At 36.5% G+C, this 60,948-nt stretch overlaps 1 protein-coding gene and 1 long non-coding RNA gene across 2 annotated transcripts; one reads left to right on the top strand and one right to left on the bottom strand.

Annotated features, from left to right (window-relative positions):
• Positions 1-11,052: 11,052 nt before the first annotated feature.
• Positions 11,053-26,403, bottom strand: LOC130454564 (uncharacterized). The gene is made up of 3 exons (XR_008912210.1): positions 26,268-26,403; positions 19,430-19,563; positions 11,053-15,809 (listed from the first exon to the last, which is right to left on the bottom strand). It is a non-coding gene; the product is annotated as an uncharacterized LOC130454564 (long non-coding RNA).
• Positions 26,404-27,460: 1,057 nt separating this feature from the next.
• KCNJ8 (potassium inwardly rectifying channel subfamily J member 8) lies at positions 27,461-36,125 on the top strand. The gene is made up of 2 exons (XM_001363208.5): positions 27,461-27,834; positions 32,962-36,125. The coding sequence occupies exons 1-2, from the start codon at positions 27,461-27,463 to the stop codon at positions 33,860-33,862; spliced, it is 1,275 nt and encodes a 424-aa protein (XP_001363245.1). The 3' UTR covers positions 33,863-36,125.
• Positions 36,126-60,948: the final 24,823 nt, after the last annotated feature.

Raw genomic sequence — 60,948 nt, 5'->3', positions numbered from 1 at the left:
AAAATAGGAAGATATTTAGTAAGGTTAGACAACAAGGATATCTTGAGTTGATTTAAATAAATGATGTTCCCTTGCCTTAGCAACTCATTATTTTCCACTAACTAAGCATGAGAGTGTCTATAGATCATTATGACTGATTTGTTCTTGGGCAATAAGGAAGTGATATCAATGGCCAATGTCTTTAGCAAACTGAGTAAAACACTTTCCAAGGATAATAATCTCAATTCCTTTTCAAGAAAAAGCAGTTCAGCTTACATAGGGGAACTGTTTGGGATATTTCTTCTTCCCTGATGCTAGTTGCAATACTTTTTCTTTTTTCCCCATCCTTCCATAGACAGAATTCTAAGACAGCTTTCAGAGACATCTGGGCCAGAAAGCCATTCTGTCAATCCAGATCTCTCCAAATATCTGCCAACCCAGAAATACTAAGAAATAACAGATTAAAAAGTAGCTATTTTAAATTAAATTTACCCTTTTAGAAAAATCCTAGGTTACTGATCCCATCCATCCCTCCTCAGTTCTATCTTCTTGACTCATTTTTACCCATTGTTAGCTCAGTTTTACTGGTCTCAAACCCAGCCCTACCTGATCAAGCAAAATACTGTCTAGGCCTCTGGGCCTAATAAGCCACCTCAGATACCTCATCAGGATCAGTCATTCAGTTTAGCATCTAAATATTAACTTTCTGACAAGCAGGATGGATTCAGAAAAATTTGGGAAGACATGAATTCATACAAAGTGAATTGAGTAGAATAAGAACATTGTCAAGAGTAATAGCAATATTTTTATGATGGTCAACATTAAAAGTCTGTGCTGTTTAGCAATGATCCAAGACACTTCTAATGAAGCCATGATAAAAAATGCTACCCACCTCCAGAGGGAGAACTAATAAACAATGTCGGTTGAAGCATACTTTTACATTTTATTTTTTTATTGTTTTATTTTGTTTGCTTTTACTTTTATAACATGTAAAATATGGAAATGTTTTCCATGACTTTAGATGCATTAACATCAAATTGTTTGCCTTCTCATGAAGGGGGCAAAGAGTAGGAAGTGGGGAAGGAGAGATTTGGGAGTTCAAAAATGTTTTAATGTTTTATATGTACTTGGAAAATAATAATATGGAGAACATTTATATAGTACTTTAATATTTATAAAAAACTTTAATTTCATTTTATCCTTATAATAGCCATAGATAGGTGCCATTATTATCCCCATTGCCATTTTACAGATGAAAAAAATTGAGGTATGTAGAGATTAAATGACTTGCCTAGCATTGTGTCTAGTAAGGATCTGAGCCTGGATTTGAAATCAGATCTTCCTGATTCCATATCCAAAGTTCTATCTACAATATTGTCTTGCTTCTAGGGATTGATATTTTGATTTCACCTCAGCTTTGCACTGTCTCCCTCAATAACCATGTCTTCTGGTCAGTCAAATCAAGAATTAAGTTCCTTTCCCTGTCTGGTAATATTCAGTCTTGGCCCAGGTCTGCTTCCCTTCACTTTAGCCAAAGGAGTTACACATACCTTTGAAGGTTTAAGTGTCTGGAGGATTATAGACTATCTATATTTCCATTGATATCCTCGAGACATCCCTGGATTAGCATTTGACAGTGCTTGCTTTCATATCCAAGAACACACTAAAAATAGATTAATTGCTCCATGAGGAACCCAGAAAAGAAACTATAGCAGCCTAAAGGGAACTTCGTGAATACCTCATGAATGGGAGAAAAGAACTTTCATCAACTAGAAGCTTTAATCCACTTTGCCCTAAGCTCTGTATATTCTTTGAGGAATAATGTCACTGGATTTAGGGGAGATTTTTTGAGCCAAATCTTCTTATTGGCTTACCATTGTAAATACTCCTTTTTAAAAGCTACCTAAAGCTAACTAAAATTATTATCAGCTGGTAATATTTGAGAAACAAATAGCTTAAGCTGAAGACATTAGAGAAACATCCTTTACCCCTAGGAAGCACCCCAAGACCCTCAAGGGGAGATTTAGTGAAGCTCTGAGGATCCAAGGATGGTTTGGGAGAGTGGAAGAGGTTTGGATAAGGATCTGCAGAGTTTATTATACAGGCTACATCTAGCACTGGAGGTACAAAAAGAAGTTACACAGTTCCTGGTGCAAGGTTATTACATTGTATTGGGAAAGGCAACAATAAAAAAATGAGATAGAGTTAAAAGAGGGCTAGTGTATGGTAGAATAGTTTGAAAATGGATGAAAGGGGTGGCTTTGTTGTGAGAAAGATAAGACAAAAATTAATCTATCAGAACCAGGGGTACCAAGATATTAAAGTCTAAGTTCTGATAATAGGAGGAAGAGGAGGACAAAGCAAAGATGCCAAATGGAAAAAAATAGCACAATAGCATGGTTTTGAGCAAAATAATGTGAAAGATGGAAGAAAGAGAAAGACCTCCGGCAGATGTCCCAATAATTAAATTCTCCTAAATGTATCATATAGGCATCTAAGTGTACAGTCTAATAGAGTGCTAGGTGTAATGAAATGAGAGAGAGGAGAAGAGTGGAGACCTCTCTTCTCAAAGCGGGGTTCAGGGAAGACAACAGATGTAATGGAGAAAAGGTTTGGGGATTGGTAAAGTGAACAGGATCTAGGAGAGGACAGTTGATGTTTAGGGTTGGCTCAGAGAGAGGAGATGGGGGTGTGAAGATTTTCCCCCTTCTGCCTTCCCTCCTTAGCTATGGCTGCTCTACCAGATTTGCTCTTGTCCCCCTTGTTCCCCCTCCACTACTCCAGAACAAAGGGTTTCTTCTCTCCCCTTCATCTGTTCACTTACACTTGATCCACAGCTTGGGGAAAAAATAACTTCTTTAATGTCAACTCAATCAGAGTAATACTAAGGAATAACTGGCAGGGAAAAGAATGGGAGAGGAAAGTGGGGAAAAGGGGGTCCCTGTCTCTATCTAAAGCCCTTTTCTCTCCCTCCTCAAATTTGGGGGAAAATCAGGCTTTGGCAGCCTGAGTTTCCTGAGCCACTTGAGAGAAAGTCAGGTTGACTGGCCCTGGGTTTGGCCCCCTGGCCACAGTTCAGGCCCAGGGCAACAGGAGCTGAGGTAAAGTCTGACAGAGATTCAAAATGCCTATTCTCAGACTTCTCTTCAGTGAGTCTTTTCAGTTGGGAAATGTTGTGTGTGGAAATTTCCGGTCACAAGCAGGAAAAAGTGGGTAACCCTCAGGAGAAATTCTTATTCAACCTTCTCTCTGGCTTCTCTTGACTGAGACACCAATTGCTCTTCCAGCCAGAATCTTCTGCTATCTCAAGATTCCAATCCCCTGGGGGCCCCTCCCCTATCACAGTGATCAGTTCCACACACTCTTCAGCCTGGCACTATGTCTTTAGTAAGTGTATTGCATAGGCATCTAAGTGTACAGTTTAATAGAGTGCCAGGCTTTGAGTCAGGAAGACTTAATTTCATGAGTTCAAATCTAGCCTCACACTTACTAGTTGTGTGACCCTGGGCAAGTCATTTAACCCTGTTTGTCTCAGTCTCCTCATCTGTAAAATGAGCTGGAGAAGGAAATGGCAAACCACTCCAGTTTCGCTATGAAGAAAATCCCAAATGGGGTTACAGAAAGTCAGAAACAACTGAAAAAATATAATCCTATTTAGGATGCCTTTGTGCCAGGCTTATGATCTGTTTCCCTGACTCACGTATTTCTTGTTTCTGTGCACATAACTTATAGAATTCACCAAAGAGAAAATAATATCTGCTTCTGTTTCCATTGATCTTCAAATGGAAAGCTCTCCACCATGCTTCCCCTCTTTGGTTCTGGGATTTCCTTTCACAAGATTATTTATTTAATTCATTCCTCACCCTCACTCCACTGTGCCTATTGTATGCATTAGGTCTAGGAAATACCCATCTAAGAAATACCCATATCACTGATCTCATCCCAAAAATCTCAATTATAATTTGATCATTTTATTAGAAACTAGTTCATTTTGCTTGTTGCCACTACTCTATATTTTTGTTCATTTGAAGCCATCAATGTTACTGTTATCTCCCTTCTTGAATTTTTACCTTATGTGAATTTTCTAGTATTTCAGCTATTTATCTTTTTGCATACTAGGTACTTTGGGTTATTTATATTGGAGGATACATTTAGAAAGCATTCACACTCTTTCACTTTTCACATACAACACACACACACACACACACACACACATACCATACCTGTACCCCTATGGTCTTCGATTTCTTGTCCAATATTCTTTAGAAATATTTTCTGATAGTATCATTTGTACCCATGAGGATCATCACAAGTGAACCTTAGCCATCTATTTTGCCTAGTCTTGGAATATTCTGTCTTGGATATATAATGAGAGTCACATAATGTAAATGGCCAGTAAAAGTCCATTCCTTTTAAGCATGCACAGTATATTCTATCTGAAGCAAACCTTCACATGGTCTTCAGAGCATGACCAGGTACTCTGTTAAAGTTAAAGTCTGTGGTCTGGTGAGAAAAGGCTTTTGATTGCTTACTGAGACTGAATTGAGCATAAATACAAAAGATTATAGTGGTTATAAGTTGACTTTGATCGCCCCTGGCTGCCTTAGGCTAAAGAGAATTGCTCTGCCAGTGGAGCTTATTGTGAAGCCCTGACAGGGCCAGATCTGTCCTTTAGGAAAATCACATTGGTGGCTATGTGCAGTAGAAAGAAACTTGAGACAGAGAGACCAATTAGACTATTGCAGGAATACAAGTATCATCAACATGGACATCATATCATCTATAACATTTATATTGTACTTCCAGGTTTACAAAATGCTTTCTATAGGCCAACTCATATCCTTAACATACACTCAATACATCACGCTGAACCTAATGAGGTCCCTAATCTTTCTTTCAAATAATTCAAGAGTGCTTACACAACTTATTTTCATAGCCTCTTGTCAACACCATGACATTTCCTTAACCATTTGACAGTCACAACTACCTTCTTTCTTATCTCACTAACCTCTTATTTTCTTTTATTATTTTCTTTTATTTTCACCTAATTTACCATCTACCTTCTTCTTGAGTCCTCTTCCACAGGCACTACTTATCAATCCTTCACTTCCTTCACTTTGAATACTTCTCTTTCTTTGTCAGTTTGCTTGTCAACTTCTCCCAAATTTCTTCCCATAACTCAATCCCTTGGTTCTTTGGAAATTTCCCAAACCTTTCTAACCTTTTACATGCTATATACTTTGTGTTATTTATATTGTTGAATATATGTACAAAGCTTTCATCTTACTTCTTGTAAGAGCAGTATACAAAGTTAAGAATGGAATTTTGGAAGAAGACATGATTGATGGGCCAAGACTGTTGGTAGCAGAAGATCATGGGAGAGAAGAATGGAACTGGGAGAGTTCCAGGAGAAACTCTGGGCTTTTGAACTTATATCTCAAGTTGGGAGGAAGCACCTTAACTTGCTAGAGATTTGTCAAGAGCCAGCTGAAGGATTTCCAAGTAACTAGCCCTGGGACTTCTCCAGAAGAGTGTTTCTACATCTTAGTTTCTCTGATAACATCTACAAAGAGAGTGAGGTCTCTTTGGACCTGTGGGGACCTGGACTCTTGGCCAGAGAGCCAGACCCTCTCTCAGCCCTATAGCACCTGCTCTACTCTTTCCTTGACCCTTTTTAGTATTTAAGTTAGTTTAAGATAATTGGGAAAGGGAGGAGAAATTCTGATCTTGCTCTGAAGCAGTCAGAACCAAGGACCTTGTGGGACTTAGAAAATGGGGACACAGATAACCTCTAACCAAACTCCCACACACCCTGATATCCTGTGTTATTAAATTATTCAAATGCAGTCAGATGGTGAGGAGGAATTATTCAAGGAGCTTAGAGAAAGAAACTCACTGGGATTACTGATCAGCCATAGATGAGTGCTGGTCTAGACCCTTTCCCCACTGAGTCAACAGACTAGGGGGAGACTTGTCTTCACTTGGGCATCATGCCTGGTATTTAGTCAGTACTTAGTAAATGCTTAGTGATGATGATATATCTGATTCTATCACTCCTTTGCTCAAAAACCTTCAGTATCACACAACTGCCTCTAGAATATGATACCAACTTCTCTGCTGGGCATAAAACCTTCAACAATCTAGTTCCAGGTTATCTTTCCTGGCTTATTAAGCATTAATCCCACATTAAACATTTTATATACTAAATAGCATCATGAAAAGCTAGACATGACTGAGATGATGGAACAACAATGACAAGCCATTTTAGTTGCCTAGCTCATTTATGTCCCTAATACATGCCATTCCGGCTTCCTTTTCTCAACCCAACAAGCCTTGAACACATTCCTTCTTTTTCACTTTTGCCTCTTAGAAGCACAAGCTTAGTTCAAATGACATCTCCTCCACAAAACATTTTTTATTCCCCCAAAACACACCCACAGGGTTGCTGTCCTTTATCCTCAAATTTACCCAAAATGACATCTCTATGTCAATATCAGTCCAACTGTAATGGATCAGATCAATACCATAATCAGGGCTCGGAGCCTATTTGTGGCTTTAGGGTTTATTTATATACTAAGCTTAGTTTTCCATATGAAGATTGATTCCACAATGTTGCACTTATTGACTAATCTCTAAACAACTGGCCCAGTTTTTCACTGAAAGTATGCCACATACGGATGACTTAAACCTACTGTTATGAAACTACTATTCAAGGCCTAAAATGAATAACTCAAGCTTATAATGCAATTGCACAATAGAGTTAAACGTTACTTCATTATTCTCATTTCTCTATGCTGAAAGAGAGTTACAGAATGTAATTGTTTATATAAATTATCAGTTGTTATTAAGTAAAAGATCATTGACCTTTGCATGTTACCAGAGCCAGATGGATTTAGGCCAACCTGTCTGCTTCTAGGTATTTGCTCTCTTGACTCATGGTAGTTTGGGATTTTTTCCAATCCTTGTATCTGCTAGAGAGAGAAATCTTTAAAAGTATTCTCATCTCTTTACTTAAGACATTCATCCTTTGAAACAGAACATAAATAGAAATGTTGAAAATTTGCATTTTTTAATTGGGTTCTAACCCTCCTTCTTAGCCAGATACCTCCCCCAACACACCACACACACACACACACACACACACACACACACACACACACACACTGGGAGTGTTAGTTTTCATTGTATTTTGTTTCTTCCCTAATTAATATTTTCATAGTTACAATGACTATAAATAATATATCATTAGCTTGAATAACTATATAAATAAGGTAAATACCCCTTTATGCTTAGTATGAATGCTAGAAGGAAAGGCAATCTCTCCATTGCCATAGATCATTCTCTTAGACTAAAAGCTATTTTAGGCAGAATTTTTCTTTCTGGAGTAGGGATTCTTTTATCTTTTTGTGTCATGGGCTTCTTTGGTAGTTGTGGACTCTTGAACCATAATCTTACATAATTGCAGAAAATATTGTTCTGGGCTGAGACTAATACTGCTCAATGTCCTGGTAGTCTGTGTTTGACATTGGAACAAAATGAGATATTTTTGGTAATTCAACTATTAAAAGGGTGGAATTTAGTCAGTCATAGCAGGAAGAGGATAATCAACAAGTATAGGCATTGAGCTGATTTAACTAAACAAAGCTCTCTTATCTAAGTTGAATGTCTTTGTCTACTAAGCATCAGAGAGAGTCTCTGGAGATTTTCATGATTGTTTTGTAACCAAGAGACAAGGAATTAAGCCTTTAGGACCCGGGGCCAATCAAGTCTCAAGGATGGTTTTAATACTTGTTAAGGAAATTTTAGCCTAACTGGCATGGAAGTGAGGTTTAGGATATTGATCCCACCACAGATGTTCAATTTCAATTAGAAATAAAATGAAAATAAAGATTTTCTGTAGCTACTGTTCTTGCTGTGTCATTTCAGGAAATGATTTTACTAAGTGCTAATTGAGACCACAAGCTAACAGTTAATGAGATGGCTGGCGGGTACTCATATGTTATCCTGTTATGAGTAGTCACTCACTGGATTAATCCTAGAGCCTGAAGTAGCATTTCCTATGGGATGTGAATCTGCTAGTAAGAATACAAGTTTGGGAGAGTGTTCCAGTAAAGGATTCTTTGCAGAAGCAAAAATAAACCTAATAATAATAATTAACATTTGTCCAGAGCATTATGATTTATAGAGTACAGCATATGCATTATCTATGTCATTTTATTCTTGTAATAGTTCAATGAGGTAGGCAAAAGAGAAATTATTATCCCCATTTTACAGATGAAGAAAATGAAACACAAAATAGTTGTAGCTTGCCACAATGCTCTGACTCAAAATCCATGCTTTTTCCTCTACATTGGCCAATTAGAGGCGATAATTACACCTTTAGAACAGATGTGCTTTCAAAGAGAGAAAAATAGAAGACAATGAACTGAGTCTTTAAAAGAAGAGAAGGGGAAGGAAGGGAATGGGCCTTATGGAATTTCAAAAGCATAGAGACCTATACTTAGTCCAATGCCCTTTAACATTTCTATTAATAATTTGGATCAAGGTATAAATGCCATTCTCATTAAATTAGGATTGGATAAAGGTCAGGATTAGCCTAGAGAAAATGACCTGAGAGAGGAAATATAACTGTCTTCAAATGGAGTGTGGTCATGAGGAGGAGGGATTAAACTGCTTTATTTGGTCCTTGAGGGCCAAAAGAAAATAATAAGATGAAAGCTGCAGAGAGAAATTTAGACTTGACATCAGAAAAAAAAAAAACTTCCTCAAAATTAGAGATGACCAAAAGTATATTGACTTACCTTAATGATGGGATGAGGAAGAGTGGATTTCCTCTTCTTGGAGGTCTTGAGACAGAAGCCAGACTACTACTTGTCAAATTTATAATAGTCAGGATGGCTTTCATTCATGTGAATATGAAGGGAACCAAAAAGTGAACAATAAATGATATGTTCGATCCAAAGACTGTTTCTTGGTCACCATCATTTAGACATAACTGACTATTCCTACCCCACCCTCTTTATACTCTGTCCTTTTTTTCATCCCACTACAATCTTATTTCTCCACCCCTGTTAGAATTTTTTTCTTAAACTCCTTTGTTAGTCGTGAATCAGTCATCTAATACCTGCTCTCTCTCCCCAAGGCTCTCTCCCTCACCTTCCCCCTTCCTCCCTGCACTTCTATCTCCCTCTCCTCACCCCCTCTCCCCCCAACCAACCCCCGGCTTTCTCTCACTCAGCAGCAGCAAGAGCAGTAGCAGCTCACAAAAGTACAATTCTCTTTTCCACTCAGAATAGGGCTTGACCTGTGATTTCATTCATGTAGGGAAGTTTATTACTGCAGGTCAGTGCCTTCCTGCAACTCAGTCTTAGAGAGCTGCCCTGCCCAGTGTTCTCAAACTCAAATAGAAATATGGTCACTAATCTCCACCTAGCCTAATAGAGGGGTTTTTATGTGGGGAGAGAGGAGAGGGAGAGAATGGAGTCTTCTCTTCCTCAAGGCCAGGACAAAGGGCAGAGGAGTTGATGTTGGGTTTGGACCAATAAGCAGAAGGAGGGTGAGTCTGTTGTTCCCCCCTTCCAGACCTTCTTTAACCCTTATGGCTCCTCACTAAGCCTGCCTGTTCACTCCCTACTGTTTGGCTTCTTCTAAATAGCAAGCTTCTCCACCACCCCCACCCACCCCATTGTAATTGCCCTTCCCTCAGTCTTGAGTCAGTTAAGTTTGCTAATAAGTTTGTTCTAAACAGCAGGGATGAAAGATAAGGTTGAATGGCTGGTAAATTGGGGTCAGGAGGGAAGAGGAAAAAGGCATCCCTAGCTAGCTAAACCCTTCACCCCAAAGTTAGGTAACCCAGCGGGTGTTTCCAAGTTCAGGGTAAAGGGAGATTGGGATAAATCTTATGGACTCCTTTTCTCTCCAATTCTCTGTCCACTCACTGGCTTGGGAGGATGGTGATCAGGTTCATGGAAGGAAAGATTTCTGAGATTGGGATTCAGGAGGTCTCCAATCAAGAGAGAGCCAACCAACTGATTCTTCTGGGTTGTTCCTTTCTCAAGGTTCCAAAACCTTCTCTGCCCATCCCCCCTGTTACTGATGGAATCTTTGCATTTTCTCAAGGCTTTTCCATTTCTAAAAGTCTCTGGATTTGTCTCTCTCTCTCACACTATGGATCCTTGTGGCTTAATTTATTGGCTTAGGTTTACAATATAAGGTTATCTTTGTTTTATCATGTTTTTATTTTGTTGAATGTTTCCTAATAGCATTTTAATCAAATTTGGGCTATACTCAGGAATGCTCCTGGCTGTGTGATTGACACTTCTAGTTTAGAACACTAAGAGATTAAGTGTCTTCTCCAGGGTCACCTAATAGTTCAGGGGGTCAAGGACAGATATCTTCCTGGCATCAAGGGGATCTCTAGTTCCCTTATGCCATGGTACAGAAGGCTTCCAAATCTTTTCAATATTTGACCCTCATCCTTCTCAAGCTTCAATTCTGCATCATCAATTGCCTTTGGAACATCATTTTGATGTCCTATAGGTGCCTTATGTTAAACAAAAAAGAACTCACTATCTTCTCCCCAAAACCCACCTCTTTCCTAACTTTTCTATTTCTGTCAATAGCACTACCACTCTTTCAGTGATCCAGGTTCACAATCAGGTTTGGAGTCATCCTCAACTCTTCCCTTTCACAAAGCCTTTAAATCCCTTTAGTTGCCACTACACAGATGTCAAATCGAGACTCCTGAAGCATAAATATGACCAAGTCATCTCCTAATGCAAGAAGCTTCAGTAGATCTCTGGCCTTTAAAATAAAAACTCTCCCTTCTGACATTAAATTCTAGGCTCTCTTTCCAGACTTGATTCCCATTCCCTCCTTCTCTCCCCATTTCTCCCTTACATTAAACCTTCTAGTTTTATTTGTTTTTCAAAATGCAGAACATTCCATCCTCCTGTTATGTGAACATCCTATCCCCTATACCTAGGATGTTCTCCCTCCTTGCTTCCACTTTTTAGAACCCCAGTTCAGGTGCCACTTAATAGACAAGATCTTTCCTGCAACCTCCACAGAGAGAGAGAGAGAGACAGACAGACATGCACAGATACACCAGGTGTTAAAGCTTCTCCCTCTCCTTGATATTGATTTGTATTGACTTTGCACATAATTTGTATATATTTCTGTGTATGCAATATTTCCCCTGTAGAATGTAAGCTCCCGGAGGGTAGGACCTGTTTTATTTTTATCTTTGTATCCCTAGCCCCTAGTACCAGTGCCTGGCACATATTAAGTGCCAATAAATACTCACAGGACTGCACTGAGTGCCAGGATAGTGAGACATTCCAGAACCTAAGAAGGGATAGTTGTGCTCACATTATTGATGAGCCTATTAGTTATTCGTAACATTGATAATTATTAGGGCTTAGAGCATGCAAAGAGCATTCAGTTGATCAAATTCTAACTTTAGGGGCTACCACAGTGGCTGGAGCCTAATAATCATATTTTTCCCTCTTAATATTAAATGTATTTGAGGTTTAAGAGATTTGAAGCAAACTTGATCTGAATATATATTTGTAGAGATTCAAAGACTTTTTAAACAGCTTTCTTTTCCCCCAGAGATACAAGAAAAAACAGTATTCAGTGGGTATCTACTTAAGGCAAACATGGGCAGTGGATTTATGTCACAACCTCAGATTTTGTTCATGATCCATGCTATTTGTCTACAGAGCTGTAAGAAATGAGGAGGTCATATTAGTGAAAGCATTTCTCAACTAAAGAGCAGTTCAGAAGTGTTACTACTACCATACTACAACAATCAATCAATAACCATTTAGTAGATGCCTACTATGATACAGGTATGTTACTAGAAACTAGAGAAGCAAAAACAAAGGACGATTTCTGTTTTCAAAGAGCTTATATTCCAACAGGGAAGATAAAATGTTTATATGGCAATAAAATCATTGGATTCTCCTGTAGAGCATCCTGAGGTAGAATTGATACACCCTGCTGGATAGTCCTGGGCTATATCCTTACAGGTTCATGCCTCTCTTATTGCTAGCCTAATATGATATTAGGCTCCAGCCATTTTTCTCTACCCCTCTGATTCTGCTAAGGGATAGGCTGTTGGTGGTTGTTTATGTTGCAATCTTTATTTCAGCCACCAATTTCTCCTTCCTACCTCTCCTTCTCTAAGGAGTCATGCATTTTTATAATATTTATCTCACCTTTAAGCCTAGAGGAAATACGATTCCCTCCTCTCCTGTGTTATAGTGTTTGTATCAGATTATGGTTTTTTGTCAAATGAAGTTTATATCAAATGAAAAATTAGAATTGTAATGGCATTGCCTCAGAGCTCCCAGTTAATGGAAATTTCTACTGCTAAGGCAGAGGTTTGTCTCAGTGCCACAATTTAAATTTATGTTTATCTCTAGTTAATCCCTGTTCTTTTTATATCTGAGTTAAAAATCAAGATACTGGAAATGTTTTTGAAGGAAAGATATCAGAAATGTATCACTGTGACTGTAACAAGGGAGGCACAAGAGGCATAGATGGGGAAAGAATAAATGTTTTGGAGCTTCACTCGGGCCTTGAAGAGGTGAGTACAAATCTAGTTTCCTCCTTAGGCTTCAGCTCTAAAATGCCTATGGGGGTATAAAGGTCCTCTTTTATTTCTTCCTTCATTTTACTTACTCCTGTTAGTCTCTTCAGTTTCTCCTTTTGCCTATTGCCTTTATCCTATTTTGTTGTTCAATTGTATTTGATTCTTCATGACCCTCTTTGAGGATTTCCTTGGCAAAGATTCTACAGTGCTTTGCCCTTTCCTTTTCCAGCTCATTTTAAAGATGAGGAATCAATTTCCTTCCTGTTTCCAAGCCCAGTGTTCTATCCATTGCACCACCTAGCTGCATCTATCCTATATTGCTATTGTTTTCTGGCTCAGCTAATTGGGTCTTATTAAAGGCTGGAGATGCTGTCTTCCCACTGCTGTTGCCAATTCTTGAAATCCCTATACTTTCCTCTTATTCCATATTTCTACTACTGTAGGTACCTATATGAACTCCCAAGTTTGATTCAGATGTGTCTTCTACTTCAGAGATGGTGATTGTCCCAAATTGCTCTCAGAATATTTGTTCCTTGGAACTAGAAATCCAAGGTTTCTTATCTCAATATATCTTTAAAATATATTTTAAAAACAACAACAAAAAAAAAGCAGATGCAAAGTGACCTTTCAGGGAGAGGGCTGGAGAGACAATAATGAGAACAAGGAAATGCCCTATATAGAATGTAACATTTGAGATGCAACTTGAAGGAAACTAGAAGCAATGGTGAGGAGGGAGAGCGTTCTAAGCATGGAGTAAAATCAGTGCAAAAGTATAAATATAGAAGATAGAGCATTATATGTGAGACTAGAACATGAAATGCATGGAGGAAGCCATAAGTAATAAATATTCCAATAATAAAACTGGAAAGATAGGATGGCTCAGGCTGTGAAGAGCTTTGGATAACACAACAACAACAACAACAAACACCTTTATATTAGAGGTAGTAGGGAACAATGAGGTGAATGTTCAGAGGAGCTTTAGGGAAACTGCTTTGATGGTTGTGTAGAGCAGAGGTGTCAAACACATGGTTTGGAAACCAGAATAAATGATACTTAGGAAATATTTAACAAAAGTAACAAAAATACAATAGTTGGTGTAACTTCATGGTTTTCTAAGTCAATATGTCACCAGGGATTTTTACATGCTTAATGGCCATGTTTCCATTTGAGTTTGATAAAGTTGTAGAGGACAGATTGAGGAAGTAAGAGACTTTGAGATAGGGGCCAATTAAAAGGACATTTCCAAAGTTCATTTGAGAGGTTATAAAGATATGAGCTAGGATAGTGACTATGTAATTGGAGAGTGTTAGGGGAACTTCTTACCTCTTGGCTCCACTTAGAAAAAGTAAGAAACTCACTATGAGACACTATAAGAAGGGAGATAATGGGGAGTTTCTGGATCTCCTATCAACTGAAATTCACAAAGATTGTATTTCCAGTCAATTTGTCTGGTTCCTGGTAGGGTTCTTTGACTTTTCTTGTCCAGCCTAGCCTATCTGAAAGCAGCCATCATACCACTGCTCTATCTCTTTGTCTCTCTGTCTTTGACTGAGGGCCCCTCTCTGCCACAACTGTATTTCTCTTCACATCCTGACTACACTCATATCACAAATTCTCTTGGCTCCATGTTCAAGGTAGGGAGTTAAAAGTCAGAATGGAAAGAACACTCCTCCAATAGGGAAAAGAAGACACACACATATAATAAGATAAAATAGGATATATTACTGAGAGAAAAGTGAATAAAATAATGCCAGAAAGACTTCATAGAATGTTTGCTGAGTTGTTTGAGCTAGAGTTTGAGGCATTTGAGATGAATATCATTCCTTCATTTTTTGCCCCAAATTATGTCCTCCTCTGAAATGTTCTGCTTTTTTCATAGCAAGAAAAATCTTGAAATATTTCAGCAAATGACATGTAGATCACTGGACATGCTGAATATCAATCATTAAAATTAATATAATTTTCTACCAAGCTATAGCATATAATTCCCAGATTTAGTGAATACTTGCAAACATATGGATATTTGGGGAAATGCATTGCTCAATACAAACATACAACTCTTATTGATATGACCTCTATAAACTGAGACTTTAATTCTCAACAAGAACCCAAAGGATATAAGCATGTTAGCCTTCATAATCCCTAAATAAAGCATATAAAGGTTTAACAAAGAGTGTTTTCCCCTACATCATACATGAAATAAGCATTATAGGAGATGTCAGTTATTGTCCAGAATAGCTGACTCCTGTCCAACCATGTTGTCTATAATGTCTATGATAAAGAGCTTATCCTTCAGAATGAGAAGCCCCAGAATCCCCAGCAAAAACGAGCTCTGAGATTTGTTCCCGGATGTAGCAATTGAAACCTATTAGTTGGTGAATAAGTGAGTTGTTGAGAGAAGGACTGATCAAAGCAACATAGTTTTCTTGCTGGCTAAGACCAATTAAGAGGATAAGAAAACTCCTATTTCCAAAAACATTTCATCCACAGTGCCTAAAAATGTCATCATGAATCCTTCCTTTGGTTCAAGGCAAAAGACCCTCATCAAAATGCAAATATATCATCCTAAAGGATTTAACATCTGTAGCCACTGTCAGTCACTAACACTTTAACAAATCATACTAAACTATGTGGAAACTAGTTATTTTTCATTAGCAGCAAATACAAAGGGAGAATAACTTGCCCCATTGAGTCAAATTATTGTTTCTCATATGTTGCATTTGACACAGAGCATAGATTCTGAACATATTTAATCAATAAATTATATCAATTGCATTGGGGAGACAATAGGGTCTGATCATGGTATCAAGTGATTGATGATCAGGAGATGACTGCAAAAAAGTAAAAACCAAGTGGCTGAGAATTTGCTGAAATGGTATTTGAAGAGAGGCAATTACCAATCAATTCAGTAGGTCTCCATGTTGGAAGGGGAAAGGCAGTTAGTGCAGAGGAGATGGTGAAACAGGAGGAACTCAGAAGTCAGAAACTCCCAAAGCCAGTGCTTTTCTTGGTATTGGCTGCCCTGAGGCTAACAGGAACGTCCAATTTCTTCTTGCTGCTGCTAGCTCATAACTCATAAAAGAAAACTGGTTAAATCAGTCATTGGTTGCAGCAAAGTGTCTCTTTTTGACCTTGACTGTAGCACCCTGCTCTGTAACTTCTGAGTCGTGCTACTTCCCATGTCCAATTTCTCTCTTGCTTTCCTGGTAAAATTTCACTCTTGCAAAAAATGCTTGGTTGGCGGTGGGGAACAGAGTGACAGAGAGGAGAAGGTTAAATAAGGGGCAATGACAGATGAATTTATTTCATACATAGAAACATATATAAGAAAGCTTATAGAACTAAAATCTGGAAGGGGCTAAAGCAGTCATCTGGTCCAACCACTTCATTTTGAAGAAGGAAAAAGAGCCTTGTGAGTTAAGTGCTTTGTATAAGGTTATATAAATAATTATAAGAGAACCAAGACTAGATCTCTTGACTTCTAACCTCTGCTTGCTCCTCTTATTTTCCCTCAATGATTCTCTTTGGTACTTTGCCATTTCATAGTGGGGGGGGAGTATTAAAAACTTTGATCTTAAGATATTGAAATAATTAATTCCAGTGTTATATTATCCATTGTTAGTTTTTACAGTTAATTGTTCCTTTATTAAAATTAACATTCTTTCGACCAATGCAGGTCAGCACTTCTTTTGCATTCTAGAGTTGTCTATAATCCTGAGAAATGAAATGACTTGCTCAGAGTTATAAAGACAATATTTGTCATTGGTGATGTGGCCATTCTTATTTCTTCCAAGATCAGCTATTTACTCAGTATGCCATGCTGCCTTTCTTACTCAATATAATAGGTACTGAATATCTAATTGTCTTTTTACCCTTAATTTAGGAATCTTGTTCTATTGGGATTCCAGACAGTAATGAGGTCCACAAAATGCAAATAATTGGAGGGTCAAGGAACTTTTCAGTTAGGGACTGAATGATTTCCCCTCCATGATGATGTATTCAAGTACCCTAATGTGATTGTAGCCTTGTCCTTCTCCTTCAAACAAATGGAAACAAAATAGAGAACTTTGTTTTAGCTGCAATTTCACAATGTATCAATGTCTTTTCAAAGCCTTCTTTTTGCTATTGGAAGGAGCATCAGATGAAAGTGTATTGGAAAGAGCACTAGACTCAATCGGTATTCAGTACTCTAACGTTTTTGGATATAAGTCCTATAACCTAGAATAGTCTCTTGGGGGTTGAGAAAATGTTTGAATTACTCTCTCCTGATGTCCCTTAGTTTAATTATAGGAACAAGTCTATCAGAGATTTCCCCAGTGGCAATAGATTTCCAAATAAGAGGCTGCTGAAGGTTTTGATGATCTCAAGGTTCATTGTTCCAAATATTAATCATAAGGGTGGCTTTTTCCACCTCAATAATTACTGTTCATAAATCTTCAAAAACACTTGTAGGAAAGATGAGGGGAAGAGCAAAGGAAGTGTCATTCACAAGTATAGAATATTGCCTTTACTGTCATATTTTTTTCAAAGCATTCATTTTGCTTATTTTTTCTTTTCTTTCTAATTTAAAATATTTCAAAGAGCTATTCATCAAAAGATAAATAGCCAGAGCACCACATTCTAAATGATTAGAACTGAAATATAGCCTAGGGATCATGTAGCAGAACCCCCTCACTTTTTTTCCACCTACAGAAACTAAGGCCCAGAAAACGTAAGTGATTTGTCCAAGATTATGCAGTTAGTGGCAGAACTAGGAAGGACTCAGGTTCCTATGTCTCAGGCCAGGAGACTTTGCTTTAGACTGCACTCTCTCCTTGAATATTCTCAATTCCGAGACACAGTAACTGTGCCTTCTGCTGCTGACATTTTTGAAAGGTGGCAGTAGGCAGTCATACCACACAAAGTCCTGGAAAATGTAAGAGTCCACTTTCCAAGAGCTTTATGAATCAGCCACTCTGCAAAACATCATGACAAGAAAACACAGGAAAGGTACTGGACATCCCATCCCAGGGAACTGCTCTTCTCACAAAAGTTTTGGCAAATGCTCTAGAGGGATTGAACAATGTGTGATGGATTTCAGGCACAAAGTGACTTTCTTTTTTTGGCATAAGTACACCAAGAAAGCAAACTGCAGGCCTTGAGCATCACCCATAAACCTCACAGAGGTTTGATGTAGGTTCTTTACATTAATTTGTAGTTTTATTTATCTTTGCATTTTCGCAGATTATTTTGCAATATTTCTGAGACTGACTTGTCCATCAGAGGTGGGAGCGAGAATGCAAAACTAGAAGATATTTTTCAGCTCACTCCTTCTATTGTTAGCGTGTGATTCAATTAAATAGTAACCTCTGAGAAAGAATAAAGGAGGAACTACTTCTGAAGGAGTAAAGTGAGAAAATTTCTACTCATATAATCACTATCTTAATCCAAGACTTCATCAGCTCTCCCCTAGACTATTACAGTGTCCTCCTTACCTCCATTATCTCTGGATTCCAATCCATCCTTCCCACAACTGACAAATTTATTTGTCTTAAGTCCAGATCTGACCAAAACACTGTCCTACTCTAGGAGTTCTCTATTACCTCTAGGGTCAAATATAAATTTCTCTTGTTTAGCTGTTATATTTTCTGTGGTTAGTTTTTTACAACTTGGCCCAACCTATCTTTCCTACCTCATTATACATTATTCTCCTCGTTCTTGATGGAGTACCAAACTCTACTTTTCTCTATTCTTTACACAAAGAACTCCATTTTCCATTTTTAAGCCTTTGGCTATCCCCTAATACCTAGAAATTTACTCCATCCTAATCTCTATCTCACAAAACCCCTAATATCCTTCAAGGATGCTCAAGTACCTTATCTACACAAATACCTTTCCTGATGCCCTCAATGACTAGTGTTCTTCTTCCCTAACTACTTTAGTATTTAAACTTATGTTCATTTTGTCTTAATTATGCATGTTTCTTCTTTATATTCTTAAACACATACATGTTATCTCCACTGATAAAGTATAAGATTCTTGAGAACAAAGGCTATTTCACTTTTTGCTTGTTAGCCCTACACTAGCTACAGTGCCTGGCCCTTACATGGTACTTAATAAGTGTTGATCAACTGACTGCTCCCATGGCTAGTTAAGTCTTGTGAATCCCAGTAAATTGTTTTATCCACTACCTCCTGCCACCAAGAAAAGTTAAGCTGTTTCTCTCATTTCAAGAAAACTACAAAAGTGAATTTCTAACATGCTGTTTTGATTACTAGTTTATGTAACACTTTTATTAAGCTGATTCCAAAGTAGCATGTTCCAAAGTGGTTTAAATGAGGACACTAATAAAGCAGAACACCAAGCAACTAGACCAAACAACCATTTCTTTGGTCTCCTAACATAAAACTCCCTCGTCGCCTTTTTTGGAGACTCTAAATCCTCTCTAATGACTATGAGAACCCAACAATAGAAAATCCATAAACAGGAGCAAATTTAAGGTTGGCTGACACCTTTATCCTTTATTATAATAAGAAATTATGTTTTTATTCACTGTCTATGTTTGTTAAGAAAGCAGTGGAGATAATGGAGGTCAAGCATTTTGTCACTAATGCTTCATTTATTTGCAGGTAGATAGTAGACTTCAGTTCTTCCCAGAACTGAGAATATGCCAAGATGATAGAGGTAAAAATAATGAAACAGAAAAGTTATGGAACACTGAGTTGTACCCCAATCAACAGGTTCCAGGGGAACTAGACAGTAAAAAAAACCTGTAAATGAGTAAATAGGGGATCCTAATCTGTAATAATAAATTATTTGACTTTGAGCTTTTTTGGCAGGAGTGTGGACAATTCCTAACTGAATGTTACTTACTTTGGCACAGTTAAATTTGAAATATTTAATTCAGCAAACACTTTCAGGTATCTTCAATGCTCAAACTAAGTAGTCGCTAAAGTATGGTCATCATCTCTGTTCAATGCCATTTCTGTTAAAATCAATCTTGGTGCCTAAAAAAAAATAAAGAAAAGAAAATTTATTTTCCTAAACTTTGGCCTATCATGGTATATTTTATGGAATTAATAACTAAACTAACAAAATTTCAATGAAAAAGGAAATGTTCCCTTAAGGATTATGGCAATAAATAATTCTAGGATCAATGCTAAGGGTGAATGAGATGATAATAACTGACAACAGAGAAAAGGTGGAACCATTTAAGACTTCTTTTGCTTCTGTCTTCTCTGCCAAGAAGAATAACTTCTGGACTGGAAAGGATGGAATAAATATGGCTAAATGGGAGTTGATATCCAAGATGAAATAAGAAGATAGCAAGACAAGATGTAACTGTACATGTTGCACTCATGTCACCTGGCCAAGAATTAACTAGATTCCTCGTTGATAAAAGAATTACAAGTGTTATTTAATTGACATTAGTGATATTTGACAGTAATTCAAAAATGCAGGAATAGAAAAGGATGAATATTGTTCCCATTTAAAGATTAAGAGGAGTGTGACTCTGGACAAGTCATATGATCCCTAATGCCTAGCCCTTACTGCTCTTCTGTCATATATACTGTCAATCATATTGATTACAAGACAAAAGGTAAGGGTTTTTTAAAAATTAAGGGGAATGCAATCTACAAATTATAGGCCAATGACTTTGACTTTAGATCTTGGTAGAATTCTAAGATAGATCATTTAAGAAATGGTTTCTGAGAATTTGGAAAATAAAGTATTTCTTATATAGAGCCAGCATAACTTCAGGATGAATAAGTGAATCAACTGATAGTTATCATTAAGCAGTTATTAAGTGTTTACTAAGAGTTAGGTATTGTGATAGACATTGGGGAAAGAAAAACATCAACACAATACAAATATAAATCAATCAATAAACATTTATTACACATGTTCTATGTGCCAGGCATTGTGCTAAGCACTTATAATACAAAAAAGAGGCAAAAGACAGTCCCTGCCCTCAAGGAACTTATAACTAATGGGAGGAGACAAAATGCAAATATATACAAAGTAAACTATTACAGGATAAATAGGAAATAATTAATAGACAAAAGGTACTAAAAAGGGGTCTTAAGAAAAGCCTTCCTGTATAAAATGGGATTTTAGTTAGAACCTAAAGGAAACCAGGAAGGTCATGGGAGAGTAGAGATGATAGAGTGCTTGTCCTTGAGGAGCTTACATTTCATTGAGAGGCGGTGGTGTTGTAGTACATGTTGGTAGAAGGGCAAATATAGGGCATAATAATAAATACAATGAGTTGACTTCCATTTGCCAAGATGGAATAAGAACACTTGGAGCCTTCCAATCTCCAAATGAACAAAGAAGAGCAAAAATATCTCAGAATGAATTCTGGAGTGGCAGAACCAACATAAAAAGAGATAAAGCAGTGCTCCAATCCAAAACAATGTGAAGAGACATCATGGAGGGCTCCTATTGCTGGAGTATGAGGAGGGAGTGAAAAATAAGCCTCATCAGAAGTCAGATGTGATATAGTACAAGTAGCAATTAGTAATCATAACTCTGAATGTGAAAGGGATGAACTCATCCATAAACCAGAAAAGGATAACAGAGTGGATTAAAAGCCAGGATCTAATATGCTATCTACAAGAAACTCTTTTAAAGAAAGGAGACACATAGAGTAAAGGTAAAGGGGCTGGAGTAAATTTATTTTGCTTTAGCTAAGGGTTTGTTTTTTTTAAAGCAGGGATAGCAATTATGATCTCAGACAAATCAAAAGTGAAGTTTGACCTAATTAAAAGAGATAAGGAAATTACATATTGATAAAAGGAATTGTAGATGATGAAGTAATATTAGTATTAAAAGTATATGCAACAAGTGGCATAGTATCCAAATTCCTAAAGGAGAAATTAAATGAGTTACTAGAGGAAACAGACAATAAAACCATATTAACAAGGAACATTAATTAGCCTTCCCCTCTCAGAATTTGATAAATCAAACCAAAAAATAAAAAAGAAAGAAATTAAGGAGGTGAATAGAATTTTAGAAAAGTTAGACCTCAACAGACCTATGGAGAAAACTGAAGGGAATAGAAAGGAATATATATATATTTTTTTCAGTAGCACATGGAACCTTCACAAAAATGGATAATATTAATAAAATATAAAATCCTTATAACCAAATACAAAAAAGCAGACATTTTAAATGCATAATTTTCAGATCACAGTGCTACAAAAAATTATAATGAACAAAGGACTGATAAAAAAGACCATAAATTCATTGGAAACTAAATAGCCTTATAGAATAGGTGGATCAAAGAACAAATCATAGAAACAATCAACAATTTCATTAGATTGACAACAAAAAGACAACATGCCAAAACTTTTGGCATGTAGCCAAAGTAGTACAGTAGGGGATTTATTTCTCTAGATGCTTACACCAATAAAACAGAAAAAGAGTAGATCAATGAATTGGGTATGCAATTAAAAAAAATAGAGGAGAAAAAAAATAAAATCAAAATCTCCCAATTGAGCACCAACTTACTTAGAAATCCTGAAAATCAAAGTAAATAGTAAGAAGTGTTGTAAGAAGTACTTGAAAGAAAGTAAGAAGTGTTGAACTATTAAATAATAAATTTAAAAACTAATAAGAAAAATAAATAAGAACTAATAAATAATAAACTAATAAGAAGTTGGGTTTTATGAAAACATTAAATAGATAAACCATTGATTAATTAAATTAAAAAAAGAAGAAAACCAAATCAGTATTAAAAATGAAAAAAAACAAAATTATAGCCAATGAAGAGGAAACTAAAGCAAGTACTAGGAGCTGTTTTATCCAATTATATGACAATAAATCTGACAATATAAGTGAAATGGGGTAGTATTTAAAATGATATAAATTACCCAGATTAATAGAAGAGGAAATCAAACATTTAAACAGTCTTCTATCAGAAAAAGAAATTGAAAACTCCATCAATGAATTTTCTAAGGAAAAATTCCCAGGGTCAGATGGATTCACAAGTGAACTATACCAAATTTGTAAAGAACAATTATTTCCAAGACTATATAATCTATTTGGGAAAATAACCGAGAAAGGAACTCTAACAAATATCTTTTATGACACAAATATGGTGTTGATACCTAAACCAAGAAGAACAAAAGTAGGGAAAGAAAACTATAGATTAATATCCCTAATGGATATTGATGCAAAAAATGTAAACAAAATACTAGCAAATAGAATACAGCAAATGTATCACAAAGATCATACCCTATGATCAGGTGGGTTTTATGCCAGGAATGCAGAGATTGTTCAATATTATGAAAACTGTTAGTATAATTGATCATATCAATCACAAAATCAACCAAAATTACATGACCATTTCAATAGATGCAGAAAAAAACTTTTGACAAAATGCAACACTCATTCCTATTAAAAAAAACAACCACTAGAGAGGGGGCAACTGGGTAGCTTGGTGGATTGAGAGCCAGGCCTAGAGACAGGAGGTCCTAGGTTCAAATCTGGACTCAGACACTTCCCAGCTGTGTGACCCTGGGCAAGTCACTTAAACCCCCATTGCTTAGCCGGTACCACTCTTCTGCCTTGGAACCAATACACAGTACTGATTCCAAGATGGAAGGTAAGAGTTGAAATTAAAAAAATTTTTTTAAAAACCAAAACACTAGAGAACCCTGGGATAAATTGAACATTCCTCAAAATGATAAATAGCCTCTCTCTAAAATCATTAGCAAGCATTATCTGTAATGGGGATGAATTGGAAATAAGGATACCCATTATCACCACAACATTGTACTAGAAATACTAGCTACAGGAATAAAAAAAGAAGAAATTGAAGGAATCAGAAGAGCCAATGAAGAAACAAAATAATTACTCATTACAGATGATATGATGGTATACCTAGAGAATCACCTGAAAAACTAATCAAAACAATTAACAACTTTAGCAAAGTTGCAGGATATAAAATAAACTCATATAAGTCATCAGCATTTCTCCATACTACCAATAAAGCCCAATAGTAGGAGACAGAAAGAGAAATCCCATCTAAAATAACCATAAACAATATAAAATACCTGAAAATCTATATACCAAGACAAACACAGGAACCATATGATCACAACTACACAAAATTTCACACAAATCAAGTCAGATCTAAACAATTGGAAAAACATTAACCACTCCTGAGTAGGCTGAGCCAATATGATAAAAATGACAATTCTACCTAAATTAATTTACTAATTTGGTGCCATATCAATCGATCCTCCCAAAATTTATTGCATAGAAATAGAAAAAAAATAAAAGCAAAATTCATCTGGAAGAACAAAAGACCTAGAATATCAAGGGAATTAGAAAAAAAATGAAAGAAAGTGGGTAGCAATACAGGGTCTCAAACTATATTATAAGTCTTCAAGCATTAATTCAGTACTGGCTAAGAGTGGAGAACTAAAGGAATAGAGGAGGCATTCGACACACAATGGTAAATGACCACAATAACCTAATATTTGACAAAACCAAGGATCCAAGCTTTTGGAAAAAACTCATTATTTGAAAAAACTTCTGGGAAAACTAAATAACAGTATGGCAGAAATTGGGCATAGATCAACACCACATAAAGGTAAAGTCAAAATGGATACATGGTTAAGAAATAAAGGGCTGGGGGGCACAGCTGAGTAAATCAGTGGATTAAGAGTCAGGCCTAGAGATGTGAATGAATAATTTAACAATTCTCTGGGATGAAAGGATCCAAGACAACTCCAAGAGACTCATGACCAAAAAAAAAAAAAAGCTATCTGCCATCATAAAAGGAATTGATAGACTCTTAATGCAGACTGAAGCATACCATTTTCTGCCTTATTTCCTTCATAAGTTTTTTTTTCCTTGTGTAAGTGATATTTGTCTTCTTTTACAACATGATGAACATGGAAACACATATAATCTATATCTTATTACCTATCTTATTGGGGAGTGGAAAGGGAGGGAGAAGAAAAGAAAATGAATTTGCAAAATTTCAGAAAATTATTGTTAAGAATTATATTCACATGTAAGAAAAAATAAAAGACTAAAAAAATTTAAAAGCGGACTAGAATACAGCCATTATTATTAATCAGCTAACAGAAATTGTACATTTTGATTCGATAAAGTCTAATAGGCCAATTGATATTCAATGAATACATTGTTTATTCTGTACACTTTAGATTCTGAGTCTTGGAAGATGAATCAAATTTCTAAGAATTAAAGATCTTGTTTCAGGTGTTACAGTCTCAGGCCTTGAACTTCTGCTAAGTAATACACATTTTTCTTTTTCCTAGTTCCTTTAAAACCAAACAACAAGGGGGCAGTAGACTGAGAGCCAGGCCTAGAGATGGGAGGTCCTAGATTCAAATTTGACCTCAGACACTTCCTGTGTGTCCCTGGGCAAGTCACTTAACCCATATTGCCTAGCCCCTACCACTCTTCTGCCTTGGAACCAAAACAATATTGATTCCAAAACAGAGGGAAAGGGTTTAAAAAAAAACAAACAAAAAAACCAGCAAAACCATAGCAAAGATTATAATGTGTGCCCTTCTCATTCTTATGTATGATGGTTTATCTTCCATGTGGTCTTAACAAAACCACAGAACTTTACCTTTATAGAAAGATAACTTTTTTCCTGGTCCTGATCAGGAGGGAACCGGCTTTTCCCAAGCTAAAGTTAGGCTTCATTGGGCAGGTGTCTCTATTTAGGGGGCAGTTTCCTCATTAGGAAGACATTGTATAATAGGTGACAATAATCTGATAAGTGGGAAGAGTATCTGTAAACAAAGGACCTGGGTTTGAATATCTCTAGTGCCTTGTTACTTAAGCACCACTTAATTCTATTTTAACCTATCAAATTTTTTTTATCTAAAAAAAAGCTGGTTTATAAATTGCTTCTAAAGTTCATTTGATGTCTAGGTGTTATGACGTTATGTGTAGCACTTACTGTGGGATAGTGAGGAAAGTGCTGGCTTTGGAGTCAGAGATCTGGATTTAAATCTCATTTTTGCCACCTCTAACCTATATGATCTTCGGTAAGACACTTAACCTCTCTGATTCTCAGTTTTCTAATCAGTAAAATGAGCAAGTTGGATCAGGTGATCTCAAAGCTCCTTTTAGTTCTAGATTTAAAATCTTAGGATACAAATTGAAATGCTTCTCTGTATAAATTCTCTGGCCTTTACTCGGCTGCTTGGAGTATCACGTCTGTTTCTAGGTTTAAAAAAAAAAAAGAAGAAAAGTAACCAACTTTCTCCTTGACGTCAGTGAACTCCGAAATGTCCTCCCCCTGTTTGCTGGGAGCCTTTTAAAGACTTGTGCGTCCACGCGAGGCGGCAGGAGGCTGTGGCTGCAGGGAAATGAGCCTTTTTTCCGAGGTTCCCGCCCTCATCTTTCCCCATCTTTCCCCTTGCGATCGCAGCTTCCCTCTGGCTTGCCTCGTAACTCCTCCAGACTCGCCTCAGCTGGTTCCCCCCGCCCCCTCCCTAAAACGTCGCTCCTCCGCTCTACACCATCGTAGTTCTGGCGCGCGTCAAACCACTAACCCAAAGAGTGATTTATATTGAGCATCACCCCTCCCCCAACCTTATCTTTCCACTCTATGTCCACTACCCCCACCCCATACTCAACGGGAAGAGAATTAAGCGGGGTGGGGAGGGGGATACTGTTACCTCCACTTCCTCCCCTGCACTTAAGAGTTCAATTATACCTTTTTGTTCTTTTGACTATTCCTTCCGAGATCTGTCCCCCTAGTGACGAATAAAAGGCTGCTTCAGTGCACTGGGATAGATGGAAGCACAAGTGACTTGACTGGTGGTCAGCCGGCCGCGAGGGTGAGGACTCCAGCTGTTCCAGCTGCAGAAAATCCCTGTAAGTTTCAGCTCTTTTCCTGGGGGAGGTGGTGGGGAGGCAATTGTCTTCTCTCTTCACCTTTTCCAAAAAGATAGAGAGAGAACTCCGTAGGAACTCTTGTGTGTATAAGGTAAACAAAAACAAAAACAAATGGAGAACAGAATAAGTCTCTAGTTTCTATTTTGTGTCCTAGAATTCTAGGATTTGCTTTGTTTAGCCTGAAGGTCTTTTGTCCTGGTCTCTGTGATTACTTCAGGATTTCTGCATTAACCCTACAATTAGAATCAGAATTAAGTTCTTTCTCAACCTTACTGGTTTCTTTGCAATTCATAATTTCACAGGTTGAATTTGAAGAATAATTAGTGTCAATTATTTTATCAAGTATAACGAATATGTGACTTATGTGATGCAAGAATAATACCTTAGACATTGCCTGCTTCTAAAAAGGTTCAAGGAAATTTTCTTCCAGTTGTGGTTACCTTTATTTCATTATAACCATTTAATAATATATTATCATTCTTTTTTGGCCCAACTGCATCTTGGGAGTTGTGCATATGACTATTCCTTTTTAGAAACTGAATTAACAAATATAATTCATTCAAAGAATTCTATAGGGAGAGGATGGGAATTTCTAGTTCATTTTTTTGTTTTGTTTTAAATGAGGCTTGTATATGTTTGCATCAAGAATGAAAGGAAAAATTGAAGCTAGGCCAAAAGTCTCCTTGATCTGAAACAGATAGATATTTAAGAAAAGTCAGAATTGTGCTTGGATGATCCAGGAAAAGTAGTTCATTTTTCATGTTATTTTGCAGGGAAGTAAATAGTAGCCAATATTCAGACAAGAAAATGCATTTTATTTAAATTTAAACCAGATAATGGTCTCAGTTCTCCAATATGTGACCATGGACTCTCAATAAAAATATTACAGAGATAAGAAAATTAGATGTTAAAATAATCATCTTTCTCCCTATGTAGGAAGACAAATCAGAGAGGAGGAGGCAATAGGTGGACCAGATGCTTATAATATAGGTTGGCTATGATAAAAGGAAAATGTTGGCCAGAAAAAGCATTATTCCAGAAGAGTATGTGCTGGCACGGATTGCTGCTGAGAACCTGCGCAAGCCACGCATCAGAGACAGACTTCCTAGAGCTCGGTTTATCGCCAAGAGTGGGGCCTGTAACCTGGCCCATAAGAATATTCGGGAACAAGGGCGCTTCCTCCAAGACATCTTCACTACCTTAGTGGATCTGAAATGGCGCCACACACTGGTGATTTTCACCATGTCCTTCCTCTGCAGCTGGCTGCTCTTTGCCATCATGTGGTGGTTGGTGGCCTTTGCCCACGGTGACATTCATGCTTACATGGAAAAAAGTGGTTTGGAGAAAAATGGTGTGGATTCCAGTGCTTGTGTGACTAATGTCAGGTAAGAATGTAGTCAAATGAAGTAGAACATAAGACTTGCTTAATAATTAGAACAAAAATGCCTTCTCAACTGTCACTTCACCATTCTATCCAACAGGTTCTTAATCTTTTTTTAATTTCATGGACTCATTTGGCAATCTGATACTCCCTACAGATCATCTCTTAGAATATTATTACTTAAACTAATAGAATAGAATACAGAACCTGACAAAGGGAACCACAGATAGGTGAAAATGAGGATGTTTCATCTGATTTCATGAACTCCTGGAATCTATCCATAGATCCCTTTGGTGACAAGACCTTGGATCCTGGGTTAAGAACCCAACTTTACCCTGAATTTGCCTGAAAAAAAAGTAAAGGGTTTGAAACAGTCTCCAAAAACAAATACAAAACAGCACCTTAATTGCAACAGGTAACCCTGGAACATTTGAAAGCAACTTTTCATACAGTTTATGTCTAAAAAAATCAATTGAAGTGAAAACTATTTTACATGTCTTCCTTAAAAGCCTCTTGAAGGAAATCTGATATGTTTTTAGGTTGACTTAAAATGAGTTTTCAGTGGACATTTCTCAATGTTAGCTTTTTTAAAAGATTGATAAGATATTTTTTCTGGCAGTACATTTGAATGAAGGTAAGATTTAAGAAGGTAAGGTAAAATTTTGTTCACTTTTCAGTACAGAAATATTGTAGTCTCTATTTTCAGTGCATACAGACAATTCTTTAGCTAGTGAGACAAATGGCAAATTTATTGCATCATGGGATTTTTCCCTTCACATATTCATATGTTGAAGAGAAAAAAAAAGTCAGAAAACTAGGTTCAGGGAGGTTCCTGATTAAAATACCACACAATATAAAATAACTTACCTAGATGTAAAACTTTCCTTATCCAGATTCATCTTTATGTATTTTGCTTTGAGCCCTGTTTCTGAAATTAAATATTTTAAAGATCAGCCAGAATTGATGGAATTGCCTCTAAAGGATGTAATTAATGGTGCCTTCTCATTTCAAAATGAATGTAGAAAAGATTTTTACTTCAGGGGCAACTGTACTCAATGACCTCTAATGACCCTGCTAGGTCTAAGATCTAGAAATCCAGTTATGAAAGCTTAAGATAATTTTTCCCCTGAATCTGAGAATATCTTTTAAAAATCTTATTTCTTATATTAATTTTATTAATTTATTAATAATGATTAATTAAATTAATAAAATACTCTTAAATTTCTTTTAAAAATTTTAAATGGTTGAAAAAAAAATGCTAGGACATTTTAAAAATAATGTTCCAGATTGACATATTGTACAAAGATAAGTCTTTTCATTAGCTTGAAGAAATCTATATTCCAAAAAATTGTGAAGGATAAAATGATTACTTACCTCTTTGTTAGGAACTAACAAGCCAATGAATGAATCATAGTTTATTAATGTTTATGTCTTGGAATGTAAAATGGCACAGACATTGTTTACAGTAAGCAATATATCCAGCTCAGGTGAGCTTCATTTAAATTACTCCACTAATTTTATTACTCTTTGTTAAAAAAAAATTGTCAAACACTTTTCATGTTATACTAAGCTCAATAACCAAAGTAAAACAAGGATTAAAATATTACAAGTGGCAGTTAACTAGAGATATAAAAATTTTGATCAAAAAGCCAATCTTAATTCAAAAGAATTTATTACCCTTGAATTTTGGTACTGGTAATTCATGTGTATGTTTGTAAGAATTTTTTTCTGACCAATCTATAAAAGCAAGTCATAATTGCATCAATAGACTGAGATAATGTGCTAGCAAATATGTAAGGCCAAATTTGTTAATAGCATGACAATGTGGGGTTTTGCCCCCAAAATGTAATTAATCTGTAAATGAGTCTTTAAGAATGAAATCTTTTAAAGGATTTTAAAGTTTTTCTAAATCAGTTATCAGTAAGCATTTATTAAATGCCTACTCTGTGCACAGTACTGTAGTAGGCATAGGAGATAAAATACAAACAATTTCTATTTTTAAATAAGTATATACAGAATGATGTCAAGAGAAAAAGTAATAATTTCATAGATTTACTATGTTTAAAGTTGTTTGAAAGGGAAGGCATTGGTAGATAGGGTCAACTGGGAAAAATTTATGTAGAAGGTGGTATTTGAGCTATGTCTTGAAGAAGACAAAAAGAACATTTCAGGCTTGGGGGGATGGTCAGTTGCAAAGTTGCAGGCATTGGAGATAAAATATTATGTGGGAGGAACTGAGAAAAGGCCAGTTTGACTGGATTGAAGAATAAGGGAAGGAGAATGATATATAGTTAAATGTATAAAAATAACTGGGACTAGGTTGTGAAGAATTTCAAAAGCTGAACAGAGAAGCTTATATTGGATCCTGGAGGCAATGGGAAGCCACTGAAATTTAGTAGGAGAATTACATAAAACTGTAATAAAGGAAGATGACTTTGGTGACAATGGGGAGGATTAATTGAAGTGGAAAGAAATCTGAGGTAGAGAAACCAATTGGGACACTAGATGATGGTGGCCTTAACTGAAGTAGTTGCTATATGAGTAGAAAGGAGTCAATTGTGAAAGATTTGGTGGAGGGAAAAAGAAAATTTGGCAAGTGTTTCAGATACATGAGGTTTAAGGAGAATGAAGAATTAGAGGGAGCATTTAAAAATTAATTTAATTAATTGAGGTTATTACCTTTGGAGACTGCAGGAATAGTGGTGTCTTTTAAAGAAATGGAGAAGTTTGGAAAAGGAATAGATTTGGAGAAAAGTTCAGTTCATTTTTAGACATATTGAGTTCAAGACGGTTTCTAGGACATTCAGTTTGAAATGTTGGATAGGCAATTGGTATTGTTAGCCTAAAGCCTGAGAGAACTGTTACGTGTATACACACACACTAACATAACACATACACATAAATCATTTGCAGGGATCATAATTAAACCAATGATAGCTTTGGGGAATACTCCATAATCAGAGGGTGTGCTGTGAATGGTGATCCAAGGAAAGAGACCAAGGAGTGATCAGACAAAGAAAGAGAACCAGAAAGAGACCTGATTGGTCAGCAGTATCAATGCTGCAGAGATGTCAAGACAGATTAGGATTGAGAAAAGGCCATTAGTATATTTTAGTCAAGGATTTTTTGATTGAGAAAACATATTACACTGTTTTATTATGCACTGAATAAACAAAAGTAATTTCTTTCCTTATTATTTGTATTGTTTTGTGTTCAAAGCTCTAATTGAGTGTGAAATGATGAATAGGAAAATGATCCATGTGCATTTTTAAAGAGTTAAGACTTGCAGTGCCAAAGCAACCTTTTACTTCTAACCCTAATAAATCCCTTAACAAATCCTGTAAAATGGGTTTTTAATGTGATGTTTTTCTTTGATTTGTAATAGAATCTTCTCCTATGTCATGATATAGTAAACAGTATACATTTGCATGACAATAAATCTTGTATATTAGGCTTTATTAAAACTATTTTTAATATAAAAATGAATGTCACCTGCAGTTATTTTTAACACCAATATCAATGACTATGGTATTTTGTATTTGTATTGTTTGTACAGCCATGAGTCCTGCTGCCCTGTAGAAATTGCAAACAAAAATTTGATTGCTCAGGCTATACCATGACTTTCAACTAACATTTTATTTCTATAATTTAAAAATAAGCATTTCTTACTATTCTGAAATACAAGAAATGATGATTCCTTTCAGAAAATATTCTGTCATTTGTTCCAGAGTTTCTACTAATTGTACGACTGAGCTCAACATCAAAAAGCACAAAGAGTCACACAATATACTACAGTCCATAATTCCAGGTTGAGAACCCAGTATTGGTCTCATATACTTACCATCTGTGTGATTCTGGGCAAGTCATTTAACTTCTGTTTGCCTCATTGTCCTCATCTGTCAAATGAGGATAATAGCCCCACTTTCCAAGATTGTTGTGAGGATCAAATGAGATAATTGTAAAATATTTAATAGAACCTGGAACATAATAAACACTGTATATATATATTAGCTGTTGTCATTGTTAGGATCAAATGAGGTAATATTTACAAAGTGTTTAGCATGTTGTACATAGTAGGTGCTATAGCAATTGTGGCAATGCAATTATTATTTATTATATAAACATTCTCCCCAGCCACATAATAAGAACTGGTCTTATTTGTTATGTTGCTGCTTTACTTACTTCAGCCAGACCTAGGGATGGGAGATCCTAGTTTCAAATCTGGCCTCAGACACTTCTTAGCTGTGTGACCCTGGGCAAGTCACTAAATCTCCATTGCCTAGCCCTTACTGTTCTGCTTTGGAACCAATACAAAGCATATATTCTAAGGTGGAAGGTAAGTTTTTTTTTTTATTTAAAGAAAAAAGAAATTATGACTTTAGGGAAAACATTTAGACTTTCTTTACCTTAAATTCTTCATCTATAATCTTGCCTAGATCACTAGATTACTTTAGGGATAAAATGATATAATTTATGGGAAAGTACTTTGTTTTCCAAAGAGCTAAGTAGTTACAAACTATTATTTCTTTTTCATTATGTAAGTTTGTATAGTGTGTCATACTTCTTTGCATTCCCAGTATCTACTAAAATGTCAAGTATATAATATACATCCTATGAATGTTTACTGATGACTGCTGTTTTAAAATTCATGACAGGGGAAGCGAGGCAGTCCAGTAACTTAAAAATACTCAATTTAGATGCTTTCAGAAGTAAAAGTATTAGAGCTCAGTTTGAAAAAGGTCTTTTTGATATCATCTTTGACCTGTGCATTAGGATTTTTAAAAATGACTTTTCAATGTGAGGATATAGCTATCCTGGGCTGCTTTTCTGTCTCATGAACTAGGCTTGGTTGTTGGACCTGATGTTAACAATAAGGAGAGTCTAGGGTATCCATGATTTCCTAAAAAGAAGAGGCAACTGAATGGACTAGAAATAATTGCAGTAAGCTAGAGGTATGGAAAGTAATGTGTCTCTAGAAAGGGAAGTTTTTATTTCATTCTTTCCTTTAGATTCATCTACTGTGAGCCTTTGGCAAATTAATTGTATTCCTATTTCTAAGGGTCCTCGAGTATTTATTTCGCTATTCAAAATTTGTCTTACTGACAGTAGTCTGGTGTATCATTTCTTACAGGTCTTTCACTTCTGCGTTCCTCTTTTCCATTGAGGTTCAAGTGACAATTGGATTCGGTGGGAGAATGATGACTGAAGAGTGCCCCCTGGCTATCACAGTTTTGATTCTCCAGAACATTGTGGGTTTAATTATCAATGCAGTCATGCTGGGCTGTATCTTCATGAAGACAGCTCAGGCCCACAGACGGGCAGAGACCTTGATTTTCAGCCGGCATGCAGTGATTGCAGTACGAAATGGCCGGCTTTGTTTCATGTTCCGGGTAGGTGATTTAAGGAAGAGCATGATCATTAGTGCCTCTGTACGAATCCAGGTTGTCAAGAAAACAACTACTCCTGAAGGGGAGGTAGTGCCTATCCACCAACTTGACATCCCTGTTGACAATCCCATAGAAAGTAACAATATTTTCCTGGTGGCCCCTTTGATCATCTGCCATGTAATTGATAAACGAAGTCCCTTGTATGAAATCTCAGCCACTGACTTAGCCACTCAAGACTTAGAGGTCATAGTTATCTTGGAAGGAGTGGTTGAAACTACTGGCATCACCACTCAAGCTCGAACCTCCTACATTGCTGAGGAAATCCAGTGGGGTCACCGCTTTGTATCTATTGTGACAGAAGAGGAAGGTGTATACTCTGTGGACTACTCCAAGTTTGGCAATACAGTCAAAGTGGCTGCTCCCAGGTGTAGTGCCAGGGAGCTAGATGAGAAGCCTTCAATACTTATTCAAACACTTCAGAAGAGTGAGCTGTCCCATCAGAACTCTCTGAGAAAGCGCAATTCCATGAGAAGAAACAATTCCATGAGAAGGAATAATTCCATGAGAAGGAACAATTCCTCTCTGATTGTGCCAAAGGTACAGTTTATCACCCCAGAGGGAAATCAGAACGCAACTGAAACGTAACCTTGGTTCAACACAAATTTAATCTCTTGACAAGTCATTGAGGCCAATGTCAGATTCTCACTATGGACTATGATTTAGGACTACAAAGGCAATTACTTGTTCTATAGCTTCATCCATGCACTAAATTGTATTCCTGTCAATGCAGCAACACTTGATATTATCAATAAACAGTAGCACCCAGAAGAGATCACCATTCACACTTGTATTAGAAATTTGATTTTGTAACCAAAATTTTTGAATTGTCAAAGAAATGAAATATTCTTATTCCTAAAGGTAGAAGACATTTTCTCAAAATGAATTAAAATTGCCTTTTTTTTGTACTATTGTAATTAATGCAAGCAAAATGTTGCATTAAATGGAGGTGTTGAAAATGATGTTGGCTACTAAAAACTTGGGTTGGAATGCTAGGCCAGAAAATCCTCTAACTCATTGAATCATGACCTTTTCTGTAAAATGGGAAACAAATAAATCCCAAACCCCTACAGGGTTTGAAACTACCTTCTCCCCAGCCAAGAAAGCACCTCTTCCTTTCACAAGGAAGTATCCTGATAAGTCAGAAAAAAACTGCATAAAATCACATATTCAGAGCAGGAAGGCCACTTAGAGATCATTAAGTCAAACTCCTCATTTTGCAGATGAAGAAACTGAGGCCCAAAGAACTTAATTCATTTACCTGGGGTTACCCAACAAGTAGGTATCTGAGGTAGTATTTGACTTTAAGCCTTCCTGACTCTTAAGTCCAGTGCACTATCCAGTACATCATACTACTTCTCCAAGATTATGATGTTCTTCTTTGTCTAAAGCAGATCTTGATTTCTCTCAATATCCTTTAAAAGCTCAAAGCCATTTTCATTTCCTCTTTACCATAAACCATAGGGTAGAACTGGAGATGGAGTCTTGGAAGTAAGATGTGTGAAAGTTAAGGTATTCCTGGTTCCTATGGAAAGAGTTATCCTTCCTTGGTGAAGGCTGAATAACAGGTCAACATTCTTTTAAGGGAACTCTTTACTCCCCTGCCTTTTACAAATAATGTATTGAATACATAAAAGGATGGAGAGATAAAAAGCACATAATTTTTGCCCTGGGAGGAGCCAGGAGAATCTGATTCAATATTTCAACTAGTTGCATGAAATCAATTTAGTACCTGTGATGGATATTATTCTGGACATTGATGGTCTTGAATCACTTATGTAGTCACAGAAGAACATTGTATGAGAAGCCTACACCAATCTCCTGGTAGTATCCTTCTATATTTGTAAAAGTAGTAGGGTATGTTTGCCTGGAAAAGATGATTACTTTGGGGGAAGGGAGGGTGGATGATAAATGGCTTCACCTATTGAAGGACTATCACATGGAGAAGGAGTTAGACTTGCGCTGGTGGAACTGAGAGAGTTGAACTAGTAGCAATGAATTGAAGTTGTAAGGGGCCAGTTTAAGCTTGATATTGGGGAAAATTTCCTCACAATCAGAACTATCCAAAAGTAAATAAAATCAGATGCTTGGAGAGGGAATGGATTCTTCTTCTTTGGAAGTCACCAAGTAAAGGCTGGGCCACCACTTGTTAGGTATGTTGTAGTGCAGAAACTTTTTGTGCTCCATCTAGTTGGACTAGGTAGCCCTTAAGACCCTTTACTATCCCAGATTCTATTATTCTGCAATAACCATCTGTGCAAAAATTGGGGAAAATGAGCAGCAAACTAAATCTTTTACTAATCAGCTGAGTGATTGTTGTGAATCAAGCCAATCAAAAGTCTTTTGGTCAATATGAATTTTGAACTTAATTAATGTCATAGTTTTATAGCTGAAATGGACCTCAGAGGTCATCTAGAGCAAGCTCCAATTTTTACAGACAAAGAAACTGAGGTCCATAGAGATTAAGTGATTTTTTTAAGGTCAAACAGATAATAAAATGCAGGGCTATGTTCTCTATCTTTTAGAGAAGACAGTGTAGTACAGTGGAAAAGGATTGGCTCTGGAATAAAATTCTGTGACTGAAACTTACTAATGATTCACTTAATCCTCATGCATTTGAGTTGGTCTCTTGAGGACTTTCTTGATTAAATCCTCCCTTCCTATTTTATGGACCGGAAAAAAAAAGTATGAACATACAATTCCTTATTAGCTATAGCAAAAATGGGAGAATAACAATATTGGCTACAAGATGAGAACTCCTTTACCACCCTTTCACTGGTGCCTTAAACAGAAATATCTGATGCTATCCTCAAATGTGACAGGTACTATTAAAAGTTGGACCTGTAAAAGAGTGAATGGTAGTTGTTAGCCCATACAGGGCAGCCTCTTTGATGTGTCTTAACTCTCATTTCCTTGGTGCACTGGGCTAAATTGAGAAAACAAACAAATATGGCACACACAAAAGAGTGAAGAAATACAGGGTTGCCCAGGGCAGGGAGGAGGGTACTGTTTTATTGCTTTGGGGCAGAGGTTGCCAGCTCCTGGAACAGTTCCCAGTCGACTGACTCATGCAAGAGTTGAATTCCTTACTCCCTTCTAGTTCGCCTTATGTGACAGGAATGAAGAATTCAAAGGAAGATATATGATGGAGTAAGAAAAACAGGCATTGGGGAAGAGATGGAAGAAAAAATAAAATAAAAAAGGAGTTTGAGCCTCAATTGATATGTGATTCAGACCTGATATTGGGCAGAAACCATCATCTAGAAATCAGAAACTTGCTGCTGAGCATCTTTAAAAGAACAGGAAGAAAAAAATAAATACAAGAACAGGAAGAGGTAAAAGTCAATTCAGAAAATATAAAAGGGGGCAGCTGGGTAACTCAGTGGATTGAGAGCCAGACCTAGAGATGGGAGGTCCTAGTTTCAAATCTGGGCTCAGACACTTCCCAACTGTGTGACCCTGGGCAAGTCACTTGACCCCCATTGCCTAGCCTTTACCACTCTTCTGCCTTGGAGCCAATACAGTATTGACTCCAAGAAGGAAGGTATGGGTTTAAAAAAAAAAGAAAGAAAATATAAAAGAAGGTCCCTTAGATATCCACTAAAAGACCTCATCTCTTAATTTTACAAATCAGAAAACCCAGGCTTAGGGAAGTAAATGATTTGCACAAGACCATAAAGGTAGTAACAGTGAAGAGACTTGAACCTAGGTCCAATGACTATCAGGGAAACTAGGTAGTACAGTGGATAGAATACTGGGCCGAGTGTCAGCAAGATTCATCTTTGTAAGCTCAAATCTTGTATCAGGCACTTATTAGCTTTGTGACCCTGGGCAATCCACTAAAACCCTTAGTTTCTTCATCTATAAAATGAGCTGGACAATGCAATGACCCTGAACAAGTTGGAGGGATCTATGAGAAAGAACACTATCCACATTCAGAGGAAACACTGTGGGAGTAAAAATGCCAAAGAAAAACAACTGCTTGAATACATGGGTCGAGGGATATGGCTGGGGATGTAGACTCTAAATGAACATCCTAATGCAAACAACAACATGGAAATAGGTTCTGATCAAGGACACAAGTAATACCCAATGAAATTGCTTGTTGGCTGTGGGAAGGGTGGGTGAAGGGGAGGGAAGGAAACAATGTGATTATTGTAACCAAGGAATAATGTTCTAAATTGACTAAATAAACAAATTCAAATGGGGAAAAATAATAAAATGAGCTGGAGAAGGAAATGGCAAACCACTCCAGTATCTTTCCCCAGAAGACCCCAAATGGGGTTAACAAAGAGTTAAACATGACTGAACAACAAAACCAATTACTATAAATTTAGTACTTCATAGAGCTAGAACAAGGGATTTTTCCATCCAGAGCAAGAAGAAAGATGCCTTCAGCTGAGTGGGAGGAAAAAAAGATTTCAGTACACCAACACCAGACAGAATAGGGAAAAGAGGAGAATCATTTGGTAGAGTCCCATTTTAATTAATTATTCTTGTTACTCAGGTGCTATTTAGGTAGTTCCTGCATCATCCTTTCAGGGACTTTGTTAGGACTCAGGGGCAAAGAGGGAGACAGGGTGGTATAGCAGTAAATGTTAGATTTAGAGTGAAAAGACCTGAGTTTAAATCTTTCTACCCAGGTGACCCTGGGTCACCTCTCTAGGCCTTTATTTCCCCAATTATAAAAATGAGGGGGTTGGGGGAGAGAGACAGACAGAGACAGAGGGGGGAGGGGGGAGAGGCAGACAGAGACAGAGGGGGAGGGGGAGAGAGACAGATGAGAGAGAGAGAGAGAGAGAAGGTGACATACTCTTACCTACTTCCTATGCCCAAATACCTGTGTTCTCTCATTATTCTTTGGGCTCATTGGGTCTGATAGAAGTATTGACACAATTCCAAATGCAGGAGGATGTGGCCATGAGAGGCAGCTGATATCAATCCTGTCCTATTACCCCCAGAAGAAGTTGAATGCTAGAGTGTTGCTGCCCTCTAGGTTCTTCAATTCTGGTTCCTACCTTCCCCAGGACCATTGCTTTGGGTGTGAGCTCTTCTTCCATTGAAGAGGTGGTGTTATCCAGTTTTAGGGCTTACAGGAACCAGGATGGCCTTTCAAATCCACCATTTTGACTCACTATCATGTTAAGCCAGCTACCTAATACTTCTTGGGTAGAAACTTATAATTTTGGAAGCCTCCCATTGATCTTATTCTGTATCTCCCTATAAGCCTTGGCTTGGGTGAGATGGTCTTGCATGCAGCTTTAGGGAAGAGAAAATGCCTGGCTCCAATTTCCCCATGTTCTAGCCAAATAAACATAGCAAAGAGAAGCAGAACACATCCTATGGCAGTTGAACTAAAGTAGTCTGGACAGCCAGGAATATTGACACCACAAGGGGTAAAAAGGGAATTATCGCCATGGGTTTTGGGAAGTACTAGGAGTTCTACCCTCAAAGAATTCAGCAAAGTGGCACAGTATAGAGAGTGCTGGGTCTGGAATCAAGAAAACCCAAGGTCAAATATGGCCTCAGATATTTACTGGTTGTGTGACCCTAGGCCTGAAGCCTCTGCTTGCCTCAGTTTCCACAATTGTAAAATGGGGATAATAATAGCAACTATTTTATAGGATTGTTATCAGGCTTATTGAATGTTTTTAAAGCATGTAGGACATAGTCAGAGCTTAACAAATGCTGTTTCCTCTTCCAATATCACTCTCCTGTGTGAAGGTCCACAGCCAATCCCTCTATATCTGATGCTAAGGTTGACTTTTGAATTCTCCAAATTTAGCACCTTCTAAAGCAAAGTCTCCACCATCCCACCCTGGTTTGATGTCTACTCTTTCCACTATACAAAAAAAGTAACACTGGAAATTCAGACAAATTTTTCATCATAGTAATTTGCACCCCATGATTTTACTCTTGCGACATAGCAATTTACCATAATACTCTCCACATGAGTAGAGACTATTTTCTGGACCCAGGACTTGTTGAGAAATATATTAACGTGCAGCTGTGCCATGAAATTTAAAAGGTCAGAAAACACCACCCTGGTGGCACAAGAAGGAAATCTTTCAGCTTTAAAAAGCAAACCTAACTTACCCCCATAGGAGAGTTTACATACTCCGGAGGAGCTACAAATTCCCCATCCATTAGCTGGAATAACCTTTGTATGGTTTGGCATCTTATAAAACGAACAATAAATCAATAGTAGAACAAGGATGATAAGATAATCACATTCCCTCTGGCCTTTCCTTCTCCTCTTTCCTCTGCCCCCAACTGTTGTTATTTTTAGCATGTGGAAGGTGGGGATAAAACTAGGATTAGTGTCTCTAAGGACTAGTGTATGAAACTAACCATAACAAATTCTACAGGCTTTTAAAGAGGAAGACTAAGGGTCAGACTCTTCCCATGATCTTGATGCAGAATTTTCACCAATAATGACGGGAATTTCCCTACAGGCTAAGAGGATATACCCCTTGATAATTGACTCTCATTACATACTTTGTGCTGACTTAAGTTTAATTCATGAAAACTTTAATTAGTTTTTTAAACTTAAGACCAAAAATGTTAAACTACAGCTTGATTTAATTTTAGATTATTTACATCCTATAATAATATATTCTACAATGTTGTATAATATCAAAATGTTCCCATGGTCGGTTATCTTATGTAGCCCCACATTCTTAGATGAGAGTTATATGTTCTCGAAAATTTATAAGGTAACTTCTTTGTCCATTATTTTAGTTCAGTTATAAGAACTAGAATGGGGAAGTTGGGTCTACTCTACTCTTTAATGAAACTTAAATTGAAGTAGTTATTTACCAAATTCAAACCAATATATTAATTTTGATTAGAAATCATTCACACAAACACAAATTTACTGCAAATAGAGATTTAAGACTAGCTCAAAGTCTAGCTCAAATTCAAGAAAGCCTTGTTGTCCATCAATTATTCATAATAATTGCAGGAATTTAAGACAGCCGAGAATGATACCTTGAAATAGCTCCACCTAGGGGAATTTTTGCTCTTCTGCCTTTTTTCCTTCCCATTCATTTGAAACGAAGAAAAAGAATTGGGGGTGTTTAGAAAACCTGAGAACCTAATTCCAGACATCCAAACTTTTGGAATACAGAACAACAGAACAGCCATCTAGCTAAGTACTTCAACTGGGCCTTCTTTTCTTTTCTTTTTTAATGTACACTTCCTACTCATCAAGGGCATGCCTTTTCCATGCCCTTCTTCAACTCTTAATTAGGAAATTTTAGTAACTGTTGCTTAATGTCCTCATTCCTGGCAAAAAAAAAAATGCAAAAAAAACCCAACCCTTAAAAAGCACCCCATAACCACAATTATTTTCTATGGTAGCTCTCTCTGTCTTGCAAAGGAGCCTGTCCAGACCCTTCACAACTCAGGCCATGGTTCCTATCTTGCAAGGTCCTCTAGCTCCATCTTCAGAAGAACCACAAATATGTGATCCAAAACCAGCATTCCCAAACATTATCTACTTATCATTTTCAGGTATGACTCTTGTAGCAAATCACCAATAATTATCTGACAACCTTCTCCCCCCACTCCAATTTTCTCTATTTTAGATTTTTTCAAATTTCATATGTAAATGAATAGAAAGTGGAAAGGAACAAAAAATTGTTAGGTTAAGCTAATGGAACTCTATTTCAATTCTTTGCTTGAAATCACTGCCTTTATTGTGCATATATTGTGGGCAAGAAGCTTTTTTTGGCTTTGAACCGCATTCTACTTAAAAATAATAACCCAAATGCTTGTAATATCTGGATAGTCACTTTATGTCTTTAAGGCTAAATCTATATGGACAAACATTCGAAACTGAAACATAGCAAACAAATTACCAATAGCCAAACTAATTCCACAGATAGTTTACATAGGAGGCAACTATTCCATTTGTTCACATTCAAATAGGATCTTGGTAAAACTTACTAGTCGTTTTTTAAAGATTTTACCTTCCATCTTAGAATTAGTACTATATGTTGGTTCTAAGGCAGAAGAGCAATAGCAGCTGGGCAATGAAGTCTAGTCAACAGCCAGGAATTGTCTGAGGCCAGATTTGAACCCAGGATCTTCCAATTTCAGGCCTGGCTTTCTATCCACTGAGCCACCCAAATGCTCTCCCGCCAGTCATTTTCAAAGCAAATGTAGCCATAATTTAATAGTTTAACTCAATCCAACAAGTATTCCTTAAAACGTATTTATTGAGATTAGGATTGCCTATTTCTAGCACCATGCTAGAAGGCTTTCTTTCAATGAAGTCAAGCATTCTTCCATATTGAAAGCACTAAAACAAGAAAGCTTCAGAGTGTTCATATAGTGATCCCCACTCCAATTCCTAAAGAGATCACAATTGCTTTCTAGCTGCCTACTAAATGAAACCTAGAGCCCAGTGGCTACTGGGAGACTTTAAGACAAAAGTTCTTTATCAGAAAACAGCACTGGAGATTCTCCTAACAGATCATAACTCCTTCAACCAGGATTTATTTTTGAAAATTTACTAAGTTGAGATAGTCAGTTAGACCAACTTTTCTATTCTGTTTCAAGTCAAGTTTACTTTGTTTTTCTCATGTATAAATCAGGCATTACCATGAAGCAAACCATAGAAATACTTTAGTAACTTTGACCAATGTGAACTTACTAAAAGAGAAATTTATATATCAATATGTTCAGACAGTTTTCACATCAAAAAAATATTGTATAATACATAATTCTCTCCCTTAAGAACTATCATTCACAGATTTGATAGTTTCTTTATCTCTAAATGTAACTACAGTAATTTAAAAAAATAATCATTTAAATAAAAATAAAAACTTTTTAAAAATTCTAGATTTTTAGAGTGCCAAATTAATAACAAAACACAATGAAAAATATTTATTAAATATTTCAAATAATACAGTTTTTTTCTATTTATGGAAATGTGTATAGAAGGAAGCATTTTTATATTAATTGGCATCAAATTTTCTCTGGTAGATAAAGAATCATAGGAAGTCAGAGTTGGAATGGTTCTAAATAGTCGTCTAGTCTATCTCAAACACCAGCAGGAATTCCCTTTATAACAGATAGTTATTGAACCCATAGAAACATGAAGATGATGATTTTTATTACCTAAATTTAATATATTACAATGAATAAGCTGTATATAATAGATGAATGGTTCAATAGATGAATCAATACTTCTTTGTGTATTGAAATATTTGTTTTTGATTATTTTCTCATTAATAATAAAAATAATATAAAAACAATAATTTGAACATCAAATTATCAATTGTAATAGAACAGGAATTTCTATATACCACCTAGAGAGCCACACACAGGCACATGATACTTGGAATAGTTTACATTCAATCCATCAGGTTATGAGACCCACCCAGCACTTCCCTTATTGAAGGGCAAATCAAAAGATACATTATTTCACAACAAAGACCTCTAACTAAATATAAAAGCAAGTTCTCACTCATGCACTTTCTTACATATTCAGTCCCACCAATTGTAAAAGGAATATTTGTATGCTGGACAATTGTAAACCAGTTAGAAAATCTCTTAAAGTACCACTTGTTACTTTTCTTCATAATAGACTGTTAGGCTTCTTAGTTGAGCTGCTACTAGCTTCTGCTGCTCCTTTGAAGACTTTTAGATGGGAGGCTTATTCCCTGCAAGGAATGTATAAACTACTCTTTTGTGAGGACAGTATGACAGTAAAGGAAAATAATAAATGTTGGGAGGGTGGTAGCAAAATTGGGACACTAATATACTACTGGTGGAGTTGTGAATTAATCTAGTCATTCTGAAAGGCTATTTGGAATTATGCACAAAGGGCTTTAAAAGAATGCATACCCTTTGATCTAGCAATACCACTACTAGTTCTGTACCCCCCAAAAAAATAAGGAAAATGTTTGTACAAAAATATTCATAGCAAAAAACTGGAAAATGAAGGGTTGTTCCTCCATTGGGGAATGACTGAACAAGTTGTAGTATATGATGGTGATGGAATACTACTGTGCTATAAGGAATGATGAACTGGAGGATTTCTGTATGAAATGGGAGATCCTCCAGAAACTGATGCTGACTAAAATGAGCAGAACCAGAACATTGTACACAGAAAATAAAACATTGTGAAACAATCCAACATAATGGATTTTGCTACTAGTCGCAATGCAACAATCCAGGACCCTCCTGAAGGACCTGCAAAAGAATGCTATCCACATTGAGAGAAAGATCTATGGGAGTAGAAATGCAAAAGTTAAACATATATCACTTATCTCATGTATATATAGGTATGTGATTTGGGGTTTAGGCTTTTAAAAAATCACTCTATAGCAAAAGTAAATAATGTGGAAATAGATATCAAGTGATAACATTTGTACAACACAGTGGAATTGCTTGTCAGCTCTGGGAGTGGGAGGGAAGAGGGGAGGGAAAGAAAATGAATCATGTAAACATGGAAAAATATTTCCATGAAATCACAAAAGTGACTCTGGGCAAGTCACTTAACCCTATTTGCCTCAGTTTCCTCATCTATAAAATGAGTTGGAGAAGGAAATGCCAAACCCCTCCAATATCTCTACCAAGAAAACCCAAAAAATGGGATCATGAAGAATTGGACAAGACTGAAAAACAACTGCACAACAATAAAAGATTATTCCAAATACATAGAATGTAATCAATTAAGTTTAATAAACATTTACTGAGATTTTTGGCATAGATGATGACCTAAAAAGTTCAAGTTAAGGCCAATTTCCTTGACCCTACATCAAGAGCAAAAAGCTGTCCCACATAAAATATAAGATTTACAAATAAAAGAGATTAATGGAAAATCTACAATAATGTAATCCTTTGAAAAATAACAATTAAAGACCAACCTGTTGGTAACTGAATCAATACCATAAAAAATAGGCCACTATTCTCATCCCAATTTAGTCCCAAGCCCATGTCAAGAGATAAGATAGATAGATAGATAGATAGATAGATAGATAGATAGATAGATAGAGGGATGGATAGATAGATAGATAGATAGATAGATAGATAGATAGATAGAGTGCGTTTACTAAACACTTATGCTGTGTCAAACAATGTGTTAAGTACTGAGGATACAGATATAAGGGAAAAAAGTCTTCTCCCTTAAGAAGCTTATCTTCTAATGTGAGAGATAATACATAAAGAAGTGCTGGATGAGGGAGAAGGAAGAATAACTAGAAAGTATGCAGGGATATGATGGAAATGTCAAGACTGACCCTGGGGATAAGATGGAAAGGAATTAGTTTCTGGCTCACACTTATCCTTCTCTAAGCCAGTACAGTCCCAGTAACTGATATTTCATAGAATACCTTGAAAGAAATGGCCACAATTTTTCCATGAGTAGATGAAAGTTTTACTAATAGAAATGAAGGGGGAAAGGTGGAGAAAAAGATAAATCAAATTATAGCTCTTGAGGAAAAACTTAGAGAGAGAATAACTCAGAACAAAAGAAAATGTTACCAAAGTAGTAAAAATCCTGATAGTTATTGTCTATAGCCATCTAGGTTGTCTCTTCCTTTTCCAGTGAGTTAGATACCAGACTCACAATTTCTCTCTTCTCTCTGACTTCTGCCCTTATACTTGTGTACATCAACATATATAGTGATTCTCTCTTAAACATCCTAACCACGCAGTTCCTCAGTATACTCATTTCCCATAAACTACTCCCCCACATTTCATCGGTCATTCACAAAGATGATCATACTCTTAATCTTGTTTTCACCCATGAGAGCACCAACTCCATTTTCAAGAATTTTGAAATCCTCCCATCTAACCATAATCTATTGATTTTAAACCACTCTCTCTGCATTCTCTTGCCAAACATTCCTCTTCAATCACACCATGACCTTCAGATCCTTGAACCTACTGTTCTCTCTACCCCTGCAGAATGTTCTCTTAGTTCTGCTTATTTCACTCTGCAACAGTTCACATAGATCTTTTCAGTTCTTTCTGAAATCCTCCAGTTCATCATTCCTTACAGCACAATAGTATTCCATCACCATCAGATGCCACATTTTGTTCTGCCATTCCCCAATCCCTATAGTTTCCAATTCTTTGCCACCACAAAAAGAGAAGCTATAAATCTATAAAGCTATAAAACAGGTCCTTTCCCATTTTTTTAATCTCTTTGGGATATAGACCTAGTACTGGTATTACTGGATCAAAAGGTATGCATCCTTTAGGCATAATTCCAAATTGCCCTCCAGAATGATTGGATCCGTTTACAATTCCATCAGAAATGCATTAGTGTCTGGGTCTGCTTTTCTTCTCCTATGATACTTCATTTGGTGATTTCATTAACTCCTGTTGATTTAATTATCATCTTTAGGCTGACAATTCTCAAAGCCCACCTTTCTTACTTCCAATTGCCTTTCAGACATCTTGAGCACTGGATGTCCAATAAACATCTTAAACTCAATTGAGGTCATCTTTCCTTCTAAACCAAACCCCTTCCTACTTTCATTATTACTGTTGAGGACAACATCCCCTCTCAGCTCAAAATTTTGGTATCATCCTTGATGCCTTATCATCTTTCACCTTCCATATCCAATCTGAGATAATAGTAAAGTCTGGCCTATAGAAAGAACTATTTAAATGTTATTATTTTTTTTCTAAAGCTTGTAAAATCTCTAGACTACTTCTCTTTCTCCCTGGTGACACTGCACCTTATCCTGGTACAAGCCTCATCACTTTATGCTGGAACCATTGCAATGGCCTTCAGGTGGGTCTGCTTGCTTCACTTCTCTCTCTCCATTCCATCAAAGTGAGTTTCCTAAGACACATGGAAAACTATGTCACCTTCCTATTCAGTGACCTCCAGGGGCTCCCCATCATTTTCCCTTCATGACTGATTATAAAAGCCTCTGTTTAGCGTTTATAACCCCATTTTCCTTTCCAGGCTTCTTGTATATATATATATATTTTTTTTTTTCTCTCTGCCATGTACTTTTTGAGACAGTGCTATTGGCTCCTTGTTTTTCCACCAATAAGACACTCTGCCTCTTGGTAACTCCAGGCATTTTGTCTGGTTGTCACCTCATAATTGGAATGCTCTTCCTCCCCATATCTGCCTATTAATTACTCTGCCTTCCTATAAGTCCCATTGAAAATATTTTCAATACAGAGGCATTCCCAACCCATCTTAATTCTAGTGCCTTCCTTCTTTTAATTACTTTTTGTTTTTTCTTCAATATAGTTTGTCTGTATATATTTGTTTCCTTAATTTCCTACATCATTAGACTGAGTTTCTTGAAGGCAGAGACTGTCTTTTATCCCTTTTTGTACCCCATGGCTCAGCACAATGCATGAAAGTAGATAATAAATGTTTATTGATTGACTGACTAAGCCTAAAAATTATATATAGCAAATGGAACTCAAAAATCTAGTTATATAAGATATATTAGAGGAAAGTTAAAAGATAAGAGAGCACAGAAGATATCTACTCTCAAAAGTAATTTTTAAAAGAGGGTAAAGAATAATATTAGGAGTAACTAAGCTTCCTTAAAAGCATAGTTTTTTAAAAAATTAATACCACATTTTTAATCTTAGAAGAAAGTTGTCCAGAATTATAGAAATCATAGAGTAAATTGAAAATTGAACCCCACTGATCACCTGAAAGAAACCTTAAATTTAAGATATCCTAAAATATGAATATCAAATTCACAGATTCTGCAATAAACAAAAATATAATGGAAACACTTGGGGAAAAATATATTATGTTCCAATGAAGCACAGTTAAAATTACATAAAGTTACATAGAAATTAGGGGGAACAATTAAAATGACAAATAATATATATATATAAATAGAGAAAGTCTTATCCCAAGAAATAACATCTTTTAAAATAACTTAATCTTCCTAGAATAAAAATAGACCCTTAATAGAATTGATCACTTTAAAACATGTATGTTTCAAGAATTAGAGCGGAAACTCTTTCAAACATACATATTTGAGATGGACAGGTAGGTGGCTAAGTGGATTGAAAACTAGGCCTAGTGACAGAAGGTCTAGGGTTCATATTTGATCTCAGACACTTCCTAGTTGTATGACCCTGGGCAAGTGACTTAATCCCCCAATGCCTAGCCCTTCCCATTCTTCCACATTGGAATAAATATCCAGTATTGATTCTAAGATGGAAGGTAAAGGTTTAAAAAAATAACACTAAAAGAGGAAGTTAAGTGACATAGTGAATAGAATGTCAGGCCTGAAGTAGGGAGGAACTGGATTCAAATATGACCTCAGGAACTTCCTGGCTACATTACCTTCATTCTTACTCACCCCTCTGTCTAAGAGTTTGTCAGAATGACAGAAAAAATAAGGGTCTGAAAAAAATGCAAGTGAAAAAATCAAATGTGAGCAACTTTAAAGGTCTAAATCATGAAGAATTGGTTACATCTAGAAAGGGCAAAAAGGAATCATGTGATACTTTCAGAAACTCAACTTCTCTAAGGACCAAAGACAGAAAAACATATCTGATTATAGAAGGAAGAAATGAAGTAAGGAAAGGAGGAAGGACATAATGGGGGGAAGGGTAAAGAACTTCTTAGTACTGTGATGCTAAAAGAAAAGAATATTTAAGCTTGGAGTTGGTATATCACATCACCCTCATTCTTCTCTAATGTTGACAAATGAAGGTTGCTAGGGAAGAGTATAGTGTAAATTGGAATGGGCTAGAAAAGGAAAAGGGAGGATTTAGAGATTTAAAAGATGGAGTAGATAGGAAAGAAGAGCCACAAGCAAAACAAACTTCAATTAGCAAAGGTTTCAATTAGTTAAGTATTGTGAAAGGGACAAAAATTAAAAAGGAGCAAAATTCTAATATTATAGTTTTGATCTGGAACAGAGGAAAGAAGTAAGACAGACTCAAGATATTTTTCTTTCCTTTTTTAAAAATCATTTATAGATATAAAAAACATATTATAATAGGAAGTAGCATGAGGGAAACAAAGCTAATCATTATAGCAATGAATGTGAATAGAATGAACTAACCCATAAAATGGAGGATATCAAAAAGAAAAATCCATGAACTTTTATTAATAAAAAATCCACTAAAACAATCAATATCTATATAGATTTCAAATGAGAGATTGGAAAAATGCTTTATATTTTAAAGTTCCACATGATCAAAATCAATGCAATTATGATGAGAAGGTAAACTGTTAAGCAAGGAACATCTTCATAGCAAATATTTCTAATATAACACATCTACCATATGTAGTTAATTCTTCTATAATAGGTATTCCTAAGTATCACTTCACTGAACTATTGTTCTCTTAGTTCTCTGATGCTACAAAGGGTACAAGCATAAAGAACTAACCACTAAGAGCTATTCATTGCATTTGTTCCATATAACCTAAAGTGAATTTGACAAAAACTGCTGGGAAAACTGGAAAAGAGTTTGACAGAAACTAGAAATATACCAACAGCTTATATGATATACTAAGACAAGGTCAAAATGTGTATGTGATTTAGACATAAAGGTAATACCATAAACAAGTTAGAGGGACACAGCATAGTTCATGTCAGATCACTTGATAAGAGAAAAATTTATGACCAAACAAGAGACAAAACGCATTACAAGATGCAAAATGGATAATTTTGATTATAGCAAGTTTTAAAGTTTTTGTACAAAACCAAAGCAACCAAGATTAGAAGGAGAGCAGAAAACTGGAAAATTTTATAGAATAAACATTTCTCAGGTCAAACATTTGGCCAGGCTTGCCAGAAAACATAGACCTGGAGAACTTTTTTTTTTCAATAATACAGAATCAAAGTGAAAGTGAATCATCAATTTAATAGTCATACAAAAATGTTTTCTGTGTTGATGTTTTAAGTAGCAGTTTCTTGAAAGGGGATAAGTATTGATGAATCATTATTGTTGAATATTTAGATCATTGTTAATGTGTTCTTATGATTCTCTTATGTTGAGCATTTCTCTTTTAACCCTTACTTTTCTCACTTTGAGGGAAATCCTAGACTTGAGCCAAACCTAAGCCTTAACTAATTTTTCCAGTGGGCTCACTTTGGGCAGCTACATATCAAGACCAGAGTCCTTGATGGTGGTAGATTCCAAACTGACCCATGACATTGAATACTGGGTCTGATAACCACCTAACTAATCATTTACTTCACAAAAGACACTTCTACCAGAACCAGACACTGTGCTTGTCAATATGGGCCAGAGTATCTGGGACAAGTGTAGAAGAGCCTTTTGAGTAGCCTTGCCAATAAATGGCCTTCTCAACCAAGTGGTGAGAATGGATTCTTTCTTTGGCTCAAACTCAAACCTTTAGCAAAACTCCTTCTAGACTGACAGAGCAAACACAGTTAGTACTTTATAGGCTTAGTAAGACTAGCACAACAACCAAATGATAAATCAAACTTGCTGAGAAAAATGGTATGAATTTCATAAGCTGAGTTTCTTTTGGCATCCAGTTTTTTTTTTAGCAATAAAAACAATTGAGGGCTAGAAAAGGGATCTCTGGTAGGATAGTGGAATAGAAAGTCTAATGCTATCACTCTTTCAGAAACACTGTCCAACCTCATCCCTTTCCCATAAAAAAATGAAAGAGAAAAAATAGGAAAAAATGTTTTCAATGAAAAAAATTCTTGGAAAAATCAGCTGGGTTTGGGAATATAGCTACTTCCATAGAGCCACTATGTACTCACATTACCAGTGAGTACTCTTTGGTACATTATTCCTTGGCACAAAAGACAGGAACCCTACATCACAAATAAAATCATCTCTTCTACAATGAGAACAAAAGGGGTACTGGGGTCACCTGACCTCCCAGTTCTCTAGGCTGACAAGTCCTAGAAACATTACCAATGGAGTTTCTTATGTCTTTCTCCATTCATCCATGGTTGAAAAAGTTTTGGGGAGCTTCTGGTCCACCACGCCACCCCTCCACTACTCAAAATAGGAGGGAACTCTACTCTTCACTCTTATAACCAATTCTTCTCCTGCCTGAAGTAGCCTTCTACCAGAGGGCAACTGTATCTGTGTCTACATGTTGCTCAGGCTCTCTCCTTTCTTCTTCAAATGATCTTTCACTACTCTCAGGAAATTCTCAGACTACTCTCAGATATTCTTTGCTTTGCCAGGAGAAAATATTTTCTTCTATCTCCAAAAAGGTTCATATTTCTCTGAGTCCCCCCACATCCCCTTAAGCTGAAGGCAATCCTACTCCTTCCTGACCTCCCTAAAAGCTTGCTTACCTTTGGGAAATCAGGCCAAACTGAGGGCTCAGGTTGCTCTGAGTCTCCCACACTCTGTTGGAGGCCACAACACTCCCCCCTGCTTAATTATTATTTGTTCTCTCTTCTTGCACCATTCTTTTTTTTTTAATTCTATTTTTTTAAATTTATTTTTAAATATATTTTATTTGATCATTTCCAAGCATTATTCGTTAAAGACATAGATCATTTTCTTTTCCTCCCCCCCACCCCCCATAGCCAACGCGTAAGTCCACTGGGCATTAGATGTTTTCTTGATTTGAACCCATTGCTTTGTTGATAGTATTCTTGCACCATTCTTAAATCTTTTATCTCATTTCCTAGTCTTGGAAAAGCATCCTGAGAAGGATTCAGACATTTCTACTATCTTCTAATACTTCTGCTGAGAGGACCCGTGGATTTCTCTTCCCACCACCAATGCAGCTCCCATCCCAATACTTCATTAAAGCCTTTCAGCTGACTTATATACTGAAGCAAATGCCCCATTTTAGGTTTGCCTCAGTTAATTCTATAATAATTTCCCCTTCTACCATTCTAATCATTGACTTGGAAAATTAATAGACTGCAAATTTCTGTTTTTTTTTTTAAACCTTCACCTTTATTGGCTCAAGGAAGAAGAGCAGAAAGGGCTAAGCAATGGAGGTTAAGTGACTTGCCCAGGGTCGAAAAGCTAGGAAGTATGTGAGGCCAGATGTGAACCCAGGATGTCCCATCTCTAGGTCTGGCTCTCAATCCATTGTGCCACCTAGCTGCCTTGACATTTCAAATTTCTAATAAAAAAGGGAGTTTAATAGGTTTTCATCAAGTATTAAGTGCCTATTCTGTTACGGGGGGGGGGGGGGGGAACAGGAACTAAAGCCTTATTTTGCCTAATAGCTAGGCACATTTTCTAGTCTGTTATATTACTAGCAATACATACAGGTTAAGAAACATTTATTAAGTGACTGCTGAGTGCCCGGAACTCAATTTCAGAGAATACAAAAAAAGGCAAAACCAGTTCTTACTCTTAAGGAACTGACAGTCTAATGGAGGAGGAGGCAACACAAAAACAATATATAAACAAGATGTAGGCAGGATAAATTGGAGGTAATCAATATAGGGAAGACACTAGCAAAGAGGGGGGAAAAATCTAGAAAGATTGTGGGATTTTAGCTGGGCCCTGGAGGAAATAAAGGAAAGAGAAATGATAGAATTCCAGGCAAAGGAAATTCCCATAGGAAATTTTTGAGGAATAGCAAGGAGATCAGTACCATTGGATCACATTATACATTTGAAAGGGGAAAAGATGTAAGAAACCTGGATAGGAGGCAAGAAACAGGGCAGCCTTTTTAAAGGGTTTTAAAAGTTAAACAAAAGATTTTGATATTTGATCCTAGAGATAATAGAGAACCACTAGAATTTATTGAATTTGGTGGGAAGAAGGACATAATCAGACCTGATTTGAATATCTTTCCATTTATATTATCTTAGTGGCAGCTATAAAATACCTAGTTAATTATATTTTTATTTATATTTATATATACTGTATACAGTATATTTATATATACTGGAGAATAACAGTTGAAATTTCTTTAATATGAATTTGGCTACTATGATAGGTGTTTGTATTGTAGCAACAATAAAGACAGAGACTATCTTTAAATAGTCTTGCTTTTTTGTGGAGTTCTCATCAGTGAATGGAGTATGACTACATTTAGAAAATGAGACGTACCATTCCAAAATGTAGATCACATCAAACATCTTTTTCCTGTCTTTCCTTTCCAAACATCTTGTCCTTTTAAGCTAGTCACTTTTTTTGAACTCTAAATATTTGTACAGAATTTCAATTCAGTTCAAATCATAGAGTACCAACTATGCATTAAAATCACTTTTCTAGGCAATGTGTGATATAAAGTTTAGATAGGACATGCTCTCTTTACTTATAGAGTCTATAGTCTTGTATCCAGACAAAATATGCTCAAATCCGATTGGAGAATGCCTATAGACTATGAAAAAAAAAAAGCATTGGTGAAAAGACTTTATGTACTGCTGTGCATGCTTTTTGAAGACTACAGGGAATTGTAATGTACTTGGGAATATATTCATTCACTCAGGAAAGGAGTCAATGCAGTTGCTGCCTTATGTAATCTGCAGGAAGCTATGAATTTGTCTCAGGTCCCTAGGGAAATTCCTGGGAAAAAATTACTTGGAGACTAGCTACTAAACCTCTATTTATGGCAAGAAGTTATTAGACAAGATTAAGTTCCATATAGAAGAAAAACCTTTTGTTTTTGTCATTCACCTCCTAACAGTTGAAGGAGACCCACCATGGACAAATATGGTGATTTTAAATAGAATGTTTACCTACATGGAGAAAAAGACTGTAGACCATATTTGGAAAATGAGAAATGCAAAAACTTGATGCAGAAAAATGTGGTCTCTTATTAGAGAGCTAAAGGAGAACTTACTTTTGATGTTCTAGATACCTGAAAAATGGAACATTCTTCAGTGTTGGTACTTGAATACTTATGGTTGCTGAATTGACAATTTGGTGACACTGATGGTACATAGATCTGTTATGATAAATAGATAATTATTTATCAAGCCAAAATCTCCAGGTTTGTGCCAAGGTTGGAGAAACTACTTCAAGGAGCAGTGAGGAAATTTGGAGGGGCTATAGAATGCATGAATTATACTAAGCTAGTCCAAATATTCTTATGACTTAAATGACCAACAGTTATTATGAAAAACACAAGAAATAGTCCTTTACATGGAACAACTGCCTGCCTAGTCATAATTTATCTGGTCAATCAGTGAAATAGAGGTAAGTCATATGGACAATGAACCAAGCAATTTACTCAGGGGTGGGTGATTGACACCAAAAAAGAGGCCAGCTAATACCAGACCGACTTCACTAAAGAAATTCAAGTCAATCTTGTATGTTTGATGGTTGTTCAGAGCTATTCTTTCTTCAAGGATGGGGAGTCCTGGGTTCAAAAGTAAATATCCTGTTTAGAATTAGCCCTAAGGGAGTGAAGCTGAACTGGATTGCTCAACTTTGATGAGGCCATTAAGTCTTCTAGGACATTAGGTTACTGTTCAGATATTGTTTCAAGTGAAAAGGTAGAATGAGGGATGGGTGGTTACACTATTTCAACAATTGCCATATTTATCCTTAAACTAAGCACTCTAGTAAAAAGAACTGGATTCTGAGCCCAAATTAGAAAAGCATTGTTGCATGGAACAAGCCACTTTTACTTACATTACTTCCATGAAGTTAAGTCAACTTTTACTGGCTGCTGTAGACTCCTACCCAAGAATTAGTCAAGATTGTGAAAGTTACTGATGTGTTAACAGTACTGGGCTAAAAGTGGACTGGAAAGAATTCTCAATATATACAACTGTAATGTGTTTGAAATAACTATAAAGAGCCTCAGCTAGTCTATCATCCTCTGCCTGATTCTCATCTGCAGCCATCCTTGGGAGCTGAGTTCACTCCAAAAGCAATAAAGAATGAATTGTCTCATTTCCCTACATTTCCTTTGTATTCTTTATATTTAAAGTATTACCCACAAGAGTTTCTCAAGAGGTACTTGTTGGGAAAGGCATTTTAGGCATAGCAAATGGTGTTGGAAAAGCTGTTGAAGTTGGAATATGCAAAATGTATGCAGAGTATGACAGATAGTCTGATCTTACTTCTGTGTAGAAACAGAAGGAATGGAGATGGAGGACAGGATTCATAAAGCTCAGTATTCCCCAAGAACGGGATACACTCTTTCTTATCTCTGCTTCTTCATTATTCCTAAATTCCTTCAAAGCCCATGTCTTGTACCATCTCTTAAGAGAAGCCTTCCCTAATTCCCCTAGTCATTAATGCTTTTTCCCTTCTCAAATGATCATGTTCATTTATCTTGCTATGTTATATGCCTATAGTAGAACATAAGATCATGGAGCGCAGGAACTGTTTGTTTGGTTTTTAATTCCTAGCAACCAGCAAAACACTGAACATAGTAGGTTCTTCATGGAATTTGTTTAGATTGTAATAGAGTCAGACAATAGAGAATTCGGGACCAGGTTGAGAAATTTAGACTTTATCTTATGAGTAATGAAAAGTCATTACAATTTTTTGAGCGTTGAAGTGATATAATCAGAGCTTTGCATTAGAAGGGTAATTCTGGCAATAGTAGATAAGGTGATTGAATATTTACAACATTTATTGTTGTTTAGTCATTTCAGTTGTGCCCAACATTTTGTGACCTCTTTTAGGGTTTTCTTGGCAAAGATACTGCAGTGATTTGCCATTTCTGTTCATTTTACAGAGGAGGAAATCAAGGCAAACAGAGTTAAATGACTTATCCAGGGTCACATAGCTGGTGTCTGAAGCCATATTTGAACCTAGGCCTGGCACCCTATGTACTGGCCCACCTAGTTGCCCTATTTAAAACGTAGTAGGTATTTAATCAATGCTTCTTCATTGGTTGACTAGAGTCATGAAGATGTGAACCAGGTAATGATAGTGATCAAATGAAAGGGATATTGCAGAGATAAAATCAATAGGACTTGGGAATTGACTAGATTTAGTGGAAAGAGGGAAAGATTACAACAAGGGGTCAAATTTTTTAAAAAGAGAGTAACCTAAACACTGAGATGAAGATTTATGCTTTACCATCATTTATTGTTGAATCACTTGTTCAAATTACAATCGTTATCTATGTCACACAGGAATTAGCAGAAACTGTCTCAAAAATTAGGTAGTGTTATAAAATGAAAGACTACTAACATAATATTTATGTCCTATACATATATACACACATAGACATCTACTAATATAATATTTATGCTTTTCTCCAAACACATTGCATGTTATAAAGTTCCTTCCAGAGTAGTTTTATTACAGCTTTGCTTATACAGCAGTAAATTTCTCAACCCAACCTGAGCAATTGTTAAAATCAGGGAACAGTTGCTGATTTCACTTTATATATCAAATGATTCATGATTTTATTGGTGTGGGTATTTCCTTCACTGATATTAAACATGACCCCTTTATACTTGAGTAGATCATTTTAATGAGTTGTTATAGTCAAAAATAATAATCAAGTTGTTTTAAACTGGTCTTCCTAGAGTAAAAATATAGTCCTTTTCCAGGCCAACGCTTTTTGGTATTAACATAACCTTTGAGAAGCCAAGATGACAAAATCGTGTCATTTTCAAAGTTAGAAGTGACAAAAGTAACCAATCCAAAGTGTACCAAAAATAAAAAAGATTTCCATCTTGTTTTTTAAGTGTGTAGAAGCCTGGAGCCATGGCAACTTTCTCCAGCACACATTGATTACTTGAGCCCTGGAACATGCCCAATATCTTAACCCAAAGCAAACGAAACAGCCTATCGGGTCCATGCTACCTTGACTAGAGTGAGCTGAAGCCAAGTCCCTTTCACACAGGATCTGTGATCTAAAGACCCTCATCAAGACCCCCCACATGCCTTCCCAAGGCAGAGATTGCTCACTTCTCACAGGAATCCAGATCTGGATGAACCAAATTCTTGGTATCATTTGATACATCGCTGGAATGTTCTTGAAGCCAGAGAGATCATGTAGCTCCAACAGCAAAGAGTCAACCCAAGACACGTAGCCTCTGTGCGTGCTTAAATAAATCTTATTCCAGTAAATAAGAAATATGATTTATGTCAGGCCATCCCAGTTCTTTGAATCAGTAACTCACACTAAGAAAACTAGCATTTAGCATGTGAGATTTCCTTGTCTGCTATGAAGTTCCTAAAGCACTTGTGAGGAGAGGTGGGAAATCAGTGAGAGGAAAGAATGTCAGACTAGCCCCTAATGGGTGGCATGACCCTTGGTTTGTTCAATCCATCAGCATATTTAGAACTGTCGGAGTGTTCCATTCCCTCCAGTAGACAGACAAAGAATTTTTTAGGAAGGGCAAAGAGAGTGCCTTCAGTGCCTTGGGTGGGGTTCCACCAACCCCTTTTATAAAGTGGTATCATTTTTCCAAATTGTTTCTGCCCCCACCTTACTATTCTTTACTTATGATTTTTTTGTTTGCCTTTTCAATTTGAAGAGGAGTGGAAATCAGCTGCCTGAAGAGTATGAGGAGGAAGCAGCTAGGTGGCTCAATGGATTGAGAGCCAGGCCTAGAGACAGGAAGTTCTAAATTCAAATCTGGTCTCAGACACTTCCTAGCTGTATGACCCTGGGCAAGTCACTTAACTGTTATTGCTTAGTCCCTTCTGCTCTTCTGCCTTAGAACCAATACAGAGTAATGAATTCTAAGACAGAAGGTAAGGGTTTAAAAAAAGAGTAAGGGGAAAAAAGCTAAAGAACATGGTTTCAAATCTGTTAAAAATATGGAAGAGAGAATAGATTAATTGTCCCAATGACAAAATAAAGAAAACAAAGTCCTATTAGTACTGAGAACCTGGAAAGCAACTAAGGATGCAAAATGGAAATTTAGAGATTAGTTCTCCTTTCTTCCTCTTCATCTCCTATCTACCCCCCAAATGGGGAAAAGAATGTAAAAAATTTGTGAGGCTCTTAAGGGAGGGGAAATAGTCTCTAATAGAAGCAGAGAAAAGGCTATAGTGGGCTGGGGATGGAATTTCAATAAGTAGCAGAGTAAAGGGGCAGCTAGGAGAAAGCCAGGTCTAGAGACAGGAGTTCCTCTTTCAAATCTGGCCTCAGACACTTCCTAGCTAGGTGATCCTGGGCAAATTACTTAATCCCTGATGCCCATCTCTTTCCATTCTGCCTTGGAAAAACACTTAGTATTACTTTTAAGACCAAAGTGAGGGCTTAAAAAAAAGCCTAGTAAGAACCTTTTTTTTTTTAATATATTTTATTTGATCATTTCCAAGCATTATTCATTAAAGACATAGTTCATTTTCTTTTCCTCCCCACCACCCCCCACAGCCAACGCGTAAATCCACTGGGCATTACATGTTTTCTTGATTTGAACCCATTGCTTTGTTGATAATATTTGCATTAGAGTGTTCATTTAGAGTCTCTCCTCTGTCATGTCCCGTCAACCGCTGTATTCAGGCAGTTGCTTTTTCTCGGTGTTTCCACTCCCATAGTTTATCCTTTGCTTGTGGATAGTGTTTTTTTCTCCTAGATCCCTGCAAATTGTTCAGGGACATTACACTGCCACTAATGGAGAAGTCCATTATGTTCGATTATACCACAGTGTATTAGTCTCTGTGTACAATGTTCTCCTGGTTCTGCTCCTCTCGCTCTGCATCACTTCCTGGAGGTTGTTCCAGTCTCCATGGAACTCCTCCACTTTATTATTCCTTTTAGCACAATAGTATTCCATCACCAACATATACCACAATTTGCTCAGCCATTCCCCAATTGATGGGCATCCCCTCGTTTTCCAGTTTTTGGCCACCACAAAGAGTGCAGCTATGAATATTTTTGTACAAGTCTTTTTGTCCATTATCTCTTTGGGATACAGACCCAGCAGTGCTATGGCTGGATCAAAGGGTAGATATTCTTTTATCGCCCTTTGTGCATAGTTCCAAATTGCCCTCCACAATGGTTGGATCAGTTCACAACTACACCAGCAATGAATTAATGTCCCTACTTTGCCACATCCCCTCCAGCATTCATTACTTTCCTTTGCTGTTATGTTAGCCAATCTGCTAGGTGTGAGGTGATACCTCAGAGTTGTTTTTATTTGCATCTCTCTGATTATAAGTGATTTAGAACACTTCTTCATGTACTTGTTAATAGTTTTGATTTCTTTATCTGAGAACTGCCTATCCATGTCCCTTGCCCATTTATCAATTGGAGAATGGCTTGATTTTTTGTACAATTGATTTAGCTCTTTATAAATATGAGTAATTAAACCTTTGTCAGAGGTTTCTATGAAGATTTTTTCCCAATTTGTTGTTTCCCTTCTGATTTTAATTACATTGGTTTTGTTTGTACAAAAGCTTTTTAGTTTGATGTAGTCAAAATTATTTATTTTACATTTTGTGATTCTTTCTATGTCTTGCTTGGTTTGAAAGCCTTTCCCCTCCCAAAGGTCTGACATGTATACTATTCTGTGTTTACCCAATTTACTTATGGTTTCCTTCTTTATGTTTAAGTCACTCACCCATTTTGAATTTATCTTGGTGTAGGGTGTGAGGTGTTGATCTAAACCTAATCTCTCCCACACTGTCTTCCAATTTTCCCAGCAGTTTTTATCGAATACTGGATTTTTGTCCCAAAAGCTGGGATCTTTGGGTTTATCGTATACTGTCTTGCTGAGGTCGCTTTCCCCCAGTCTATTCCACTGATCTTCCTTTCTGTTTCTTAGCCAGTACCAAATTGTTTTGATGACTGCTGCTTTGTAATATAGTTTAAGGTCAGGGACTGCAAGGCCCCCATCGTATGTGTTTTTTTTTTTTTCATTATTTCCCTGGATATCCTTGATCTTTTGTTCTTCCAAATGAACTTTGTTATGGTTTTTTCTAAATCAGTGAAGAAGTATTTTGGTAGTTCAATGGGTATGGCACTAAATAGATAAATAAGTTTGGGTAGGATGGTCATTTTTATTATATTGGCTCGTCCTATCCATGAGCAGTTAATGTTTTTCCATTTGCTCAAGTCTAGTTTTAGTTGTGTGGCGAGTGTTTTGTAGTTGTGTTCATATAGTTCCTGTGTTTGTCTTGGGAGGTAGATTCCTAGGTATTTTATTTTGTCTAAGGTGATTTTGAATGGGATTTCTCTTTCTAGTTCTTGCTGCTGAGCTGTGTTGGAGATATATAGAAAAGCTGATGATTTATGTGGGTTTATTTTGTATCCTGCAACTTTGCTAAAGTTGTTGATTATTTCAATTAGCTTTTTGGTTGAATCTCTAGGATTCTTTAAGTAGACCATCATGTCATCCACAAAGAGTGATAACTTGGTCTCCTCCTTGCCTATTTTGATGCCTTCAATTCCTTTATCTTCTCTAATTGCTACTGCTAGTGTTTCTAGTACAATGTCAAATAGTAGAGGTGATAATGGGCATTCTTGTTTCACTCCTGATCTTATTGGGAATGCATCTAGTTTATCCCCATTGCAGATGATATTAGCTGATGGTTTTAGATATATACTGTTTATTATTTTTAGGAATGACCCTTCTATTCCTATGCTTTCTAGTGTTTTTAATAGGAATGGGTGTTGTATTTTATCAAATGCTTTTTCTGCGTCTATTGAGATAATCATGTGGTTCTTGCTAGTTTGCTTGTTGATGTGGTCAATTATGTGGATGGTTTTCCTAATGTTGAACCAGCCCTGCATCCCTGGTATAAATCCTACTTGATCATGGTGAATGATCCTTCTGATCACTTGCTGGAGTCTTTTTGCTAGTATCCTATTTAAGATTTTTGCATCTATATTCATTAGGGAGATTGGTCTATAGTTTTCTTTCTCTGTTTTTGACCTGCCTGGTTTTGGAATCAGTACCATGTTTGTGTCGTAAAAGGAGTTTGGTAGAACTCCCTCTTTGCTTATTATGTCAAATAGTTTGTATAGTATTGGAGTTAGATGTTCTTTGAATGTTTGATCGATTTCACTGGTGAATCCATCAGGCCCTGGGGATTTTTTCTTAGGAAGTTCTTTGATGGCTTGTTGGATTTCATTTTCTGATATGGGATTATTTAAGAATTCTATTTCCTCTTCTGTTAGTCTAGGCAGTTTGTATTTTTGTATATATTCATCCATTTCTCCTAAATTGGTGTATTTATTGCCATATAATTGGGCAAAGTAATTTCTAATGATTGCCTTAATTTCCTCTTCATCGGAGGTGCTGTCCCCCTTTTCATCTTTAATGCTTTTAATTTGCTTTTCTTCCTTCCTTTTTTAATTAGATTGACCAGTACTTTGTCTCTTTTGTCTGTTTTTTCAAAGTACCAGCTTCTTGTCTTATTTATTAAATCAATAGTTCTATCACTTTCAATTTTATTAATTTCTCCCTTAATTTTTAGGATTTCTAGTTTGGTTTTCTGCTGGGGGGTTTTAATTTGATCACTTTCGAGTTTTTTCATTTGCATTTCCAATTGATTGATCTCTGCTCTCCCTAGTTTGTTAATATAAGCATTCAGGGATATGAATTTGCCTCTAATTACCGCTTTGGCTGCATCCCAAAAGGTTTGAAAGGATGTCTCGCCATTGTCATTTTCCTCGATGAAATTATTAATTGTTTCTATGATTTCTTCTTTAACTAAACGGTTTTGGAGTATCATATTGTTTAATTTCCAATTGGTTTTAGATTTGGTTTTCCATGTACCATTACTAATAATTATTTTTATTGCCTTGTGATCTGAGAAGGCTGCATTCATTATTTCTGCTTTTCTGCATTTGTGTGCTATGTTTCTGTGACCTAATGTATGGTCAATTTTTGTGAATGTGCCATGTGGTGCTGAGAAGAAGGTGTATT

This window comes from Monodelphis domestica, chromosome 5 (genome assembly GCF_027887165.1).
Source record: "Monodelphis domestica isolate mMonDom1 chromosome 5, mMonDom1.pri, whole genome shotgun sequence".
Lineage (NCBI taxonomy): Eukaryota > Metazoa > Chordata > Mammalia > Didelphimorphia > Didelphidae > Monodelphis > Monodelphis domestica.
The sequence above is the reverse complement of the archived record's forward strand: the minus strand, read 5'-3'. Positions and strand labels throughout refer to the sequence as shown.

Bases quoted from the DNA above. Each gene is read 5' to 3' on its own strand.
- KCNJ8 (XM_001363208.5), top strand. From the start codon at position 27,461: ATGTTGGCCAGAAAAAGCATTATTCCAGAAGAGTATGTGCTGGCACGG. The intron at 27,835-32,961 runs GTAAGAATGTAG...CATTTCTTACAG, and splicing joins GCTTGTGTGACTAATGTCAG to GTCTTTCACTTCTGCGTTCC.